The sequence below is a fragment of the Phyllostomus hastatus genome, unplaced genomic scaffold, assembly GCF_019186645.2.
Source record: "Phyllostomus hastatus isolate PE091 unplaced genomic scaffold, TTU_PhHast_1.1 phas_contig_58, whole genome shotgun sequence".
Taxonomy (NCBI): Eukaryota; Metazoa; Chordata; class Mammalia; order Chiroptera; family Phyllostomidae; genus Phyllostomus; species Phyllostomus hastatus.
This window is the reverse complement of record NW_025333916.1, coordinates 2,736,686-2,808,774: the sequence shown is the minus strand read 5'-3', so window position 1 is coordinate 2,808,774 and position 72,089 is coordinate 2,736,686. Positions and strand designations below refer to the sequence as shown.

The following is a 72,089-nucleotide window of genomic DNA, read 5'->3' as shown; positions in this document are numbered from 1 at the left end:
CTTCTCCATTCAGGGACGAAAGTGGGAGAGGCCTTTGCAGCCATCTTCCTGGGGTTGCCAGTGGACAGAGCCCAGGGATCGAAGTCACGGCTGGATCCATGGAAATCCATGGATTCTGAGCTGTACAGCAGCTCTACCCCTGAAGAGAATTAAGGGTCTCTACCCACTTCTACAAACAAGATAAGGAGTACAAATTTATCCTTGTCTCCCATGGTCCAAGTCATGCACTCCAGTCCCTCCCTGAACTATCCATTGCATGCTGAGTTGATGGAGAGATGACATTTCAAACAAGGTTAGGGAGAGTTGGAATGTGAAAATACTTATTTCACAAAATATGTATGCCTCCCCTAAAAGCACTCCAAAAAAAGTCTCAAATAATTAGACTAATTTATGAGACAAAACTTGGAATATTTTTCTAGCCACTGTGGGATTAATTATTCTATTCAGAGACAAAGAAATTTTAGCATGCCATTTAGAGATGCCCTTATGCCTAGAAAATGAATGGTGGACAGATCCTTTTCTTACAAAAAAGGAGAGGTCTCCGCAGGAATCTCACAAAGTTTCCAAAATTGAAAGCGCATGACAGCTTCAGGACGCTGCTGGGGAGTGAGGATGGTTGGCAAGGGACATGGTCAGCTCTTAACCGGTGCCGGTGGCTTAGCGTTGATAGACCCAACCTAAGAAAGCATTCAGGCCTCAGTGGGCAAAGAGTCTGGAAGCTCAAAGTAGAGATGTGTGAACAGCCTCTGGCTTCCTGCTATGGCGGATCCTGGCCAGCAGTATCCATCTCTGCTGTGGATGTTCGTCGAAAACACAAGAAAAACAAACACAAAGACAACCAGGTCCTTCTGGGAAAATAGGGACAGAATGGCCACTCTCTCTAGTGGAGAGCACCTTGTCTCCATTCCCAAGCAGATTTTTATTGAGAATGCAGACTTAGTTTGTGGATTCACAGTCTGGCAGAAAAGATCAAAAGAAGTAGGTGACTTACAAAGGTGCAGACTGAACCCCTGCTGTGATTCTGGGCAGAGCTTGGAATTTTATCATTTGAAAGGTCTAACAGGGCTCAAAGGGCTGTTTTTGGTTTCCTGTCTGTGCCTTCAAATTCTAATCTAATAACATTCTTCAGCAAACAGATCTTACAGGATCTTGCATATTCTATGTCCCAGGCCTGATTACCCTGGGGGTCCACCATTTCTGGTCTGGGCTGCACCGGCCCTGCTATTTGCACAGGCCTGAGTCAACAGAGACAAAGGCAGCTAGGAGACTTGGATTACTCACTTCTAAGAACAAGGACTCAGGCTTTGACAAAGCCAAGGGGGCAGGGGTTGATGTCCATCACCCCTTCATTTGTCCATCACCCCTTCATTTTCCATAGCCCTGAGTCTCTTCCCAGAAGCCTCCATGTGATCATGCCTGTCTTAAGCGATTCCCTCCGTGGGAAATCTTACCCGTCATTGGCTAACTGATCAAGCTTAGGAGGTCAGGCACAGAACAGGCAGTGTTCATGCCAGGGAAATAAGTTTTGTCTCCTTAGTGGCTCCTGGTCCAGAGGTCTCTCACTCAGCCTAAGTCACAGGGGATTACAGCTTCCTGAGACCAAGCAGGGCCGTCCCAAACAGCCTGCCACTTCTGCCAGCTGACACCATGGAGGGGCTCACCAGCAGGCAGGGCTGCTGTGTCTAGTCTGCATCAGGGCAGGCACTTCAAGGGATGGTGCCCAGCACAAACCTCACTGTGCAAAATGAAGAAAACCCCGTGGTTTAATGCTCATCAGACTCCGGCAGGGTCTTGTCCCCAGTCCCACAGCACACTCTTAGTCTTTAGGAGAAAGGAGAAGTCCCCAGTGACTCCACAGAATATCTCCCATGATAAACTAAGGCCTCTGCTGACAGCGCCTACCTTCAGAACAACCTGTGCTCCGAGCAACTTCCCTCATACAGCTGGACTCTGGGGGCATGATGCCTGTCTGTCGAAGGTTTTCCACATTTCTCTGGCCCTCAGTGTCTCTTTATGAGAGAACCATGACATCATCACATGAGGGGGCCCACAAGCTGCACTTGTTCTCTAAGCACTGCCATCAGCACTGCCTGCAGACCCCGAGAGAGACTGGACGTTCTGAAGTTAGAAGCCCCAAACAAGGATGTCCAGTGGCTCCTGGGTTTTTCTTAAGTGAGCACCTTGAGTGACATACCGATTTCCCAGGTCACCCACGAATTCTTTAGAAAGGAAAGGTATTTATTGGATAGATATCCCAAAACAAAGCATTTTAGCAGGTGGTGTCCTGCTTCAGCCCGATTTTAGTTCACTCCGATGCAACCCAGGACATCAAAGATGAAAATCAGTGTCCCGACATCAGAGCAGAGGCCTCCACGCTGGTGGAAGTCCACCCTGGGCCTGCATCTTCAGGAACTTGGTCCCAGCCATAGATGCCTGCCTCATGAGGAAGCAGGGATTCCGACCACTAGAGACATGAGGGCCCTGGCACAGAGTACATAGTCTTATCACTGCAGCATCGACTCCTGGGGCAAAGGCAGACACAGAGTTCCTGCTGGATAAAAGGGAGATTTTTAAAATAATTTTTAACTTTTAAATTACAGTTGACATACAATATTATATTAGTTTCAGATGTACAGTGTAATGATCAGACATTTATATAATTTACAAAGTGATCACCCAATAAATCTAGTAAGATGGAAGTATTTTTTAAGTGCTTCCTCTCAAATTATTTCGGGCTCAGACTGTATAAACCACTTAGCAAAAGCTTAATTTTGCAAGAAGCAAAAAAAAAAAGAAAAAAGAAAAGAGGAGGGAAGATTGCCCTCCATACTCTGTCCTTACAATATAGTACCCACCAAGTACTATGTCTGGCCAAGGACAGACATAAAATCAAAACAGCTAATAAAACTTCTTGCTATCACTGCTCGCTCCCGGGACATTCCCCTAATCATCTCTGGCAGGGATAAGCCCCTCCTCCAGGACTTGCTGTCCTCTGGGTGGTGGTGGACCACTCCGCAATGAAACGCCTTCACCCTGCTCCTTTTCACCAATCTGTTCTAGCCACTACTACCCTGCTCACCAGGGAAGTCTCCTTCCAGGTGCCCTCCAATCACCTGAGCTATGACTCTGGGTTCCAGTAGAGGACCTATTAAAGCATGGTTCAAATTCTTTGGCTTTTATATTCACCTGTCTGCTAATCTTTAGACATATAAGCCTATAGCCAGATGGAGCACATTAACCACAACATACGGCAGAGAGAGTAACCACTCAAATTAACCCCGCAGTCAGAAGAAAATGTAAAATAGGTGGCCAGAAAAGCAACTGTGGGCAGGACTGGCTACATATTTGCAAGGCCCAAGTGCAAACTAAGTCTGTGGGACTGCTGGTGAAAAAAAGTATTCAGAATTTCAAGATGAATACAGCAGAGCATTAAATCAAGCATGGGTCCTTCTAGGCATGGGGTCCTGTGCAGCTGCACAGGTCACACACACATACAGCCAACCCTGATTGCGGGGAATCATTTTCTACTTCCCGAATTACGACTTTTCACCAGGGACTCACCAAACCCGTCAAGGCTTTCTACTCAACAATCCACAAGAAGCCTCAGCCCACTCCAACTGGAGAAGAGAGCTTGTAGGTTATGAGGCTAACACTTGTTATTCCTGTAAGCCTGACCCTGTACTACAGCTACACCTGGGCTATTGCATTCAAAAAGAAAAAATGGATCTTGATCTAGGAAGAAGTTCCAGACACCTCCCAACAATTCCCAGCTTGCTCATGCTTGCTCTAGTCTTTGTAGTTTCTGCCTTCCTGGCTCCACAACTCAGCTTTGATATCTGATTCTGGCATCTGCTCTTAGGTAACCATCCAGATGCCACCTTCTCACTTCTCAGACTCTAGTTTCTGGCACTGGTTTCCGTTCTGCTGGCTTCTCGGGTTTTCATATCCCACAATTTCTGAGAGCAGCATTCTATTGCCTACCTCAGTTCCATGTAATCTCACTGGCCAGACTAGCCCCCTTTTGTCTGCTAATTAGGAAAGACAATGTAATCAGAAGATACCATATGTAGCCACAACCTGGTAGTTAATTTCATTCAAAAGAGCTGATATGAAACCATCACCATATTCTTTCTTCACTTGTCTATATTTTCCTCCTTGAAATTTACTTTTACCTTCTTTGACACTATACTTTCCTTGCTTGCCTCATACTTCACCCTAATGCCTTCTCCTTTTTCTTTTTAGTTAGTCCTCCTTTCCTCCTGTCTTTTCCATCTCTAGCAGCACAAGTACCAACTTCTTACCTTACTTTGTCATAAATGCTGGGATTGCCCATGTTTGTTCCTCTCTTCTTTTTTCTATGATTTTTATTGCATATCTTTTATCAGCTTTTGACCTCCAAACTTTTATCTCCATCCCTGACTTCATCCTAAACTACTTGTATATTTCATTGCCTTCTTCTTTGTGGATCCATATATTTTGCCTATCAAGGAGGCACAGTTATTTTCTCTGACTCTAAAGAATGCTATTTCCTCTGTCTTCCTGATCTCAATAAAAGGCACTATCAGATTTCTCAAGGCAAGGAACAAAGTAGCCATCACTTATTCTATTATCTTTTTCATCTGTTTAATCCAGCCAATCAGTAGGGTCTACTGGCTCTACTTTCAAATGTTATCTTTTGCTGATACACTTCATGCCAAAGACTCTGCCATCTACCTTATCTAACTCCCAGTAATTCCTTTCTTAATTACAGCAATAGCTTTCTAAATACTTCCTTCTTATACTTTTACCTGCTAAAAATCTTCTCTTCAAATAGACTGGAATGATCTCTTTTAAAAATAAACCGGATAAATGTAATTGCTGTATTGAAACTCTCCAATGGCTTCCCATTGCATCTAGAATGAAATCCAAATGCATTACAATTCATACACTTACCTCTCCCACTTTAAGTCTTAACACTCTTTCTTTCTATTGATTTTTTCAATATGACTTTCTTCTCTCAGTCACATCACAGAGACTTTCACCTTGCTTTGTCTCACTGGGGAATATTTCCTCATATCTTCACATAGTTGAAAACTTCTCATTATTACCTCTGCAATGTAGCTGCTGGCCACCCTATCAAATATTGCCTGTCCCACCATTTGATTTCTCTAGGTGATCCCCCACCCCCATCCCACTGATTTCCTTCTTTCGTTTTTCTTTCTCTATCTTTTTTTTCTCCCTCCCTCCCTCCCTCCCTCCTTTCCTTCTTTCTCCCTCTTTCTTTCTTTCTTTCTTTCTCTTTCTTTCTTTCTTTCTTTCTTCTCTCTCTCTCTCTCTCTCTCTCTCTCTCTCTCTCTCTCTCTATCATTTTATTCATTTATTCAGGCAATGGCTTTATTTTGCATTAGGGAGCAATGTGTCCTGAGCAACTTAGAGGAGTTAGCACATAGTATGTACTCAATAAATATTTACTGAACAAACATGTCCACAGGGTTATAAAGGAGACTGTGATGCAACAATATGTGGCTGCCATCTGTTTTGACTGGAAAAATTTTATTGAAACATAACCGTATCCCCTTGTTTACAAATTGTCTATGCTAGCTTTTAAACTGCAACAGCAGAGCTGAGTAGGTGCAACTGAGACCATAAATCTTGCAAAGCTGAAATTATTTACTATTTGGCTCTTTATAATAAAAAGTTGGTGACCCTTGCAATAGTATATGCCAGCTCAAATTGCCATTCAAATGAAAAGGTATAGACATTGTATAGCCCAAATGTTCTGAAGGAAAGCTAAAGCCCTGGGCCCTTCCAGGAGGTGCTGGGGACACTACTTGAGGGAAAACTAAGCTAAGCTAAATGTGATTCGAAATACAGCATTCCAAAGTTGGAGAAGATAGGATGAAAGCTTTTGTTAGTGGTTTGAATCCATTTAAGTATAGAAACTAAGACTTAAAACTATCTAATTTTACTAACAGAACAAAAAATTTAGTAAAACAACAAACCTTGATAATATGACCAGCAATAATCCAGGAGGGATATAGGGTCAGGTCTAAATATACAATTCTCCTCAGTAATAAGCATAGCAAATCGATAAGGGTGCCAAGATGACTCAGTAAAAAAAAAATAGTTCTTTTCAACAAATGGGGCTGGGTTACTGAATATCCAGATGCAAAAAACAACAACAAAAAAGAAGTTAGACCCCCTACCTCACAATATGCACAAAAATTAATTCGGTATGGATCAAAGACTTATTGTAAGAGCTTCAGTTACAGAACTAGCAGAAGAAAACATAGATGTATATCTTTATGACCTTAGATTAAGCATTAATTTCTTAGATAGAATACCTAGAACACAAGTAATCAAGGAAATAAATAAATTGGCCTTGTCTTCCTCTGACTGGCTTATTTTACTTAGCATAATGCTCTCCAAGTTCATCCATGCTGTCTCAAAGGGTAGAATTTTCTTTTTATGGCTGAGTAGTATTCTATTATGTTATATGATTTCATTCATATGTGGAATCTAAATAAGCAAAATAAAGAGACAGACTCACAGACAGAAAGCAGACTGACAGCTGTTGGGGAGTTGGGTTTAGGTGGAGGAATTGAGCAAAAAGAAAAAAACTCATGGGCATGGGCAACAGTGTGGTGATTGTGGTGGGGGTTGGGGTTGGGGGCCATGGGTGAGAGTATAGGGAGGTAAATGGTGATGGACGGAGATCTGACTGAGGATGGTGAACACACCATACAATATGCAGATGATGCATTATAGAATTGTACACCTGAAACATATATAATTTTGTTAATCAATGTCACCTTAATAAATTCAATGAAAAGGAAATGAAAGAAAAAATAAATTGAACTTTATCAATTTTTTAAAAAAGAAACATTTGCATTTCTAGGACATTGGCAAGAAAATGAAAAGACAAGTCACAAAATGGGAGAAAATATTTGTAAATCATATGCCTGATAAGGGTCTGGGGTATAAAATATATAAAGAGCTTTTATAACTTGACAATAAAATGACCATCAAATTTTAAAATGAGCAAAGAATTTAAATAGACACTTTTGAAAGATACACAAATGGCCATTAAAATGTGAAAAAATGCTAAACATTATAGTTATTAAAGAAATACAAATCAAAATCACAATGTCATATCACATTACCCACACCAGGGTGGCTATAATAAAACAGATAATAGCAAGTTTTGGCAAGGATGAGGAGAAATTAAAGCCCTCATACCTTGCTAGTTGGGAATATAAAATGGTTCAGCTACTTTGGAAAACAGTTTGGCATTATTCAAAAGATTAAATATGGAGTTATCATATAACCCAATAATTCCACTCATAAGTATATACTGAGAATTGAAAACATGTGTTCCCAATTAAAATCCATATAACTTTTTATAGCATCATTATCCAAAACAGCTAAAATGTAGGAAAAAAACAAATGTCTATCATCTAAGGGGTGGATAAACAAAAAGAATGGATAAAAAACGTGGTATAGTCACGACAATGGAATACCTTTTGTAATAAAAAGAAATTACTTATATCTTATACAATATGAATGGACCTTGTAAATAGTGTGTTAAGTGAAAGAAGCAACGTCCATATACTGTATGATACCATCTGTATGAAAACTACTTGGTTGAGCTTGTGTTGCCTACAATAAATTTAGTTAAATAATACCATTTAATTTGACTGTCAGGATTATGCAGAAAATGGACCAGTCCTTGAAAAAAATTAAATGGTTATATAACAGAGACCACAATCCTTATAGTCTTTAGGCCTATAATGGAAGCACTAATCCCCACCATTGCCCTTGGTTGAGGCAGGTCAGAACAGTTTCAGGGGTTTCTGCTTAGTGTTGGCCTTCTTCACTATAACTCTTCTTCCACAGATCAAGAATTCAGTGTGAGTGTTATCCCACTGCCAAGAAAATCAATTCCTACTATATCCTCAAAGACTAGGGAAATAATCCACCCGTGGACCTAAGAGTCACTGTAAACCTGACTTTAGTCAGGACTCCAGCTGTTATCACTTGGCCCCTTTTACTTACTCCCTACTTTCACAAGAGAGCCATAATAAGCTTCGAGTCTCCTAGCATGGATATCAACTCAAATTCGGCAGGCAGTAATTCTCAAAATGTTCGGGTATTCCCCTTTCCACAGTTAAAAGGCACTGAAGTTAAGTTATCATGGGCCTTTTGGGGGATGAAGAGGGGAAATCATTATACTATATACTTGCTCTGGGGTTGCAGGTCTCTCCTAGGGATCTTAACACCTTTTCTGTTAATGGATTCTGTATTTGAAAAGCAGCTCAAGTTCAGAAACTGAATGAAAAATTAGGACTGTTTATTGAAGTAACTGCTTTCAGCCTCCTGTTCTTCCATTCTTACCACCTTCTGGTTGTAAATATGAAACAGCACCCTTGTTAGCAGCCCATCTTTTTTGCTCATCTAAACACCATCCTCAATTAACCATCTCTACAAATCTTGACTGCCCCTGCCTCTGATCTTTCCGGTTGTTACAATAATTGTGACCTCCTGATTTCTGGCTGTAAGCATTGCTCCCTGTTGTCTATTACTTCAGTGCCTCACAATCCACCTGGATAGTAAAGAGCCTGGGTCTGGGAGCCCTTCTGCTATGAGGTCTTGCCTACAGGGAAGATCCAGCCTTGAACCTCTCAGTGATGCTTGTTGCCCCTTTCACCAGCACATCCCACATCACCTTGGTGATGGTACTTAATCATCCGGTGGGTCTTCTGGCCTTATACAGTATATCCATTCCCATATGTTCGCCTCCCTAAGGTTCTTTATTTCAATACCAGAGAAATTCATCTATTTCCACTTAAACTTTTAACAGCTTCCCCAACAGTGAGTTTGTCCCATTCCCTGCAGTCCTTGCAAGGTATCATTAAATCACATGTCCTGAAAAAGTACTGCTAGGCAAATGAACTTTTGCTTATCCTGTCTGATATTGAGGGTCATTAATCAAACAACCTTAAAGCCTAATCTCAAAGATTCTTCACAGGTCCTATGGAGCTTTGTGACTTATCAAATATGCAAGCTAATTCTTGCCTCTTTCTTGGCATGTACTCTCTGTCCTCCCTTATAAGGCTCAGAATGACTGACATTTATTCCTTATTATCATACTGGTAGCTAAGAGAGGAGATGGGACAGCTCCTTGAGGAAATATGCATTGCATTGCTGGGGAGAGGTTTTTGCAATATTGTTCTGCAGAGTTCTTCAGAGACAAGGAAGCCACCTCTGGAGTTTAGACAGGTCTGCACACCCCAAATCATCAAGATCATCCATCCATGCAGTTATTTCCAACTTATATTTCAGGTTCCCAAGTGTGACATTGTGATTTTTAATGAGAAATATATAGTCTGTCTTTGTCCCTTGGAATTTCCTAAGTGATGAGAGCAATAAAGGTGCCTTTTGCTATGTTAATGAGGTAACTTTTAGAAAGCACTTAAGGTGGGGGCTGGTTGCTGGGAGGACCAACCATGTGATTGGAGGGTTGGAACTTTCAGTCCAGCCCTCCTGATGTCCTGGAAGGAGCTGATGGAGGTTGAATTCAGTCAACAATGGCCAGTCACTTAGCCAATCATGACTATGTGATGAAGCCTCCATAAAAACCCAAGCAGGGGAGTTTAGAGAGCTTCAGGTTGGTGAACACTTAAGATGGCAAACTTAATCAGTAAATGTGTGTTCTGACTGCTCCACTGACCAGCGATTCTTTCATCTTTTTCCCTCTCCTCAGGCCTCTGTATTCCCTGAGACACAGCAATATTGGAATTAGGCCAGTTAATAACCCTGCATGGCCTCTAAGTGTTCAAGTGAAAGGATAAGGTGCATGTCTCTCATTTTAAATTAAAAGCTAGAAATAATTAAGCTTAGTGAGGAAGGCACAAAATCTACTCCTGGTGAAGATACTGTAAAGATTGTTGAAATGACAACAAAGAATTTAGAATATTACATAAACTTAGTTGGCAAAGCAGCAACAGATCTGAGAGAATTGACACCCATTGTGAAACAAGTTCTGCGATAAAATGCCATCAAACAATATCATATGCCACAGAGAAGTTGTTCACGAAAGGAAGAGTCAATTGGTGCAGCAAGCCTTATTGTTGCATCATATTAAGAAACTGCCACAGCCACGCCAACCTTCAAACACCACCCCATGACCCATCAGCAGCCATCAACATCAAGGCAATACTCTCTCTGAAAGGCTCAAGTGATGGTTAGCATTTTTAAAAAATAAAGGTAAAGTGACTAAGAATAAGGAATCATTTGTTTCCTGTGTTACATCTCCTCTTCACTCGGTCATTCCAGCAGAGAGCAGCTGACGCAAGCACTGTAGAGAAGAACGAACTTGGGGAATCTGAGGAGGAGAGTGAAGGCCAGCATGGCTGGAATGTAGATACAAAGGAAATAGAGTCAGATGAGGTAGAAGACTGCTTTTCATATAGAGTGTGCCTTTTTGGCAGGTTTGGGGCTTTTATATAGAGCTTGAACTTTATTCTAGGTAACCTGAGGAGACTTTGGGGGTTTTAAGCAGAATAGTGGTACAAAATAATACATATTTTCAATTTGAAGGAATATTTTGTGGGGGTTCTTAAACATGGGATATTTTAGGTACTTACTGGCACTACCAAAAACAGTATACTAACAAAATCCTTATAAGATAAGGGAATAACTTTCAACATAAAAACAGTACTTATTTATTCAAAAATATGACTAGAATAATAATAGTCTATAAATTTGGTGACTAGCTAAGCTATCATTAATATATAATTAGCTCCCATATTCCATATAAGAGAATCAGACTATTATGGATACAGGGACTTCCTCAGGACTGAAGCCTAAGTACAGAAAAGTAAAACCTGGGCATTTTTCACCTCTGTTCTCAGTCCTAACCATGACAGTAAACCCCTGTGCTTCATAAGAATAAAAAAATGTCAACTGTTCAAAGAAGGAGGAGGAGGAAGAGAAGAAGAAAAAAACTACTGATTGACCCAAGATGGAAGTTAAAACTACATTAGTCTTTGTAGTTTTCTACACACTTTCCTACCACTTTCAGCCAGTACCAAAGATTTATCTAGCTGTCTTCATTTCTTTATTTTCCATTGCTTATCTTTTTATCTTTTTGTCAAATTTGGTATGAGATAGTTTTTAACAGAAAACAACATATAATATTATAGAGAAAAATAAATAGAGAATAAAAAAGAAGAAAGTGAAAATAAGGTTAGAAATATGAACTAAAGACAGGGAAAGGCATCAAACGATAAAAATTAAGAGCCTGACTTTATCTTACTTGCTGGCTAATTATTTTGAGTGATACATGGACTTACACAAACAAAGCACTTAGAAGTGAATGGAAAATGTTCTTCTAACCATCTTAGACACAGAATCAACAGGTAAATATAATTAACATAGTGTAAAGCATCATGGTACCAATGACATAGCTATATATCAAGTTTAACATGGCAGATCGACTGCAGATATTTATCTCTCCCATAAACAACTTTAAAATGGCAGTAAATAATTTTTAAGTGGGCAAAACAATGAAACACATGTTGGGCAAGAAATTTCAACAAATTTTTAGAAGGCAGAGGGATGTCAAGAAACTTAACAGCAAATTAAGAAAGCTTCAGAAATACTACTGCAAATAAGGTAGTTTAAACCACAGAAGGCTCAGGACCTAGAGATATCAGATATACTGAGGGTGGATAAGGGTCAGGGCTGAAAATAGGCATTTAAAGCCCATACAGAAAACTAGTTGAACTTCTATTTTTTCCTTCACCCTTAGTGGACTACTTATGTTCCCCACCACCATGCCTCTCCCAAAAGCCTAGAGCCCAAGCAGAGGGTGAGAGGGAGAAATGAGATTTTAAAAAGTGAGGGGAGGTGGATGGGGATGATGGCAGAAGGAAGGAAGGAAGGGTTTTCAGGAACAACTCTAAAGGACACATGGACAAAACCAAGGGAGTTTTGGATCAGGGGAGGGAGGTGGGGATAGCTGGGGAAGGAGGGGAGTGGTGGGGGGTAAATGCAGACAACTGTACTTGAACAACAATAAAATTTAAAAGAAAAAGAAAGTAAGGAGTGTGAGTGATTGGGGTATAACTGAGCCATGAGATTCTCACCTTTTTCCTACCCACGCCACTAGAACCAGAACCCTGGCGGTGCACACTCCCCTGATGCAAGACACCAGTAGTGTTACTCACTGGAAACATTCAACAGGTTCAGATTAAAAATAAAAATGGAAACCAGATATACATTTATTTGGAGCTACCTCAGTGAAGAAAGGGTGATTTTTCACTACAGAGACATCCACTTTTGACAAGCATCATCCACATGTGAGCTTTGCTGTTTGTTTCCTGGTACTTAAATATGAACAGGGAGACATGGATTATCAGACATGTGAGCAAAGCCTCATATACAAGACAGAACAAGAAAAGACACAAAATTTAAAAAAGAATCAAGAAGATAACCATGGCAACATAGGAAATGAGAAACAAAAGAGCATTTTAGAACCTTATAATTAATATCCTCAGATAAGATATTATGTCCATTTAGAAATTATTTTTAAAAATCAGAGAACAAGAAAGAGCTTTCAAAATTTTTATAGTGTACCTAAAATTTTATAATTGATATCTAAAATCAAAGATCCTTTAAAAAATATTTTATTTATTTATTTTTATAAAGAGGGGAAGGAAGGGCGAATGGGAGAGAAACATCGATGTAAGAGAGAAACATCGATCAGCTGTCTCTTATACAAGCCCTGACTGGGGACTGAACCCCCAACCCAGGCATGTGCCCTGACTGAGAATTGAACCAGCGACCCTTTGCTTTGTGGGATGACACCCAACCAACTGAGCAACACTGATCAGGCAAAAAAAATACTTTTAAAACAAAACAAGAACTTAAATAGATGGAAATAAGGAAAGATACCATAAGCAAATAAGAGGACCATTTTAAGATGTTCAATATCCAATGAAGAGGAGGTCCTGAAAGAGAAAATGAACAAACAAGGATTTCTATTTTTATCTTATAGAAAAATAAGCATATGAGGAAATTTCCTAAAACATAAAGACTTTAGACTCCAGATTGAGAGGGCTCATTAAGCATTAGCACAATAAATTCAGAAACTCCCAATTAAAATATATCACTGTGAAATCCACGACACAAAAGTAGGGGAAAGAATGTAAACACATGCACACACACACACCGGGCAGTTGCCTACAGAACACTTACGAATCCAAATGGCACTAAACTTAAACTACAAAATGGAAAAGACAATAGATTAATGTATTCAAAATTTGCAGGAAAATTATTTCCAAGTTAGTGTTTTAACCAAAAGATCCATCAAATGAAAATATAGAATGAAGATATTTTCTACATGTAAATACTCAGACTTTTAACAATTGACTCATAGACACAGTGAGTCAACTGGGGGATGTCAGGGGGAGGGGAATTGGGGGACCAGGTGAAAGAGATAAAAACATTCAGAAGTACAAATTGGCAGTTACAAAATAGAGGGGTATAAAGTACAGCATAGGGAATATTGTCAGCAATATTGTAATAACTATGTATGGTGTCAGGTGGCTACTGGCAATATGGGAGGGACCACTATGTAAAGTATATGATAGTCTAACCACTATGCTGTGCACCTGAAACCAATACAAAATAATATTGAAAGTAAACTGTAATTGAAATATAAAAAAATTAAAATAAATAATATAAAATAATTTAAGTAGGAACAATTTTTTTAAAAATAAAATATCCCAATATCTGTAAAAAAAATGTCCTTTCTTAGGAAATTCACTGTAAAAAGGGTATAAAACCAAAATGAAAGAGATGTAATTTCAAAAAAAAGAACATCCAACATGTGACTATGAGGAAAAGTTCTTGGATAATACAGTGAAGCAACAACAGGTTTAAACAGAAGGGAGAGTACTATAGGAGAGGGCTGGAAGGTGGCAATTGCTAACTCTGGAACAAAGGATTTTTTTTTCAAAAAGTGTTATTGTTTCCATTTGGTTCAATGCATGGGAAAGGACTCCAGATTAGTTAAAAGGAAATGTAGTGGTTTCAGGGAGAGACTCAGGCAAAAGCCAGGTACCAGGAGGGTGCGGAGGGGCTATCCAAGGCCCGTGATCATGCTTGAGGGTGGACTTTTCAGAGAGATACTCGCCCAGCCCAGCCTGTGGAGGCTAATCAGGTCATCAGCCATCTTCTTGCTGAGTTTCAACTACTCATCCAGGATGTGGTTCTCCAGGAAGTGACAGAGGTGAGGGTCTGTTCAGGTAGACCCAGGGCCTGCAGATCCAAAAGGGCCTGGTTCAGGTTTTGCTCCAAGGCCATGGTGACTCCCATGGTGTTCTAAGTTTTACCCCACTCAGCTTGGATGGCTTCTATACGTGGTGGAAGAAGGCGTGGCCACTGCACTGGTTCTGCATCTTTAAGAGACACTGGGAACTTCTCAGCCAACATACAGAAGAAGTGACCCACACCCTCAAAAGTCACATCTGCCAGGTCCAGATAGAAGCCCAGAGAGAGAGGTAGGTGTAGGAGGCCCACAGATGCAGGTTTGACCAGGCAGTCTACACAGCCTCCACCTCAGTGAAATAATTCTGATGAATTTGGGAGCTTGAGATTTGTTGGCAATAAGGAGTTAGGGTCAAAAAACAGTGGCTGGTCTTGGAGGCTGAGGGGTGGCTGAGGTGGTTCCAAAGGTGGTAACGGGAAAAGAGGCTGGAGGGTGGTGGGAGGCTGGAAGAAGGGGCGTCCCTGGGTCTGTTCCATCCAAACACTGTTGCAACAACAGACATCTGAGGGACCACCCAGGCCACTGTCAAGAAATTATTGTTCAGGCCCTGGCTGGCATAGATCAGTGGATTGAGCGTGGGCTGCGAACCAAGTGTCACAGGTTCAATTCCCAGTCAGGGTACATGCCTGGGTGGCAGGCCATGACCCCCAGCAACCACACATTGATGTTTCTCTTGCTCTCTCTCTTTCTCCCTCCCTTCCTTCTCTAAAAATAAATAAATAAAATCCTTAAAAAAAAAAGAAATTATTGTTCAGAAGTAAAATGTGAGGGAAAATGTTATAAAGAATAGTATAGGGCTGAAAATTGAAATATGGACTGTATTTACTTTAGAGAAATAAAATTTTCTGTTTGCCCAAAGATCTACATACAAATATTCATAGCTGCTTTATCTGTAATAGTCCCAAAGTGACAGTAACCCAAATGTACTTTAACAGATGAATAGATAAACTCTGGTGCACCATGCTATAGAACACTATCTGACAAAGGAAGAGCAAAGTATTAACAAACACAGCAACTGGCATAGATCTCAAGGGTGTTATGCTGAGTAAAAAAAAAGGAATCACAAAAGACTACATACTGTATGATTCTATCTATATAACTTTCTTGAAATAACAAAACTGTAGAAATAGAGAACGGATTAGAGGATACCAAGGATTAGGACTGGAGATAGAGCATGGTTATAAGGACTAACACAATGTAGGTTTGGGGTTTGGGGTTCTGTATCCCGATTGTGGTGGTGGTTACACAAATCTATAAATGTGATAAAATTTCATAAAATGATACACCAAAATGCGTATAAAAGCTACTGAAATCCAAATTAAGTTCTATAGTTAATAGTATTATACCATTGCCAATTTCCTGGTTTGGATCATTGTATTAGATTTTAGGGTTGAGTAAGATTCTATTCTTGGAACTTGTATATGAGTCTAAAAGTATTTAAAAATAAAAATAAATAAATACTCCTCTCAAGGACTATTTCCAGAGATTCTGATTCATTTGGTCTGAAGCAAGACAAAGGAGTATGTTTTTTAGCAGGCTCTCCAAGTGGTTCTTGTAAGTAGTAACATTTCACATCCTGCTATATAATGCATAATGTCCTCAAGAGATCCTTTGGCAATGAAAACAATGGTACATTCTACACAACAGTTATAAGATGCCTCTTATTGCAAACTGAAGGCATCAAACCAAAGCACAAATAAATCTACAACGGGCCAAAGCAGTGTATATTGCATGCCAGTGGCATGGCTTTCTTCCCAGACAGCATCTAGACTAAAATTAGGCAGCATCAAATCTTCAAGTAGCACTCCATAGCATTATTTCTTACTCTTGAATGTTTTATAGGATGTTTCCCCAATTAAAGGAAAATGGACATGATTTGATATTATACCAACTGAAGAAGAAGGATGATATCCTTTCAAATGTATTACAGAAAATTCCTATTTGAAAAGTAGCCCTCCCACCCTTGAATTGAGGTGGGCTGAAGGACAATCTGTGAAAAGGACCAAGATATTACTAGAAAATCTACAAAGAATTTAGTAATTAATTGAAGCCTGAGGCATTATCTTTTAATTATAAAGAGAGTCTAAAACATGGTTTATATTAATGAATATCAGTTGCATTCAAGGGAGGAAGATCTATAATGTGGAAAAATTCAATACTCTATAATGCTTAATTAACATCAACTTTTACCAGATGAAAATTTTACTATCATGGATAGAATGACAGTCTAAATATTTCTCCCAGTTTTTAATTTAAGTATTAATTTCTTAATATAAACATTAGGTGGTGAATATTATTAACGATCTCTTGGAATTTTAAGTATATACATTGTAAAAAGAAAATTATTTTTAATAGACTTATTTTTAACATCTCTACTATGTGTCAGTTACTAAGTTAGACATTAAGATTCAAACATCACTAATATATTGTTACTTTCTTTAAGCAGCCAGTATCTATTGAAGTAGGAAAAAAAATTAGCAGCCATAGTACATTAATTGATTATAGCATAGGTGGTTCTCGATGTGAGCCTTGAAAACTGACTGGAATTTAGCTAGGTGAAGAGAAGAGGGACATGCATGGACAGGGAGTAGGTTGTGCGCATGTGCGGACAAATCCGATAGACGTTGTGTTTAGATAACAGTGACTACACCTGAGGTAAGTGATGCATTTGGGTGTAGGTTTGCGAGTGGCAAGAACACTGCCTAAAGCCAGGTCATGGTGAAGATCTTTATCATGACAATCTGGTGTACAAAGCCACCCTGAAAGTACTCAAGTACTTTGAAAAGAGCAGTAGTAATGTTGATATGGATTTGAGTATGATTAAACTGAAGACAAAGAAAAAAATTAAATGATTGAATTAAGAAGATGGTTTGGGGTGATTATTTGCATCGTCAGTACAGTGTACTGATTTCACACATTGGAAAGACACATATTTGTTAAAGAAGCTGAAATTAATTCCTCAAAATCCCAAAGGTTGGTCACATTTCACCTATGGTTAAATTATTTGAATACAATAATTTGAAGAAAATAAAAAGAATACATATGTAGCAATGTCTCTGGTTTTAAAAAATGGCCTTTGAATTGGAAATACCATCTGTATCATTTCAAGCTTACCAGCCACCAAACTCAGCACTGCAAAGCACAAAGTCTAAAACATATAAACAAACAAACAAAATCTTAAAAGAGATTTCGAATCTTTCAAAAATTCCCTCCAGTAAGGCAGGTTGGCATTTTCTACACTGCACCTGGATTTTCTTACATTAAAATGTCATGTTACTTCCTAGAAGGGATATCGTGGAGATTAACAAGATCATATTTTAAAGCTCTTTGAGTTCCCCAAAGAGGGAAGCTCTGTAAGTACACAGTGTAACATTTACTCTTCACTGCAACAGCCATTGAATTCCAGTTATGTGTGGTGTCAGAGCGATCAGACCCCACTTCCTTTCAGAGGTCTTACTGCCTACCTGAAGTAGGTAAGTGAAATTCGGTAGGGAATTAGAATTGGTAATGTTTGAATTATTGAGGAAGAAGTGTGCTAAGTACCTGTTCCGTATTACTTCTAGATGTCTTAATGGGCCCTGAAGAGTGTAGAAAAATTTTTACCCAAGTCGAGATAATGGAGGGCTTTGTTCATTGATTATTTAGATTGAGGAAGGGAATGAGTATTACCACAGGTAAAAAGACTGTACATCAAAAAAGTACATCAAAAAGTACTTTTTGAAATATGGACAAGCCCACCCTGGCTGAGGTGGCTCAGTGAGTTGAGCATTGCCTCACAAACCAAAGGGTCACCCTGGGTTGATTCCTGGTCAGGGCACATACAGGACACATCAGGGCACATACAGGCCCCCAATTAGGGGCGTGTGAGAGGCAATCACTCAGTGTTTCTCTCACACATCAATGTTTCTCTCCCTCTCTTTCTTCCTTCCTTCCTTTCTCTCTACAAATAAATAAATAAAATCTTTAAAAATAATAAATTAAATAAGATATGGGCAAATCAAATTTATTTATTTTAATCAATTCAGGCGGTATACAGTATGCATTCAATAATACTTGATATCAGGCATTCTGAGAAATTATAACAAGCCGTGAATTCAACAAAATATTCAGGAGATATTTAAGAGACTTAAATTTTAACCTAGTAGTGAAGATATTATGGAGGCAAATTGGTACATATACAAACAATGGAAATATTACCCAATGTTACTAATAACACTGTCCACAAAGTCTGTGTCAGAGGCTGTTAGAAGTGAAGATCTGCCTTTTCTTCATTTCTATTCATTCATTTAAACATTTATTATTATTACCTGACATAAGTCTTCTTGAAAATAGACTTCTATGGCCTGCATTATAATTCCCTGTTTCATTCAGACACTTTTTTTGATCCAGAGACTAGGGCAAATACAACATAAAATCAGCTGTATTCAATGTCCTCCAGGTTATTTTTCAATAGTGGTAGAGTCAGATATGCAAACATAATAAAATCGTCTTATATATAAGATAGAATAGTAATTAAAATATATAAATCACAAATGAATTCTAAATGTTTCATTTAATCGGGAGTTCTCAAACCTAGGTACATTTTAGAATCACCTAAAGAGTTTTGTAAAAATACAAAGCACCTCCCCCACCTCCCACCAATTCTGATTGAATAGGGCATCTGGGAAACTGGAGTTACTTTTTTTCAAAGCTCCATTGATTCTAATGTGTATCCAGGGTTGAGATGACTCCACCCCCATGCACAATGGTTTGCTTAAAGATTAGGAACAGGCAAGTCAAATATCATGTTGAAATTGAAATTCTATAGAAGACAAGGGAAATGACCTTAGAATAGCTGTTACTAAAATTGAGTGCAACATAGTAAATAAATTCCAACAACTCAGAGGAAGATAGAAGAGCCAGCCACTCATAATATCCACTCCATGCCTGAGCCCAAACCCAGGACTAGGGAAAACTGCAAAGTAGGTGAATGTTTATTCTTGGGCTCTCAATCTCCAAATTCTTCCAATTATCACTCTGATAATTAATCAAAGTCTCTAAGATTCTGCCATATGTTATATCTGGAATGGAATAAGAGTGGTCATATAAAATGTTGCATTAAAAGGTCTGTATTTAAAACTGAATTGTAATTACAGGCATCCGAAAGAACAGCGAAGATTGTCATGGCATAATCAGACCTTCCCAGACACTGAAATACCAGGAGGCAATAGTCCACACTGGCAGCATGTTCTGTCAGGAGCTATAGTTCTGGAATTTGGGGTTCTCAGTTTTCTTTAGTAATAAAAACAAAACGAAAACACAAGGGTGTCTCTATTTAAGAGTGTTTCAAGAAATTCAACTTCCAGATGTTTGTGAGCATTAGATTTACTGTGTCACACAGCTATGATGAGAATACAAGTCAGATAAAAGATGATCTTTTATTGAGCCAAGCACAGGAAGGCTGAACATAAACAAAACCTCAAGACCAAATGTACTATATTGAAATTTTCAATCATGAACCATCCAAAATGGTCTGAAACCAAAGTTTACAGCCTTGTAAAAATATTTTCTCAGTAGCATCACACCTTTGTGTAATATTTTGAAGCATGCCTTGCAGGTTGGATTCAGCACAGAGAAAAAGAATCATATAAATGAATAGGTAAGTTTCTTCATCAGTAGATTTAAAATATATCTCTACATTCACCCCCATTTGCTACTCTTTTTGAGGTTTCTTACCTTGAGTTCAATAATGTGGCTCTGTTTAATCTCTCTAACTGATAAACATAAATACATTCTTATAATATACAAATAAATTATAGACCTAGAATTGTCATCAAATACCCATTATATCATTTTTGTGATTTAAATTGGCTGTGTACCCGTAACTTTTTGACAAGGTATTTTCTTCTTGTTTGGAGTGTGAGAGCATTATATAGGATTGTATAAACATGTACAGATAAAATTTGAGGTACTATTCTTCACAGCTAACATAAATGAGTAGTGAAAAGAAGTCTTTTAACTATAGGCTTTATTCATAGATGAGATAATAAAGACATGTTATTTTTTTTCTTTTTGGTTTTCAAAAAACGGCAAGGTAGATCATTGTATGTTTGCTGTTGGATTGCATTATCATTTATGGTGTTAGCCCCATGAGGTATTTATTTTTTATTCCTAATCTATTGCTATTAACCTCACAATTTTAGGGCCTCACTTATATAAGCCATACTGAAAAGTAGGGCAGAATCAGTACAAAACAAAGTATTGTGAGGTTGATTCCATTGTCCAAGCACTTACTGTCAGAGAAATCTCTGGGTAAATCAAAGTGTCTGTGTGAGGAGTTCCTCTAGGTGAACTGAAACGTAATCAGTCGTGTAGAGCAGAAGTGTCAAATCCTTCAAAATTCTCAGGGAGTAACAGTAATGAGTGAGAGAAAGAGCAACTAGGTATACAGGGGCTCTGTTTCATTAGGCTAAGTGTAAGCTCTAGACAGTATCTGACAGCAACCAAGAAAAGACAATCTGTACTTTCCCTGAAACATGGCAAGGACACTTGGCTCACTTTAGTTTTTCAATTTCACTATTATGCATAGCCAGAGGTTTCCATCCATGGTGGCATCTTCTGAAATAAAGGCCAGAAATCAATATTTCTCTCAGCAGAAGTCGATGTCAACATAATAACCCAACCTCCTTTTTCAAAATGACAGAAGTATTTTCTCAAGCTGCTAGCTGAAATCCATTTTGCCTAATTTTCACAAAGAACACAATGCTTTTGTTCCCCTAGCAACACATTTAAATGTACTAGCCTTCATCTTTGTCCTCTGATCTCTTTCCAAGCAACAATCCAACCCTCAAATTAATCTTTACATCCAAAGGTCAATAACACGGAAGATTTCAGATAGACGTTCCTCTGGTTGTCACTGACATACATTCTATTTAAGATTGCAAAAATGAAAGAAGCTGCATGTCTTAGCTTGTTCCGGCTGCTATAACAAAATACCACAGACTGCGTATCTTATGAACAATAAAACTATTTTTTACAGTTCTGGAGACTAGAAGTCCAAGTTCAGGGTGACAGCATGACTGCATGAGGACCTTCCTCTGGGTCCCAGACTTCTCATTGTATCTTCACAAGGTGGAAGTGGCAGGGATCTCTTCCTGGCTCTATCATAAGGGCATTAATCCTATTCATGAAGTTCTACCCTCATGACCTAATCACCTCCCAAAGGCCCCACCTCCTAATACCATCACCTTTGGGGGGTATAATTTCAACATATGAATACTGAAGTGATACAAACATTCAGACCATAGTGTTATGACTTCCATGGTTTTACTAATAGAAAATGTGTCTAATCCTTTATGAAATAATAGGTACAAGGGATTTTGTAAATGCAGGTGTGTTTTTTAGGTGTTTTGGTTTGTTTTCATTATTGGTAAACAATATTGCCTTGAATAAATATATAGTATATGTAGACAAAAGTATAAGAAATGGACTGGAAATCAAATACATCAACTTCATGACAGAAGTTGTCTTCGGGAAAGAAGAGCAAGTAATGGACTGGCAGGGAGTGGTTGTAAGACAGGCTAAATTTGCCACATCACTAATTATCAGAGAAATGCAAGCTAAAACCACAATGAGATATCACTTCACACCAGTCAGAGTGGCCATCATCAATAAATGAACAAACAACAAGTGCTGGCGAGGATGTGGGGAAAAGGGAAACCCTTTTGCACTGTTGGTGGGAATGCAGATTGGTGTAGCCACTGTGGAAAGCAGTATGGAGATACCTAAAAAATTAAAAATGGATCTGCATTTTGACCCAGCTGTCCCACTTGTGGGAATATACCCAAAGGAACCTAAAACACTAAATCCAAAAGAACATAAGCACCCCTATGTTCATTGCGGTGTTATTTACAATAGCTAAGGTATGGAAGCAGCCCAAGTGATCACCAGTAGATGAGTGGATAAAACAACTATGGGACATTTGCACAACGGAATATGGCTCAGCTATAAAAAAAAAAAGAAGAAAAATTTACCATTTGTCACAGCGTTGATATACCTGGAGAACATTATGCTAAGTGAAGTAAGCCAGTAATAGAAAGACAAATACCATATGATTTCATTCATATGTGGAATCCAATGAACAAACTGAACTAACCATCAAAACAGAGACAGACCTATAGAAAGAGAGCAGGATGACAGCTATGGAGGGGGGACAGTTAGGGGATACAGACATCAAGCAAAAAGGAGAAAAAGACACATGGACATGGAAAACAGTATGGTGATTGTGGGGGGCAGATATAAGAGGAATAAAGAGTAATAGGAAAAATACAATAAAAAATTCCTCTTAAAAAAATAAAAAAGAAACAAAAAGTGATGAGGCAAATATGTTTTTCATATTGTGTGTTATGATGGGTGTTTCTTTATGCTTTTTTTCATCCTGTATTTTAAGATCTCAGAAAAACTAAGAAAATCAGGCTATTAGCTAATCACGTCCATTGTGCTTTCTCTTTTTGAAGGAAATGATTGCAATTAGAACAGCCATCCTTGTTGTCCAATTAGCAGTTTTCATAAAAGAAATTCCCACTGGGCATTAATCAAGTCAAGATCACAATTTTAATGGCACCAGTCACCCTTCTTTTAAATAAATATATTAGTATTCAAATTCTCATGTAAGTGCCCCATGTATCTGATTAACTAGAAGTAAAAAAATGCCATAATATATGCAGAACACTATTCATGTGCTCTAAAAAGCAAATGAAGAAGCTGGCATAAATATATCATGAGTTGTACATGTCTGTCTTTTATGAAAATGAAGAAAAATACCCTCTGGGAGAATCCAGATATTTGGCTGTTTTCATATTAAACATTTTACAAGGTATACAGCAAAGCACTTTACCTGGCAGAGCCTCAATAAGGATAAAAACAAGTATATTCACTTATAATAGTAAGCTGTGAGCGACATTTATATTACATATTTGTATCAGATATAGCAACTACATGTGTATAGGATTTCTCTGAGTACAGAGTTGTGTATAAGAACTTTCAGAAAAAGTCCCAAAATTATTGATGACTGTTTACTTTCAGTCCATGAATCACTTCCTGAACATATTTTACAATTGTGATGCAGCTGGGCTCTTAACATATTTATTTATTTATTATGTTTCCTTTTTAAAAAATCACCATTTCTGTTTTCAGATTATCCACAGGTTTGGCCTATCTCCTGGGGTAATAACAGACACATCTGTTGATTTCTCCCAAAATGACGACAGCAACAATAGTGTGGTTACAAAATAAAAGCTGGAGAGGGAGTCTTTTCAAAACACAATGGGGAAAATAACCTCAAATGAGAGAAATGAGATAACCAGCAGATGCTCCAGACTATGGAAGTCATCTGTAAGCGTTTAGTGGAATGGAGAATGCTGAAACAGTCCTCCATGTGCCAGACGCCTGAAATAGAGACAGATGAGCTATTCCTCTGAACTTCAACAACAGCACCAGCTGAAAAAGCAGAGCCTCTCTGCCAAGGGTCACTTGTTGAAACCGTTGACTGTAAATCAGCGTTCTCCCTTTGGACTAATGGTACCCAGAAAATACACCTAAAATGTTCATATGTGCACCTTATCCTGGGCACAAAGACCATCATCCTTGGTTGCTGAAGGTCTGTGGCGATGGAGACAAATTGTTTACATGTTTTAAACAAAAGGACTTTTTTATGAAATCCACATGTTGTTCACAGTGCTTCTTACCTTTCCTTGATGAGTAAGAAATGTTCCCAAAAGAAATAACCTCCATTTCAACTGCATTGGTAAATAATGGTAAGGATATGTAGGTCTGAAAATAGTCATGAAAAGGCCCTTTGTGAATTTGTTTTCTTCTAAAATAACTGCTGCTGCATTACACTGCATCTTCTAACCTGCTTTAGTAGAAAGGAATGTCTTTGTGTGAAGCCTACTATCTGGAATCCTTTTCCTCATATTGTTTAGATCATGAGCCTGTTTTTTTGCACTTGCTCCCAGGGTGTCTGAAACATTGAACAATAACAGTGGGTAGTCAGAACTGTTCACACTGGCAACGGGTGCCTTACAACTTGCCATCGTATAAATGTCAATTCTGCTTTTTTATGGATCTGAGCAGATAAATCCCAGTAGCGTAGAAAGAGTTCTCTTAGATTTTGTAGTTTCCTCCATTTCTGTGTGTGGCCTGACCCAGTCAACCCAGAGCATCTCTGTTCCTCTCCATCCTGTTTACCCCCATTGCTCTTTCCCTTGAACATTACCAAGCCTGCCAAGATGCTGGGGGGATCTCTAGTGGGTGAGGATATATTCTAGACCATCGGCAATCACTGTCTTGTCACAAGACCAACAACATTGCCAGGGAACTTGTTAAGATACAGATCTTTCTATCTCACCTTCTAAATCAGAAACTCTGAAGTTGAGGTTCAGTAATTTGTATTTTAACACACCCTTCAAGTCATTCTGATGCATGTAATCTTGAGAAACACTAGTCTTCACAATGCCAAAATTTCCCCTGGGAACTCTGCAAACCATCATCTTCTGAACTCTTGACCAAACATCCCCAGGGAATTTGCCTGAACATTTTTAGATGTCGTTTTTACATCTGGACTATGGTGGTCTCAAGGTATAAAAAGAATTCCATCTAAATTAATTCTGGTGTCAGTTTTTAGAGTTGGTAATGATGAATTAATTTGCATTAAGAATTTGTCCTAGATTAGCAAAACATAACCAGCTAACCTGTAGCCCCAATGCCTTGTAAAAATGACAGTCCTTTGATTGTCCTCTCTACTACTGTATACCAAAAGGGAGATTTAAGAGCCTTGCAGAATAACACTGCCAGCTGTGCAGAAGACAGACCCTCCCATTGGCTGATGAATGGATTGTGCCTGCCAATTGAGGTATTCTTATTGGTGGATAAAAACAACTGATTCATTATCTTCCTTAATAGCTTTTGATGTATTACTCAACTGAGTGAGGCTTTGTAGGATTTTTTTTCTTTATGTTACATTTCTAAAGAACGTAGTCAAAATATGCAACTGAGAAACTATAAAGTTAATGTTTTATGACATTTAATCTGAAAACTGATGACATGACAAGCATAAAAAACTATCAAAAGGGATTTTATAAAGTGGTGAAGTTTATAAATCACCTTGAGGCAAATATATGGAGCTCACTTTAATAAACGATTCTGTCTACTTTTTGTTGTGCTTCTCAAAAGTATTGTTAAAATCCATTAAGAATGTTTTCTCAATGTCATTTACACATAATCTTACAAGCCCCTCTCCACATTGTCATGTAGATATTACAGTGTTTTTTCTTTCCTTCTCTACCCAGCCTGCAGCCTAGGAAAATGACCCTCCCACATCCCATTTGAAATCCCTATTAACCCAGGTCAGAGAAAGGTCTCTCCACAGGGGAGAAACTGGAGTGAAGACTGGCCTGAGGAAATGCCTAGAGCTAAAGAAGTACTCCGTTGTCAAAATCAACAAGTAGTCTCTTTGGTTTCACAATGGGAACAATATTTATTGTTTCTTCAAGAAACTTCACCATAAACTATCGTTAGACCTAGATTTAAAAACTAAAATGCTCTTTCATTCTTGTGTTTCTTATTTTTTAAGGATTAAAAACACCAAATTGTTATTTGACACTGCCTGGGATGTCCACTAAGTTCTGAAGTTGGTGATTCAAAGGTAAATTCAGCCCATCTGACAGTATAACTGCAGACTCAAGCTGTTTGTACTAGGACCACAAGTCAGGTCACAGACAAAGAATCTCTGAAGCTTGCTTAGCAAGAGCCAGCCAAGTAGCCAAAAGAATTTCCAGTCTTCCATGATGATTGGAATATATACCCTTTTAACACTAAAATGATGCCCTTAATTATTAAACATGTACTTGAATACCTGCTATGTGCATAGATAATTCAGAATGCTATAGAAAAGTATGAAAGACATAAAAAGTGTGATCTCAGGAATAATTTACAACTCAGCTGGAAAAAACAAACCAGTAGGCATGAAAAGGCATCAGTATGCTACAAATGAGTCCCGTCACTTCAAGCCAGAGTGATAAGATCCGTTGCTTTGCACTCAGCTCCGCTTTTCCACCCCTCAACTCTCTGAAAGTTGAAAAGGGGCAAAATCTTTCCCAGCCAACCATGTTAAGTATATTATCTGTAGGTCTTGGAGACATGATAAAATATGGACAAATGTAACAGGCATTCAAAAAAAAACAGGGCCCTGGCTGGTGTGGCTCAGTGGATTGAGTGCCAGCCAGTGAACCAAAAGCTCACCAGTTGGATCCCTAATCTAGGGCACATTCCTGGGTTGCAGGCCAGGTCCCCAGCGTGGGGCATGGGAGAGGCAACCACACATTGATGTTCTTCTCCCTCTCTTTCTCCCTCCCTTCCCTCTCTCAAACAATAAATAAATAAAATCTTTAAAAAAATAGGGACCACCTGATGTTTCCATTACTTTTGACAAAATAATCCATGCCATATTCTGAGCTCAGAAACGCAGGCCTTGTTGCAAATATAGAGGCATACCATCCAATGACTAATCTGAATAGTCGCAGTAGGAGGAAAAATTTGCAGAGAATAACCCCTACCCTTCTCTTCTAGGGGTAAATCAGGTATCAGAGAAATTTTGCCTCTAAATGAACAGTGAAGGTTTTTAGCATTCTAGGTTTGGTGACTTTTCAAAATGATGCATTTGGGGAAGAAGAAATTATTCTCTACTCTTCTAGGTTCTTTTGGTCTGTCTAATAATTAAATCTATATGAAGCAGATTAACAAGAGAAAATGACCAAATTAAATTACATACATGCTTATGGGAACCCCACTTACATGAGAGTGTCAGAGACCCAGACATACAGGAGAAGTCCCATTGAAATGAGGTATATTTGGACTTCTGAGCTAAGGAATGAGGTAAGATGCCCTGAGGCTTTAAAGGAGAAAAGGGTAATTTTCAGGATGATAAGAAGAGCAGATGTTCAGTAATTAGAAGTTTGCCTTGCCCTATAAATAGGTCATAAAAAGTTATTTCTAGTGATAACTCTTATGGGTAAAGCTACAATTTAATTTTTTTAAGAAATAGATAAAAATTTCTCTTGAGCCCATAGGATCTCAATCACCTCCAGATCAAAATAATCCACATGCCAAAGTAGCACATCTTGGGGAGGCCTGATCTGAACCCCTTCAGATATCTTTTCTCTTCACCTCTATAAATAAATCAAAATTAAGATCATTTACATAAATTACTATATATATGCATAGTATATAGTGGATGCACGCACATGTGTGTGTGTTTCTAGTACATGCACATAGCACTAGATTGCATTTGAGCAACTAAAATACCTTTTGTGAAATGGATGATCCTTGGCATGACATTTCATCCCCTAGCAAATACACCATGATGTTTCCTGAACATAATATCATGTTCTGGACTTAGAGCTTTGTGACCAAATTCACACCTTAAGAAAAACTAGCAAACAGTTTCTGCTCATGAGAACATTCTCCAGAAGTTTCAGTGCAACTCCAGTTCTGGTTTATACTTTCCCACTTGATCTAACTTTGCTTTCTTGCATATGTAACTTCTTGCTAAAGTATATAAATTCTCTTTTATCCCAAGGTTTCTCAAGGGGAAATGTACTGTTGAGAATGTGGCTTTGGGGCATTTCAGAATGCATAGGTAAGAGTTAAGATTAATCAGGTCTTTAAATCAAAGTGCCTAGGGGTCAAACTCATCACAAAGTTGTCCTCATACCACATAAAATGGACACAGTTCATCATCAAGAACCACAGTTGGTGACAAAGTTTTTCTTTTAATTTTTTTAAAAACTGTTTTTATTGTTGTTCAATTATAGTGTTTAGTAATAGATTATCAATATTTTAAAAGGAAAAAAGCTAACAACAAACTTGTCCCTTTTACAACTTCCTTTTCTTTACGTTCCTCTCTCTGCTAGTCCCCCCCGCCTTAAATGCTTAAGTGCTTAAATGATTTTGCTACACAAGTGATTCGTTATGGATTTTCATTTCTAATTTAAGGCATTGAGTTTTATTATTTTAAAATATACTGAAAATTGCAATTTAATCTATTGGCTTTCTGAAAGAAAAAAACAAAACAGCTCATCTGGGCCTCTTGACTTATACCACTATTGACATTATATCCCATTTGTGGGCAATATATGCAACCTACAAAACTTGGCAAAAATCTTACCCAGTAGAATAAAACAGAAGCTTAAAGGGAAATTATGCCTATGAATTGTCTTGCTTTTAATATTATAGAAAGCTCAGCCATAATAGGCCTCTCTGCAGTAAGACCAGCTGTAAGCATAGTATCAAAAAATAATTGTACATCAATCATCTCTCTCCTTGCTTTTCCTAAAATGTCAGAAAATACTAGAATGTAAAGAAGCTAAGAGGGATTTTAAAGATCCTCCAGTTGAATTGCAATATTTAAAGAATTATGGGAATAAGATCTGCATAAATTAACTGAGTTATCCAAGGCTACACAGCTAAGCTAAGAGAAACTGAAATCTCCTGGCCATTCCACTATCTCATCTTAAGAAGCAGTGTAGGACACTTGCCAGCAGAGAGCCAAAGGCACAGTCTAGATGCACTACCTCAATAGGAACGGGACCTTTCAGAAGTTTCCAGTCTCCTTCTCAACTTTGTCACCTCTTCCCCAGCGGTAGAAATAGCAAACCAAGAGGGAACACAAATCTACTTCAATGGTCTAAGTTCTTAACTTCTAATTCAAATAGTAGTTTTTCTCTCTAGCTTAAAAGTCCTATTTTGTTGTTGCTTTAAAAGTAGTAGTGGAAAATATCACTTTGTTTCTTCCAGTACCGAAACTTCTTACACAAGCCTCCAAGCACCAGAGATAAATTACCAGTGGCTAGATATATTAGTGTATAAAGCAAACAGCTCCAGAGCAGTATGTTAGGTAGACAAAACCCAAAGAAGGCAGGCAGATTTCTTCATTCACTGCATACCTTGTATCACTGATGAATATTTTCACCTCAAAGCCCAGAGTAAATAATAATAATAATAATAGCAATAATAGTAATGCTGTGTACTACCATGTGCTTAATTTCTATGTTGGACAGAAGGTGCAAAGATGAGTAAGGAACAGACCTCCCCCTCAGAGAGTTTACTGTTACTCATGTGCGATGTGGCAGCATGCACACAAATTTATACAATTCACAATAGGTCGGTTCTATGAACAAAAAAAATTCTTAAGGGACTTGAAGTATACAGCTTTCTAAGAAATATAAAAAGCAATATGAAATACATGGCATTTGAGATGGGATTGGCAGGAAAGATGTAAATGGTCTAGGGCCAATGTGTCCTCAGAGCCACCTAAGACCTTCTCATATGTTTTTTTCTCCTTTCCCACCTCTGTTCCTTTGTTTATTCTTCAGAGATACATTCCTTCAGTCCTCCACTTTCATGCCTCCTTCATTATTTGTAGAGCAGACAGAGTATCAAGGGCTGAGTAGCTCCAGAAATGCAAGTAACTACGTGCATTTCTGGTTGCACCCCTGTCTTGGACTTCAGTGGACTCCACCAATGAAGCATCACAAAGTGCTGCACACAGAGTGACTGAACAATATTCATTCACTCACCCATTTCACAAATGGTTATTGAGCACCTACTGAGTGTAAGACACTGTTAGGAGATGGAGGATGTAGACAAAATTAATGTGCTCATTTCCATGGAGCTTATAAATATTTAAATAAGCAATTGCAAGAATGCGATGGGTGTTTTGAGAGTGGAAGCACAGGATGCTATGGTGATACAAGGCAAGGACATTTGCCCAAATGAGGAGGGACAAGTTTCCTGAAGAAGGGAGCGGTGGTTCTGAAAGGATTATTAGGTGTTAGCAGGTGCCATTTTGCCATAGAAATGTGAAACTGCCACCAACCTGGGGAACACGTGTCTTTACAGGAAGGCACATTTAAAGGTCGTAACAACTGGGAATGGCAAGCAGAGTGATGCTGCCTAACACTTGCAAGTGAAAAGCTCACAGTTGCACTGGGATCGTGAGTTTATTGACCACAGGTCAAAAGAAGGGGGCATGGAACTGAAGCTTTCCTAGGGTGGGTGAAAGGAAGGCCTGCCACTGAGATTAGAGGCAGGGGATTTATTCAATAAAAGCAAAGAAGCCTGAGATAAAGGATGGGGGTTGCAGGCTTTTGAAGCTCTTCCATCACTAATTATGGCTGGAGGTCAATCCATCAGAAGTCAGAACAGATAAAACTTCAAATGAACAGGACTTGTTTTCATGCAAATGTTTCTTGAAATGCAAACTAAGGGGGAAAAAGTAAGAAAACACAGCATGAAGGGCAGGAGAGTTTCCTATTCAGCAGCACTTTCCTTAAACCAAAAAACAAAACAAAACAAAAAAAAAACCTGCAAAAGGTGTGGTGAAAAAATCTCTGTAGAGCAGGTTACAAAGTAGATGGTACTCACCTTCAACTCTCTAAATTCCATCTTTTGAAACACTATTCTAAATTCTGTCTTTTTAAAACATTATTTTCTCAAATAGAATAGACCTTATGAATGTCTTTATAATACTCTACAATTTCAATAGAACAGGCACCAAACCAAAGGAAATATTCTTTAAACAACAGAATGAGGTCTCCTGCTTAGGAGTTTAAAAAAGAAAATGAATAAATTAGAGATAGTGTACTTGATTCCAAAAATGGTGCTGTGAGACTGAGTATTACTTCACTGTGGGCTGTAGGAAATGTGTGTTGTTCTGTTGAATTCTGAGGTTAAAAGCAGTAGTCAAACCATGACAGTGAGGAGCTTTCTGCTCTGTTATATTACAGCTCACTTATTTCTCTCCAAATATTAAACAATGCCAAAAAGACTTTTAGTTATTTGGGATAAGATCCATTTTCATTTCACTCTTGTCCTTTTTTGGTTGTGAGATGACAGTTCAATATTCCAGGCTCCAAATGAGAGCTTGGCAAGTGGATTTAAAAAAAAAAAGTTAAATGCTGTAGGGAACCAAAAAAAGGTGTGCAATTAAATTTCTACAAGAAACTGTATAACTTAGTGCTAAAGATGACTAGGTTTATCACCTATTTACTTCATACAGTTCTTGGAACTTTCCAGGCCTTCATAGTACAAATGTGATTTTACTAAAGTCAGTTAACCCTCGATTTTATTGTATAAAAATCACATTATATTCCATTTCAGCATCTATTAAAAAGATCATTTAATTATCTGGAATCAAACACAGGAAAATACCATGATTAAAAAGACAGGTTGAAGAATCAGATTCCAGTTTAAATCTCACTCATGTTTCATAAATTGCATTACCTTGGGAACTGTATTTAACCTCTCACCTTTCATTTTCTCATCGCTAAAAGTGATGATGTTTATAATTCCAAATTCATTGTGCTTCTCTGAGAATTTAGTATCATAGACCATATGAAAGAACTGATACACAATAAGCTTTTAGAATATAGGAACTGTTATTTTCATTGTTAAATGAATGTTAGGTTCAAGATTTAGAACTTGGCCAGGGTCACCTTTTCATTCACACACAGTATGTTTCTAGGCATTTCTGCACTTTATGCCTTTGCAAATAAATGTCAATCCAAATATGTGGATAACATTAGAACTATCTCTAAGAATGAAATAAAACATTTTGCCCAAACAATGGCCTTTGACTACATCTAACCTGATTAAGAGCTGGAAATTGGTCCTAAGATGTTACTGAGAAACTCCCCATCACAATCCTTTCACACACCTCAAAAAAACAAAAAAAGAAAAACCTCATTTGCCCAGTTGTCTTGTTAACACCAAACATGGCAAGCAAAGCACTCTGTTAGTGACGAATTGCTTCAAGGCTGTCTTACAAATCCCAGTTTTAAGAAAGATGAGAGAGAGAGAGACAGGGGGTGGGGGGAGGGGGGGAGAAAGGAGGAAAAGAAAGAAAGAAAGAAAGGAAGGAAGAAAGAAAGAAAGAAAGAAAGAAAGAAAGAAAGAAAGAAAGAAAGAGAAAGAAAGAAAAAAAAAGAAAGAAAGAAGGAAGGAAAGAAAGAGGGAGAGAAAGACTATAGCCAAGAGAAATTCCAATTCTGAAAATGCTCTGTGCTGTTGATATATTTGTCTTTTACTTTTTTAATTTTTATTTAATTATATTTTATGGATTATGCTATTATAGTTTTTCCAATTTCTCCCCCTTTATACCCCCTCTGCCCAGCATTCCCCCACATAGTTCAAGTCCATGAGTTGTACATATAAGTTCTTTGAGTCCTCTGTTTCCTATACCATTTTTATCTCTCCCTGTCTATTTTATGGCTACTAAGTATGCTTCTCATTTCCTGTACCTTCCCCCCATTCCTCCCTTCCCCCTCCCCACTAAAAACCATCCATGTGATGTCCATTTCTCTGATTCTGTTCCTGTTCTAGTTGTTTGCTTAGTTTTGTTTTCATTGTTTGTCTTTTCTTTTAGGTTCATTTGTTGATAGTTGTAAGTTTTTGTCATTTTACTGTTCATATTTTTTATCTTTTTCATAGATAAGTCCCTTTAATATTTCATGTAATAATGACTTGGTGATGATAAACTCCTTAACTTGACCTTATGTGGGAAGCACTTTATCTGCCCTTCCATTCTAAATGAAAGCTTTGCTGGATAGAGTAATCTTAGATGTAGGTCCTTGCCTTTCATGACTTCAAATACTTCTTCATAGCCCCTTCTTGCCTGCAGAGTTTCTTTTGAGAAATCAGCTGACAGTCTTATGGGAACTCCTTTATAGGTAACTCTCTCCTTTCTTCTTTCTGCTTTTAAGATTCTCTCTTTATCTTTCATTTTGGGTAGCTTAATGATGATGTGCCTTGGTGTGTTCCTTTTTGGGTCCAACTTCTTTGGGACTCTCTGGTCTTCTTGGACTTCCTGGAAGTCTATTTCCTTTGCCAGATTGGGGAAATTTTCCTTCATTATTTGTTCAAATAAGTTTTCAATTTCTTGCTGTTGTTATTCTCCTTCTGGCACCCCTATAATTCATATATTGGAATGTTTCAGGCTGTCCCAGAGATTCCTCAGCCTCTCTGCATTTTTTTGAATTCTTGTTTCTTCATTCTGTTCCAATTGGATGTTTATTTCTTCCTTTTGTTCCAAATCATTGCTTTGAGTCCTGGTTTCCTTCCTGTCACTCTTGGTTCCCTGAATATTTTAATTTATTTCATGTTGGGTATCTTTCATTTGTTTTGTTTTTTTTCATTTTTCAACCAAGCTCAGTCAGTTCTGTGAGCATTTTGATTACCAGGGCTTTAAATTCTCCATTAGATGGGTTGTCTATCTCCTCATCGCTTAACTCTCTTTCTGAAGTTTTACTCTGTTCTTTCATTTGGGCCATGTTTCTTTGTCTTGGCACAGCTAAGTTGTAAGGGGGCAGGCACCTAGGAATCCACCCAGGCAGGGCACCCCTCCTTGTGGGAGAGCGGCGGGAGAGGGAACAGTGAGGCTCACCTGCTGGTCTCTAGCCCACTTTCCAATGAACTCTTGTGAGAGACTGGGAGTTTCTCCCACCATGGTAACTGTGTAGTCCACAGTCAGTTCTGAGTCTCAGTATCCCCTTCAGCCAACCCCACACTCGCAGTACACCACCTCGCCATGGGTTCTTACTGGTCTGGTTGTTCTGGTTGACTATTTCTTTGATTCCTTGGTTGTTGGAGCTCCATGCAGTTTGATTTTCTGGCACTTCTGGTTATTTACTGATTTTAGATTGGTTGTTGTCCTCCTTTTGGTTATGTGAGGAAGCAAAGGGTTTCTACCTACGCCTCCATCTTGGCCAGAATTCCCATTTGTCTTTTGCTTAAGCAAATATTAAGTAGGTCTCGAAGTACCTTCTGGGTATAATGGTCTTGGACAAAATCCCTAAGGCAACAGTTTCATGATTCCTTTATTCAGCAACAATGTGTGATATCTGTTATATGTGCAAGGTCCTTGGATAGCTCTGGAGCTGCAATATGGATTGAAACATGCTCCTGGCAGAATGCACTGTCAAAGTGAGGGAATAGGAATTAACAGATGTTGCTAATACAGTTATGTGGTAAGGTCTATGATGGAGAAAATATAGGTTACTATAAGAACACATTTGTATTTCATTTCTGACAAAGGCCAGTAGAATGACTGGCCTTTAATTAACCAATCAGTGCACATTATTTGAGAATTAGTATTAGTGGAAGAGGTGTTTTCACAATTAGAAAGTAATACAGAAAGATATCCCACATGATTTCTACTGGGCCTGCTCCCACCACACACAATCTGAACAGAAATAGCAGTCTTTTGAACCTGATGTGGCTACAGGCATACCTCCCTAGCATCTTCACTTTTCTAACAGTTGTCATTTTAAAATCCTTCCCGAGTAGAAATTGAAGACAGCCATAATGTTGAGATGCTATAATGCAAAAAATAATTATTATTATAACCTAGAGCTTCAGTCCACATGGACTTTGGGTTATAAATTTACTTGCAGAGATAAATTCAATCCCAAATATGAAATCCAATTCTCACCTCCAGAGGAAACTGAGAACTCTTGACATGCTGACTATTTACCAACCCTAGCAATAGATTTTTGAGGAAAATGTGTCAAATTACATAAGCATTAACTTAGTGCTAGTTCTTTGAAAGTTGTGACACCATTTGGTTGAGCCAAGTTTGTTTCTTAGCTTCTAGTTATCTATGACTATCTAAGTCCATCCTAATCAGTTAATCGAAAAATGTATTTCTAAGATGGAGGGGGAGAATAGCATATAATCATGCTACTGATCTTTCCCTTGAAGAACTCTACATATATGTCAAGAAGCTATTTACACAGGAGAAAACTAGTGAGAATGATCTCATGATTTTTATCATTAAAAGCAGAAAAAGCAACAAGTGCATCCCCCTTTGGTGGATTCCTGCTCACTTTCTGATCCCAATGGATGGCAAGGGATCTGGTCTCATTGACCAGGGGACTGGTTGCCCCTTATCTGTTATGAAGAGACATCATACACATATGTGCTATCTGGTATTCTGGAAGATACTTTTATCTCAATTTGGGACATTTAGCCAATGACAAGGGTTGAAATTAAGGTGAAATAGATATAAAATCCATGCATATCTACACACATACATATACCCAAAAAACAGTCTTCATAAACAACCTTAAATCTTCCCTGTATTAAAGTAAATTAGAAGTAAAATTTAAATAATCATACACACACACACTTGGTGAAGGGCAAACCTGCACGTGAGAAAAGTAGTAAATGTTAAGAAAGCAGTTAGCTTTTATGAATACCTCAATTAAGAAACCGTCTTAAAGTCCATTTGATGATGGACTGAATATGCAGTTCAATAACTTAAAAATTGACAGAAGCAAGTCTTGAAAATATTAATCAATAAAATAGGGCAGTGGAATATGTGGAAGCCAGAAGAATTTAATTTTATTTTCACAAAGCTCTATTTAAAAGCAAAAGATTACCTTGATGTCAAAATACTTTTCCACTCTTATATAATACTAAGAAGAAAATTAACTATTTTTGTCATAGAGTTATAAAAGTACTTCTTATATACTCTAATAGTTTAAAGACAGTGTTTCTTTTTTATTGTGGTATAATCTAACATAACATTATATTAGTTTCAGGTGTGTTAATATATTATGTTGTACATGTTCTATTATGTATAATATAATGATTCAATATTTGTATATAAGTATATTCCAGTATGATCACCACAATAAGTCTAGTTAACATCTGTCACTATACATAGTTACACATTTTTTCCTTATGATGAAAACTTTAAAAATTTACTCTGTTAGAAACTTTCAAATAACCAATGGAGTATTTTTAGCCGTAGTCACCACGACTTTATTTTGTAACACCCCCACAGTACACCCCCATGACTTTACTTTGTAACTGGATATTTGGACTTTTTAACCCCTTTCATCCATTTCTCCATGCACCAGCCTACCCCACCCCCTGCTTCTAACAAACCACCAGTTCGTACTCTGTATCCATGTACTCAACTTTTTGTTTGCTTGTTATTTGCTTTATTTTGTGTGTTTTTTTTCAGATTCCACATATAAGTGAGAACATAGGGTATTTGTTTTTGGCTGTATGACTTACTTCACTTAACATACTGTCCTTAAGTTTCATTCATTTTGTCACAGATCGCAAATGGCAAGATTTCATTAATATTTTATCAATCAATAATATTTCATTACATATATATTAATATATACATATTTCATCAATGAGCACATAAGTTGTTTCCATGTCTTGTCTATTATAAATAGTGCTGCAATGAGTATAAGGATGCATATCTCTTTTATCTTTTTGAGTTACTTTTTAATTTTTTTCTAAGAAATATCCAGATGTAGAATCACTGTATCATATGGTAGTTCTATTTTTAACTTTTTGAAGAAATTTCATAGTTTTCCACAGTGACAGCATCAATTTGTTTCCACCAACAGTGTACAAGAGTTTTCTTTTCTCCACACCCTTGCCAACACTTATTCTTCTTGTCTTTTTGGTAATAGCCATTATGACAGATATGAGGTAATATCTCATTGTAGTTTGATTTGCAGTTCCCCAATGATTAGTGATGTTGATTATATTTTATGAACCTATTGGCTACCTATGTATCTTCTTTGGGAAATAAAAAGTCTATAAAGACCTTCTGCCCATATTTTAATGAGATTGTTTGGGGATTTTTTTGCTATTGAGTTGTATGAGTTCTTTGCATATTCTGGACAGTAATCCCTTTCAGACACATGATTTCCACATATTTCATGTCATTCAATAGATTGCTTTTTTATTTTGTTGTTGGTTTTCCTTGCTGTGCAGAAGCTCATTTAGTTGAATACAGCCCCACTAGTTGATTTTGGCTGTTTCTTCAGACCAAGGTGGAACAGTAGAGTTTAATTGAGACATTTGATGACATTGGGAGCTCAGTGACCAAAAACTGCTACGTTAGAACAGCACCAGTGAAGCAGCACCCAATGTCAGAGGTACCAGGTGCTTAAGTATCACTTCAGATTTGACACCCTGAGGGTGCAAGATTAATATGCATATGATTAACCCTAAGTGACATTAAAATTGATACAACTCTCCAAAAAGCTCAAGTTTTTATCTAGCAGTAATCTAAACAAATGTCAAATAAGGGTTCAGGATAAAATATTAGTTTCCTGAGTTGAATTGAAAAAAAAATGTTAGTACTTAGAATAAGATTTTTCCATTCAACAAATAATCACTTTTTACTATATTTCAAACAATTTACTTGATGCTAAGGATGCATCTGTGATGAAAAAAAAACTTTTTGCTCTCATGCAACTTAAGGTCTCATTGTCTTTAATAGTACTAGAAATAAATACATATGCATACTCTTTTCTCCACAGGTGTATGTATAGAACCTTAATTAATGGCTATAATATGCAACCATATTTTATTGGTGAGTTAGATGTAAAGAATGGGCAGTTATTGATATTTTTAAATTAGAGATTCAACTACTTTGGAACAACATACTATGTGTATGGCACTGTGCTGAACTGTAAAGGTACACTAACTCAAATCGGTAACTGAAGAAAAATGTTGTTTGGGTGATCACTCATTGATATAATTAGTAACTTCATTTCCTTGCACAAACCATAGCTTTTAAAATATTGGATATTAATATAACACCATGAAGAAGATGTAGCTCTTGATAGAGAGGGCCTCAGAATCCAATGAGCAAGAACAATAACAGAATATAAAAAGAGGAATGAATTTGGTCTGGATGTTTAGAAAGGGCTTCCCAGAGATGCAAAATTTTGGCTGAGATTAGAAAGATGAATTCAAAACCCCATGCATTAAAAAAAAAAAGAAAAAACCTCCACAAACAAAACAATATTCTAGCTAGAACACACAGATCATACATGACAAAGAGATCTAAAAATGTATGTGACATGATTGAGAAGCCACATGCCATTCACCATGATTGCAGATGAGTAAAGGGAGAGATAGAAGTGTTTTAACAATTGTTTTAGGGGCCAATTTAAAATAGCTAACATGTAAAGCTGAAGAATATATGTTATACTCTTTGAAAGGGGAGGAATCACTTAAGGTTTTTGAACATAATTATTCAAATTATGGTGATAGCTGTGTTTCAGGTAGGAAGAATGATAACTTGAAAGAGAATAAAGGGAAAATCAAGTGCAATGATAGTGCAGTTTTCCAGGTTGGGAACAATGAATACCTCACACAGAGTCTGAGACATAGTAAACCCTCAATAAATACTTGTGAATGAATTTAAAAAACAAATATAACTGAGTGGCATGGATATAGATTTAAGAGTCATTACCCCGATAAAATGTATGTGCTTTAGGAAGAATTTTACATAAGAGATGAAGGAGCACTAGGAAAAAACAGTGATCCAAGATTTCAAGATGAACTAAGTGGGTAATTTCATCGTCATTAACTGAGATGTGGAACTAAGACGTAAAGATGGTTATGGGAAGAAGGTAAGAGGGTGAAAAGATTGACAGGATGTAACAGCACATTGAGTTTGAGCTGATACCTTTATAAAGATGACCCATAGTAAGTGTGAAATCAGTGTCTGAAGGTTACTTAGGGCAAGAGAAAGTTTGAAATCATCATCTGATGTAAGTTGAGTGAGTTATAGAGAGCTTGAGATTACATCAGAAGGTAGTATAGCATGAGAAAAAAAAAAGATGACTGCCATAGTATGGTTCCCAAGGAAACAAGCTCTAAGACGGACATTAACAAGCATGATGGTTATTAGAGAGCATGCTTAGAATCACCGGATTGGGAAAAGTGAGATTTCAGGGAAAAGTATCAACCAAAGCTTCATCTAATCCTGCAGGGTGTTCTGAAGATGGTATGAACCTTTAGGGCAGCCCCAAGTTGGAGCAGAGGCTGGGCCCCACACCTCTGTGCCATTCATTCTCTGGAAGTGGCTGCCCTGGAAAGAAGCATGATCTTTGGCCAAATGATTCTTTTCAAATGAGGCACCTCCTTGAGGTGTTGGCAGTTGAAAGCTTTCTCCTGGCAGTACACTCAGCAGCAGGAGTAATAATTACTTTTTACCTGAAAGGCGCTCATGGTGGCACATCACACACCTGTCAGGAAAGGTAGCCACAAAATATTGTAAGAAAGCCTAAAATGAAAGAACTGAATAACGAAGAGTGAAATAGAGCAAGGATTTCTGGAAATATAAGAACACTTTGATACAGGTGCATTTTGGAAGCCAAAATTTAAAAAGGATGAGAAATACAACAGATGTATTATCTGCAGAAAGTTTACATTAAAAAAAAACAATAAAAGAACATCAGATTTGGCATAAAAATAATTAAAATGTTGAATTTTACTATGTACCAGGAGCCAAAATAAAAGGGAATTGAGAACTATGTTTGGCCAAAAGTGATATTGCTGGAAACAGAGAAATGAATGTGGGAAGTCAATATGCTGGGAAAGAAAATAATAGGCTGCAATAGAATGTGTTCTATTTTAAAAATGCGCCTACCTTTACTAATCTCCTACACTGCTCTGATTTCATCCAATGCAAGAAGTAAAAATGCTAAAACCCAGAAAGAGATTAATTAAACTGACTCAGTAATATGTTCATTTCATATGAGAAAACCTAGGTAATGAAACAGGCATTTGTCCTCTTATGAATTTTCTGGTAAGTTCCCTTGAAAGGTTCCAAGTTATGTTTTGTTCAAGATATTCAAGAAATGCTTTTCTAGATATCCACTTAGAGTTCAAAAATTGTCCAAGCAACTTTATGGTAAACTTCAAGTTACAATGTTTATCCAGATTATGCCTTGTATAGAGTCAGTGCCTTTATTTGGTTGGAAGCCCAGATCTATGGTAATGAATAAATATTAATACTCTTATTTAAAATTGTGTATAGGACTTGACAGTGTTCTTGACAGCATATTGCTAAAAACAGCCCAAATATCTTCAAGAATTATTTTAAAAAGCAAGAAAATTTTTTGACCAGTTATGCTGAAGATACTTTTTCTGATGTTTGCTTGCAAATATGCCACTTGACTCCAATTCTATGAGCTATTTCTTGTCTTATAAATAATCTTTCAGTGTTTCAGTTTTCCAAAAAACATGCCTAATGTTACGCAGTCTATAAGGAATAGAACTAGGGTTTAATAAATGACTGAATGACTGCTTGATTCTTCTATGCATTCAACAAATGCTTGCTGTTCAACATCTGCTTTATGCAATATTGGAACTCAAATCTATTTGATTGTAAAGCTCATATTCTAAATTTTTGTTTTCATGTATTTATTTCTGTACATTGTAATGTTTTAAAAACAAATTTACAAAATTTCACATGGCTTTCAAAGATGACAATTTGAGGCACCTGAGTAGGACATCTCAGGTGGTCACCATCACTCCTCAGGACAGGTGTCCAGAGCCCTCACACTGGGAGACACACCCAGAACAGTGTCTGGGACTGGTGAAGACTGAAAAGTAATGCCTTTCAAATGATTTATGTAACATAAAGTAGTCACTCATTATTGAGCAACAGTGAGAGGGTTTTTTCTCCTTTTTTAAAACATTTTTAATTAAAAATTCAAAGTGTAGGTGAATCATAGTGTGTCAGAAAAAGATAAACAACAAAAGAAAAGAGATATTCCTTTCATTTTCCTACTTATTGGTTATAGATCTTCTGTGAACAAGAAAAAAAAGTGTTTTAGTACCAAGTACCTACATTCAAGTCTTATTTAAATTATTAGAGTGTTAATGTGAGATCTGTTAAATTAATTACACAAGGAGTCATCAGGCTGAGGTGGATCTAATACCTTAGCAGCCTATGTAAACAAACCAAACTCTAAGTCTATACCTGCCTGAAGGTTAGGAAATCGAGCCCTAAGGACAACCAAGCACCAACAGCCACCTACGCTTTCCCAAATAATGCGGCCACTTCGGCTATAGACAACCCAATAATTTTCTTGCTTTGCTTCCACCTCTTCTGTATAAAAGTCTTTCCCCTAGCTCCCAGTGAGTACTCCTAACTACTTGGGATTTGGTACTGCCCTATTTTAGTTGATTTTTACTCAACTGAACTCTTAAAATTATGCTACTTTTAATAGTCAATGGTCTCTAACTCAATTCTCTTTTATATGAACCTCCTGATTAAGTGAAGCTTATTCCTATTTAAAGTCTATGTAATTAAACTATATGAGCAGCTATACTATATAACTATGCTTTTTAAAACATCAGTTAGCCCTGGGCAGTGTGGCTTACTTAGTTGGGGTGTTGTCCTATAAACCAAAACTCATGGGTTTGATTCCTAGTCAGGGCACATGTCTAGATTGCAGACTTGGTCCCTAGTTGGGGCACCTATGAAAAGAAATCAATTGATGTTTCTCTCTCTCTCTCCTTCCCTTCACCCCTCTCTAAAATCAATTAGCATGTTCTCGGATGAGGGTTAAAAATATATATCATTTAGAACTAAATATAAAGAATGAATTGCTAAAGAAAAATATGTTATATTTTCAAAGTAGATTTTAGTATCAGTGTTACAGGTGAAAATAAGTTATCAAAGTGTATACTTACTAAGCTTTTAAGCAGAAAATTTTCACCTCATTAAAGTTGTTTGGGTATTTCTATAGTAAAAATGAATTGATAAATTAATAGAATATTTATTTTTGGACAGTATTTGTTGCATTATACACTATTGCTCACCAATGATCTTTTCAGTAGCACTTAAACACACAGGTATTAATTCCAATAATTAAAAATATTCTCATGTAAAGAAAGATAAGTGCATACATCTGTATTACCCATTAACTCTCATACATTTATATGCATATTCACTTTGGATAATATGCAAGAATTTACTAATGTTGATAACAAATTAAAAAGTTAATACTCATGTCAACATTGTAACCTCCTGGTTATCTGTTTTCTTCACAAATGGTTAAAGTAGCTTTTAAAAATATTTTAGTGTTTCGTAAAGATAAAACAGGCATAATTAAGTAAGAAATAGATTAAAGATTAATCCTGTAGGTAAATGGATATATTTATAATCAACATGTACCTCAATATTTTTTCTAAGAAATGAGACACATTTGTAGAAACAGAGGAAAGGGTTTTCTTGCATCTGTCCCATTTGATGCCAAGACAGTCCACCCCCAGTGCTTACCCTAGAGAATAAGCATACCTAACCTGTGAGCTGGTTCTCTTCTTACTTCATTGTTCCATGGGCATGCTGACAAGTAGAGGGGAAACTATATATAGCTAAAAAATTAAATACATGTACTCCTGGTAGGACTGGTGGTAAGGATTCCATATATAATTATTTGTGGAACTAAGTGAAGACTGAAAAGAAAAGATTTTAGTATGTAACACTATATGCTCTTACAATGTGTGCAAAGACAATTATTTTTAAAAACGAGGAGGGGAATGGGGAGAACAGATGGAAAACTAATTGCTTTTGCAAGAATAGTATTAGTGGTTATGGTATTATAATTTTTATCCTGAGAAAATTATACATGTGACATGGAATAAAGGAAATGAGAAATTACGGGATATTTTAATTCTATCATCCACTGTGTCCTTGACAACTAGGGTTCCCAATGTGAAAGGAGATACAGGTAAAATGTAAAACAAACTAAGTAAACAAAATCTGTGCTATGAAATTTGTGTAGGAATCATCAGTATAATCATGCTCATGAGATACTTTAATGTGCATACACGTCAAATGTATTAACTCTGTCAATAAAAAAATTACATTAACTCTGTACACTGAAAAGATCTAAAGCAATGATCTGTCCAGTTGCAATGAGAAAATCAAATATTATATGCCTCTCAATGGGGAAAAAAAACAAAACAGGAAAAACACATGCAGTCTTGCAAAAGGGATCAAGTCTGAGGTACAGTTGGGATCAAGGTCATGAGTTGGGCTTTGACACGTGTGTTGCACAAGTGGAACAGCACAGTAACTATCTGAAAATATGGTACTGAAGGTTTTGTAAAGCTAGAATAAATACTTGGAAGTCATTCTTAAGGTGTGGTTAAAATAATAAAAATTAATGAGTTGTATCTTAACAGAAATAGCAGAGGTCTAAGGTACAAACCATTAGAAATCATCAAGAATCAAAACATGGCTAAATAATAATAAAGAAGATCCACTGCAAATTCCAGATAAAGTGTAAGAGATGTTTAAGAGAAATAATAAGATCTTGGGAGTCATATAAGGAGAAAGTTTAAAGTAGCAAACTTTTTCTGAGGTATCAGTTTTCAGCCCAAAACCTGAAAATACAAGATATAATCATCAGTTCCACAGCCTTATCATGTGAAATGTGAATAATAATTTTACCTTAAAGTTGAAAAAACAAAGAAAAAATATTGGAAACTTCATTTAGACTTCAAATTTAAATAACCACAAAAAACTCTTGCAAATATATATTGTGCAATTATTATCATCTTCATTTTCCAAAGAATAAAATTGTTTCATAGAGATATCAGGTGACTTTGGAAATCCCAGTAATCTGATGGAAATGAGAATGAAGCCAGTTTTTTTTTTAAATTATCATCATCAGGGTCTATTTTTTAAGACTAATCTATCTCTATGTTTTAACATATTGTTAAAATATTGAATAGTTCTCTTATGTGATGTATCAGTTATCAGTGTTCATTTAAGAAGAAACTGCAAATTCACAGGTTGATTCTGTTTTGAGGAAACTTCAGAGCGAGATGGACAATAGAGGGTGCCCTCCACTTTGAGCATAAGATGCACTGACTAATCATTTCCTGAACCATTACTAAATGATGCTTCATAAAATTCTTGGCAACTGAGTCTTTTAAACTGCAACAGATGTGAAATGGTGAGTAATATACCAACTTATTTTTCTCCCTAAAGGCAGTTGTGATTCAGATCATCAAACTCAAATCAAAGGCAAACTGACTATACTTAATTAAATTTTGATGCCAAAGGAAAGCCTTATACAATATCTGGAGATGTTAACAAAGAAACCTTTGCAAAATGAAATTAGCAGGTACTTAGTGTTAACTGATTCTAAGCCAAGAGTGAGGGGCATAAGTAGTGAGAAAAACTTTATGCTGATAGTAACAGCTGACTTCCAGGGACATGTCATTTTTAATAAACAGTGCCTTGGCTAATTGCTTGTTTTAGATTTTTCCACTGAGCAATTATAGATTCCCCATACAATTTATTAGGAAAACATTTATCTAAACCCTCCTAGACTTTTCAGTGAAAGAACAATAAAAGGCATTACCTTCTGGCTCTTAGGATGAACAAAATGCTTTCAGCCAAGTTATACTATATTTACAGTAAACTAATTTCTCACAAAGGATCCAAGTCCTCATGTACGGAAGAAAATAATGGACCATTTTCAATATGGTTTGCAACAGATGTTTTCACAAGCAAAATGAAGCTAGAATCCACAGGTTTTGAATGAAGAACTTATTTGAAAATAATGTGAACAGCTGGCAAACTTCCTATTTCCCCAAGAGATACATGCTGAGAAGGCTATTGTAGCATTGGTATCTCCCTCCTCATCCTCCCACCACTACCACCACCCTCCCAGTGTGCGTGTGCATGTGCATGCACACAGAAACACAGAGAACTGGAATCTTTAAAACTTACTGGACTCTACGTGGTCTGTCCAGAAAAACTCCAGCCATTGGTAGTATAATGAGAATTGTCTGCAGTGACATTGATGTAACCTGGCAGCCAAGGAGAGGGGACAGGCATGAGCATGCATAAACGATGATGATTTCACTGTACTAGTCAGTTGGGGGCAGTAGACACTGTTGAGTGAGCATGTGTACTATGTGGCTGTCGCATTCAAAATCACTGAACAAGTAGAACAATGAATTTGCATCAAATTTTGCATTAAGCTTGAACATTCCTCCTCAGAAACTATTCAGATGACCAGAAGGCTGCAGCTATGGGCAACTGGTGATTGGCAGCTTCATCACAACACAACTGTTCATGCATCATGTCTCAAGAAGAGTTTTTGGTGAGACATCAAGTCACCCAGGTGACTGAGGCCCTGTATAGCTCAGATTCGGGGCCCTGTGATTTCCAGCTTTTCCCAAAACTAAAATCACCTTTGAAATGGAAGAGATTTCAGACCATTGATGAGATTCAGGAAAATCTGACAGGGCAGCTGATTGCAATTGGGAGAACTGTATGATGTCCCATGGTGCCTACTTTGAAGGAAACTGAGGTGTCATTGTCCTATGTACAATGTTTTTTGTATCATGTCTTCTTCAATAAATGTCTCTATTTTTCATATTATGTGGCTGGATAGTTTGTGGACAGACCTCAAACTTGACCAATACTTGATCTTCTGGGAGCTTCCTCAGAACTCCTGATAACAGTTGTCTTGTCTAAGTACATGAATTTTATACTACAGATTATGTCAAAACACGCCTACTTCCACCTTCTGACCCTTTTGCTTTATATTCAATGTTAGTGAATAAATTTATTTTATTAATTTCAGGTTCCTTCAGACATATAACTTTATACACCAGAGATATAAGTTGCACCAGGAACCAAGAGCAGAAGTTCTCAACCTCTGCATAAGTAGGGTTTTGTTTTAGTATCAAAAACTTACAGATTCTGATCATGATAATAGTTGTACTTTCATTGTCAGATGATTAAGGAATTACAGTGATGATGAATAGCTAATAAGGATCCAGTTTTATTTTTTACTGATTAGTATTTTATTCATTAATCAACACCTATGAACACTTGAAATAATAATGTTATAATATTTATTTCATAATGATGAGATTTATACCCATAAAAATTTGCAAATATTATAAATAATTTTCTATCCTTTACTTTTTGCATCCTAATCTCAAGAAGAGCAGCACTAGTCTCCAGAGAGTTATTTTTTGTCTTAAGATCTTTTATGTCTCAGAAGAGAATTCAATGCAGACATAAGCATTATTGTCAGAAGCAAGACTATTTTCTCATTCAAGTTCAGTGGCTCCACCAAGCATCCTACAAACTAGGCTGAAACCAGCCAGGTGATCCTTTATGATTCTTCAAACATACTATTTCTCTTTTCTCACTAATAGCAACTGATTATATGCATCATTAATTTAGTAGCCCAAACTAGACACCTAGACACATCTGAGGTCTTTTGATTCATTCCATCTATCTCCCTGTTGCCTCTATTCCAACTGAGCCCCTATTTTCTCTCTGAGACAATTGCTAGAAACCTTGGTCACATTGCTGCCTGAGTTACCTTCCTAGGCCCAGGCTGCCTGCAGTCACAAAGCCCAACTCATTCTCAACTGAGTCTTTCCACCCTACCTCTCCTTCCTTCTCACTACCTACATCACGTCTTAGCTACCTATGAGCACTGAAGACTAGGAGCAAATGTAACATCTTCTTTGAGGTTACCTAATAGCTCTAAAACTATTTGCTCTTATGAAGTTTACATTTAATGTACCTAAGCAAACCATTTTAAGACAATGTAATATCTCTGATTATAGTTTGTAGCCAACACAGGGCAAGGACTATATCATAATTACTTCAATCTATTCAAAGCATATCTTTTCTTAGTTACCAGCAAACATCTCCTCTATCAAAATCTTTTGATAGTGTTCCCAGGTTATACAAAATCAAGTTCAAGGACCTTACATTTATCAAAACTATAAATAAGTGGCCCCTAACCTATCTTTTCACTCACATCTCTCTATCACTACCTTTCACTTGCCTACTATTTTACCAGTAACTAGCAGATATTTTAGAAACATAGCTTTTTCTGCCTTTCAAACTTAGTTTTCCTTCACAGAATGCTGTCATTATTCAGTTTCTATATTTTGCTATGATATTCTTCTGTCCTGATCCCTCTTCCACTCCCTAATATTTCTGACTGTTGAAATTCTCCTCCTCTTTTATACACAATTAAAACTCTACTGCTTCTGCGGAACCATCTTGGACTTACCCATAAGAATTAGTTGTTTTTTTCTCTAGTGTCTCAGAATAATTCACATACAGTTTGTTTAAAGCAGAAAACACAGGCTAGTCTATGCCTTGAGTGGTAACAAAGGGAGCCTAAAATCCCAGAAGTTATCCCAACATGTTTATCTCTTGCTGACAAAAAACCTAGGCCTGGAACTTCCCAGAATATCTATTCTCCAGGAAATGAGTTCATTTGTCACCAGTTGCTTTCACAGTGTGTCTCTCCCATGGCAACATGAGGCCTTCCCAACAACTGCAAGAGGGGAAGAGACACTGAGGGTCATGCTGGGGCTTTCCATGCTTACTCCATGGACAGAATTAGTCACAGGGCCCAATTTCATGCACATGGGCCTACAAAACAGAGGATGGCTGAATATTAGTAAGCACTCACACTAATTACCAGAGACTTGCTGGCATTATAGATATTTATATACTTACTTGCCTCTTTCATCTGACTATCAGTTCCTTGAGGGGGAAAAACCATTATCTTCTTTATTTCTGAACCCTAGAAAGTCAGCCAGTACCATGTGCTGAGTATGACACCAATGAGTTATTGTTAGACTGAATTAAATCTCAGGGGGTATAAGGCTGTGCTTACCTTTGAGGAGAAGCAACAAATTGTGTCCTCCAACTTCCTTAGTATGTTATATTTACACCGTCATAAAAAGGAAACTGTAGGTTTAAGGGAGTCAGCAAGGACTATGAAGCCAGACTTCCCAGCTGCAAATCCTGGCACTCTTACTTACTTAACTGTATAGCTTTGGGGAAATTATTCAACATACCTGTTCACCAATTTCCTCAAAAGTTTGATATAAGCATTATATAAGTTAATCCCTGTAAAATATTAGAATAATGCCTAACCTGTAAGTACCTAACACCTCACATGTGATTATTCATTTGTTGCATGAATAAGACTCCAATGTTTTCCCATTGTTTTTAGAGAAAAATCCAAAGTTCTTTTCATGTTCTACCAAGATCTATGTGACCTGGCCCTTGACAACCTTGCCAACCTGCCTGTCTACTATTTCTCTCTTTATTAATGCTGTTTCAATAATTTCAACCTTTTTTCTGCTTAACTTTGTTTTTTTGTTTGATCATTCCAAGTTAGCTTCTGCTTTCAGGCTTTTGAACATTCTGTTTTCCAAATTATTGCAATATCCCCAGAAAACCACAGATTGCCCCCTTCGTATCTCTGTTCGAATGTCTTATCATCAGAGACTTTCCCTGATCACTTCATCTAAAGTTGCCAAACTCTTTACTCACCCGTCCTCCAGCACATCTCCTTGTTTTCACCGTCTCTACCACACTTACCAGGACTTGGAACTATTAAGCTATGAGATCAACAACATTTTCTGTCTCCTCAATACTATGAAGCTGCTTAATAAAAATGAGTAGAAATGATTGGGTTATGCATTTATTCACTAGCCATTTATGGTCTTTACCATGTATCCTTCTAGATGTGAAGACTAAGACATGGCTGATTTTTAGAAACTGTGATTGTAGGCTAGATCAGACCTACTGCATGCAAATTGTGGAGGCTGTGGCCTACCAAACCTTCATGCAAAAGATTCTCCCTCTCATAGTTGGAGGGGTTAACAACACTCAATACTTCTGTTCCATCTTGAACATTAAAGAGTGCCAGAAGTTGCCACATGAAATACAACAATGGTTTTGCTACTTTTTAAATATTTAGATTCTGCAGATACTTACAGTACATAGGAGGTTCAAGATATGAATCACGTTGGCCCTGGCTGGCGTAGCTCAGTGGATTGAGCGCGGGCTGGGAACCAAAGTGTCCCAGGTACGAATCCCAGCCAGGGTACATTCCTGGGTTGCAGGCCATAACTCCCAGCAACCGCACATTGATGTTTCTCTCTCTCTCTCTCTCTCTCTCTTCCCCTTTGATGTTTCTCTCTCTCTCTCTCTCTCTCTCTCTCTCCCTTCCCTCCCTAAAAATAAATAAAAAAAAATAAAAAATAAACATTTCCTGTAACAATGCTTTAAAAAAAAAAAAAGATATGAATCACGTAACACCTAAAGACAGAAAGCTTCAGAGAAATCATCCTAAATGTATTACATATTCAACCAAATTCATTCTGTATACTTTATGACATAAAAACTTTTATATAATTCAGTAGCTCCTTATTTTTAAAAATAATAATTATGTAAACATGTCAGTAATAGAATGTGTCCAATGAAGAAGTCCAAATTACTCAAATTAAATACAGAGACATTTATGTTTATTCATTAAATCTATATCTGTATCACATATTAAAATATAAAACTTATGATGATCAAAAAGTGATAAATACTAGTTGAAGAGTGCTGAAAAGATGACCATATAGTGTATAGGAGAAAGTGCCCTGAATTAAAAATTAGGTGACTTGATTGTTTCACCTGAAATTGTCCACCACAGCTTGTTTATAAAATGGCTAGATGGTCTTTAAGGTCACTGCACAACCACAAATCTGTAATAGCAGCGTCTACCATTTACTGAAAACTTATTATACTACTACTAACATTTAATTCTTAATATAGAATTTTTATAGATGCCATTTTCTTTTTTATTTAGTCTTTATTGTAACTTTTCCATTACTCTTTAGTCCCCTCCTTATACCCCCCTCCTGTCACCCTGCAATCGCCACACTGTTGTCCATGAGTCCTTTTCCATTTTCATAGGATTTTTGCGTGTTCCCTTTATTCCTCACATAAGCCCTATGAGGTAGGTGCTATCATTATCATCCCCATTTTACAGAGAGAAAATCAAGGCACAGAGAGTGAAGGCAATTTGTTCAAAGTCATGTGGCTCAAACTCGATTAAGACTCAGTCTGGCTCCAATGCCTATGCTCTCCATCACCATGCTCCACTTCCTTGCTAAGCACTTCATCCATATTATCTTACTCAATATAAAACATTGTGGTGGCTCCAACTGCAAATCCTTGCATAGCCAACTAAAATTGACTGAAACAGTAAGCACATGTATTATATAAAAGAAGTTTGCTGGGCTGGTGATGTCACCAAAGGCTCAGGTTCTCCATCTTTCTGCCCTGCTGTACTCTGTGGGTCAGCAACCCCTCCCTTACAGTCACATGAATGAAGCGATGCAGACTTCACTCTTGGGAGTGACCATACTGAGCAAAGAAGACCAGCACTTTTGTCCATGAATATATTTTGAAGTGCTGGGTGGAAGGGAGAAACTTTTCTCAGAAGATATTCTAGTATTTTTCTCAGTCCAAGTGACCAGGACTGGGATTGTCTGACCCTAATCTGACTAAAGGAGAACAGAGAAAGTGAGGACCTGATCCTGGGAGCCTCTAGGGAGAGAGACCACCTGACAGGAAAGGTGTGTGTGTCAGAGAGAGCAGGAGCATGTGTGGTATGGAGGGAGTCGAGCTGGAGGACAATGGGATGGCCGTGGGTAAGTGATCAGCATCCTTGCCATAAGTAAGGATGACTGTCCTTTCCAGATGAGAAAAAAGACACAGAGAAGTTAGAAATTTGCTCTAAGTTGCTTAATTAGTAAGGGACAATGTTGGATTCAAATCCAGAGTATGGCGTTATAGTGGGAACTCTGACCACCGTGCCTACTGACTCCATAGTAACACGTAATCTTTGCCACATTGTTTGGGCACAATTATTGTCTGTGACTCCTGGGTTGACTTGTAAGTTGGTACCTTCATGTTATATCCAGCTTCCTTTTCTCATAAAAGTTATCTTACCTTTAATGGTTGCAAGATACTTAGGCTACATTTTGTTAATATATTATTCAACGATGGTTCTTGATATTTTTGAATTCTTAAAATCATATTCTATAGAAACTTAGAGAAAAGGTACAAGAAAAGCTCCTTTTTGAAGACTCAGTTGAGCATTGTCTATGTAACAACAACTGACAGACATATCCTTTTAATTCTAAAAGGAAAACTGCATAACATGAAACTGTGTAGAGGTTTAAAATAAAATTTTATATTTGTTTATTCTGAAATGTAATCTTATTAGCCCTGACTGGTGAGGCTCAGTGGGACGGGTGTCTTACTGCAAATCTGAAGGTTTCCCGTTCGATTCCCAGTCAGGCATGTGCCCGGGGTTGCAGGACAGGTGCGGCTTGGGGGCAGGCGAGAGAGAACTGATCCATGTTTCTCCAGTACATTGATGCTTCTTTCCCTCTCTTCCCCTCTTTCTAAAAGTAAATAAAATATTTTTTAAAAATGTAACCATATTAAAAAGCCATTTCATAGCTGTCACCCTAATTTAGAATGTAAATTCATTTCCTTTCAAACCTTTTTTAAAGTGTTACATAATTGAAATTATAACTTACATTAGCATGTAATGTTTATTTTTACTTAACATTGTAATAAAAATAATCTTATGTTGCTATATGTGCTTTGAAATTATCAAAATATGCAATTTTCATCAATTAGATGCATTTTACTTAATCACTCCCTGGGGCTGAACACTCAGTGGTTTTCATTGTTTTGCTATTACAAGAAACAATGTGTGACATGCATCTCTATGAATATTTTGAATTATTTTCTTCTATTAGATTCCCAGAAGTGGGGTGACTAAGTCCAAGAATATGAAGGTTGGGTTTTGGGGTTTTATTTTTTTTTTGGCTCTTCAAGGATTCTGCCAAGGATCTTTCTGAAAAGTTGGGGTCAATTACAGCATGATCAGTGATGTATGGGAGAACTCTTCTGCTCTCACCCTCAGTGGAAAACGAATTACTAAGTTGATGCAATAAAATGAGCTTTCACTTTGTGATGAAAGAGAAAGAGATTGAGAGAGAGAAGTATATATCCCAAGCACTCTGATAGGGGCTTACAGTTTAGAGGATACAAATTAAACACAAATAAGTATTGACAAAATAGTACTGTAGATGGAGAGTTGACAGAGAAACCATGTAGTGAGAGAAATGTGTCCTGACTACTGTGGAATCTTGGGAAAGGCAACAGCACTTGAAATACCTCTTTAAAGAGTGAGGAGGCAAAGAAAGGTAAGAAAGGTAAGAAAGCAAGAGCACAGAGGGTTGAAATGGTGAGGGCACTTGCTGAGATCAGGCAGTTTGAGGTTACAGGAAAATCAAGTGGGAGTCAGGGAATGGTAGAGACAATCCTGTGAAGTACAAGATCTTGGACTGTGGTACATGTGTGACATAATAGGAAGTGTAGGTTTAATCCTGTAGGTTATGGCAGACCACTGTGTGATTTTACAAAAAGGAGGGGCGGTGATACAAATTTCTTTATACTGGTCTTTTTCAATGTGTAGCCCAGAACATTGGCATCAGCATCACCTGAGAACATTAAAATGCAAATTCTCACATTCTACAGGGAACTTACTAGATGAAAATTCCAGGAGTGGGGCCTAGTAATCTTTATTTTATTAATAAGCCCTGCTGGTGAATCTGATGCTCAGTAATGTTTGGGAACCATGGACTCAAACTGACATTCTGGCACCTGGATAGAAGGTGCTTTGGTGGGGTAAGGTTGAGTGCAGGCAGATCAGTCAGGAGGCTGTTGCAAAGGTCAAGTGGAGAAGTGATGTGTCCTGAACTTGAGCAGTGAAATTGAAGCCAATCAAAGATGAGTTTATGTAGAAAAAGTATGCAGTACGTGAACTGACTGAAGACAGAATCTTGGGATATACAAATTCTTAAAAGGCAGGCCGAAGAAGTGCCTTTTAAGAAAGAGAACAATTGAGCACGGGCTGTGAACCAAAGTGTCACAGGTTCGATTCCCAGTCAGGGCACATGCCTGGGTTGCAGGCCACAGCCCCCAGCAACTGCACATTGATGTTTCTCTCTCTCTCTTTCTCCCTCCCTTCCCTCTCTAAAAATAAATAAATAAAATCTTTTAAAAAAAGAAAGAGAACAGATAGAGTCAGGAGGGTGAGTGTTATGAAAGCCAAAGGAGTAGAGAGCTTTAAGAGAGTCAGATGGAGAATTGTAGCCCAAAAATATAGACTAACAAGTATCTGAATTTTCAATGAGGGCACCATTTTTAACCTTAGAGAAAGTAGTGTAGTATAGTACTGAATATGGACCCAGAGTAAAGAAAGATAAAGAAGAAATAAGATTTGAAAAAAAATATAAGAAATTGTGGTATAATACTACTGTGGGGAATGCTGAATATAAAAAAAAAAAAATAGGAGGTAGGACCTGAGGTCTACAAACATTTTCTGCAAAGGCCAAACAGTAGTATTTTAGGCTTGTGGGCTTGTAGTCTCTACGGCAAAGATGAAACTTGCAGGGTAGGGAAAAACACAGCCAGAGGTGATGCATAAATGAATGTGCATGGCTCTTCCCAATAAACTTTTGTAAAAACAAGTGGTTTGCTGGTGAGCCAATAATCCCTGGATTAGACAATTGCTGTTGGAATTAAGGTTTTTTTTTCTTCTTTTATTTGTTTGCCTTTTTTTTTTAAGGAAGGCAAGTAATGCAGATATTTATAGGCTGAAAGGAAATAGTATGTAAAAGATATTAGAAGATACAATTATTCTTTAATTTGACAATATTTATTGAACCCCTACTATGTTCCAAGCATTATTCCTGGCACTGAGAACTTCAGAAATAAACCAGAGAGACAAGGTCATTGCTCTCAAGGAAGTAAAACATGAGTCAGTAGCCCTGGCTTGTGTGGCTCAGTGGATTGAGCACCAGCCTGCAAACCAAAGGGTCGCTAGTTGGATTCCCAGTCAGGGCACAAGTTTCAGTTGTAGGCCAGGTTGGCCCCCAGTTGGGGGCACATGATAGATAACCACACATTGACCTTTCTCTCCCTTTCTTTCTCTTTCCCTTCCCCTCTGTCTAAAAATAAATAAGTAAATAAATAGGTCAATAAATTACATGGAAAGAAGGCACTGTAGAGGATAGTTGCCATGAGGAACAGTGTAACAGGGTGATGTGATGCGAGTGCTGCTGGGTTACTCTATGTTCACAAAAAGGAAAGGCCTTTCTGAGGTGGTTGCGCTTAAGCCTTAACTGGAATGGAATACAGAGAGGTTCTGACTAGCAAGAGAAATCCCTAGCAAGACAGGGGAAGAGAGGTCAATGGGATGAACTGAGTTTAAATGGTGGAGAACTGCTTGCTATATCAGACAGAGAATAGGTAGAAAAGTTGGCATATATTTTCTTTAAGATCCTAGACGCAGGTAGCAAGAGGTTGAAAATTCATCGTGAGACTTCATGATGAGATAAAACACAAGTTTATCAACTGCAGTAGTTAGCATCGAGTCAAACAGAGGCTTTGGGTCAAATAGTGAGTAATTAAGGGGGAAAGGGAAAGGAAATTCGCTGGAGTCAAATAAAGAATTAGAAGGTGGCAGTGAAGGCCCATCCATATTGGAGATATCTGTGAGGAATGTCTGCTGCAGGAACACTGCCAACACGTTCAGGAAGAGATATTAGCAGCGTGTTCTGCAGAGCATATGGTATACCTCAGACACACTTAATCCTGCCTAAAGAATTATACCTAAGTTGTATTTGAAGATTCAATGGTATAGAGCACAGATTTTCCAGAGAGATGAGCTCACTCAAGAGAATATATTTCAGGAGACACATTTAAAGACTAGGTACTGTGGAAGCAATTTGTACAACATCATCCAGTTTGATCAATCATCATTATTAAAAGACAATGGAATGGAGGAGCTATACATTATTTTTGAAATACACAGAAAACTGCTTCAGTGCAGTTTTTTGAAAACTGCAGCCAGTGCTACAGGGCAGAGGGAGTGATAATACCTGTGTGAGAAGGTGAAACCTGGAAAACTCACAAAATCTGAGAAAGGGGGGAACCAGAACAGGTCCAGAGTCTGGCAAACAAGGTAAAGTGGGAAAGGAGGATTAGTCAGCTGGATAGAACACAGGGTTTCTAAACTCAGGGTTATCTGGGTAGGAAAAACAAAACAAAACATAGAAACCCTGGTCCTGGAACCCACCTCCTTATCTAAGTGGACTATAAGAGTTGAGTCTGAGATGGGCTATTACATCCTAGAATTTTTGTTTCAAAAAACTCTAGATAAGGTTTTACTTCCCCAAGTGCTAACTTGCAAGGAACTGAAAAGAAAATTCTAGAGATAAATTCTAAGGAAAAGTTGAAACAAAATGTTAGGCATAACATCAAAATAAGCCAAAATCGGATCAGTTAAAGGAGATTCAAAAACTAAGCCAAAGAGAAATGAGACAAAGAAAAGCATTTTGAGTTGAGGACAGTAAAATATAAAACAGTTACATTCTGTGCCAGTGAGAGTAAAGAAACTGTGGATTTTTCTGGTATGTCTCAGTTCCTGATGTTACCCAGGGGGCAGCCCTGACAGTGTGAAAGTGGGTCCCGGAGGCATCCCGACCTATCTGGCATGGTAGACCAACAGACATGTTGGTTTCACTGTGCAAGGAGTATTTCCTCTCTCAGTCATAGAAAAGCCAGACTTTACTTTTAAACCCAGCTGGTACATTAGACAAGAGCTACCCCCACACTGTTTTCATGGCTGTTCCCTGTTCCTAGGATTAGAGCTGACCATCCTGCCTCAGAAAGTGGGAATGAGCTTAGAACAAGGTAGCACATGACAATCAATCACAATGATCACAATTTAAGACAGAATTACTGATTTGGGTAAGGATTTCTAGTACTCCTAGAATTTTTTTAGTATTCCATGGAGATTTTCTGCCTGTTCTAGAATATATATGATGTATCTAATTTTATTTATGTATCAGAGGCAAAATAAAAAGCCCATATGGTGTTATGGATTTGACACAATGTATCAGTGTATCTCAAAATGTGTTCAATGGAATATTGCTACTGTGAGATATTAATGGGTATAATGAACAAAAAGGATTCTATGATCAAAATTTAGGGTGAGTTAAGGGAAATAAGGAGATTGAATAGAGAAGGAACACACAGATAAATACAACAGTAATAAGTTTTAGTTATTAACTGGGGAATTACTCATGGGTGTTTATTTTACTTTTTACATTTTATAGTACACATAGGTATTATGCTTTTACTCTGTGTATTAAATATTACATATCAAAATTGTAATTTAAAAAATCATTACCTGGCCCAAAATAGTTAAGCCAAGTTGAGTCTCAAAGTAACAAGGTAGCCTATAGTACATTTAGGTGGTTGCTGATGGCCAGTATCCAGAAGGATGTTAAAAGCACAAAAGCTCATGAATAGCCTGAAGGCTTGTAGGACTTAAAAATACCTAAGACTGAATTTTCTGCCATTTTCAGAGATGGAGGAATCAAAGACAGACTTAGGATTATTTCAATGAAATTAAGAAAAATGGTATGTCACAAACCTGGATTCATAAGCCAATATTCATATTTGATACATGTTTTGCTTTTCAAAATAGTCAACTACTATACACCAAATCCAATACCCAGTAATATAAGGTATTGACTTGGACAAAAGGATCCTAAGATATGTGCTCTTTCTGCATATTAACTTCTGTATCACCATGATATATTACAATAATATAAACTACTGTTTTAAATCACTGAACCAATTCTATTTGTAAAATGGAGTTCAGCCACAAAATGCTGAGTTATTCTGAGACACCAGTTATTTATTCAAAAGATGAGAAACCACAACAGAACTAATTCACAAGTATAGTAAGGAAGCCTTTATAGTTATTATAAGCATCAAAACTCCCAAACATGTCTCTTTTATTGAGATATAATTGACATATACTATTACATTGGTTCAAATGTACAACATAATAATTCAATATATGATATATATTGTGAAATAATCGCCACAATTAGTCTGGTTAATTTTCCTTATCACATATATTTACAATTTTTTTCTTTTGCTGAGAATTTTTAAGATCTACTCTCATAGCAACTTCCAACATGGACAGGACCTGAGGGTGTTAAGATAAATAAAATCAGTCAGGCAGAGAAAGACAAGTACCATATCATCTCACATATATGTGGTATCTAAAAAAAAAGTCTTTATCTTTCACTAAGTAGGAACACTCAGTATTCAAGCTCCATGATGCAGTGGTTCTTAAAGTGTGGTTCTCCAGACCAGCAACATCAGCATCACCTAGGAAATTGTCAGAAATGGACATTCTTAGGCTTCACCCAGACCTACTGAATCTGAAAATCTAAAGGTGCGGTCCAGGAATCTGTGTTTTATCAAACCCTCCATGTAATTCAGTCACTCGTAAAGTTTGAGTCCCACTGCCCTAGAATAACTGAGAGATCCACATACAAAGAATAATCATTTTCTGGTTATGTAGCCAAGGCATTTCATAGTTTTTATACATCTTTATGCTTTTAAAGTTTCTTAAGAGTTTGTCCAGATGACACAACCTAACAATGACCCTTCAAGTCTTGCCTATCCCTGTTCCGCTCACCAAACGTAAGACTGTGAGAAGTGAGCCTCTCAGGAACCACTGAGAAGTGTTCTGCAGAGAAGGGTAAATTCTGAAACAAATTTAACAGTAAACCAAGTGCTTGAGTGATTTTCCCAAAGCCTCAGAACTCTTCTGGGTAGAAGGAAAAAGATTTTATTTCTGTGTTTCTACAAGAGGCTCATATGAGTGTGGAATTTTTTAATTGTTAACGTTCGAGGTTGATGACAGTTGAGAGCACTGGGGTCTTTGGGGAACAAAGATGAGACCAGCACAACATGGTAAAACCTCCTCTCAAAAATGTTAAAGATTATCCAAAGCAAATATGGACATTCAGGTTTTTCCATGTGTAAGGAAATCTCTTTCCCTCAGAGGCCCTGGCTTCACAGAATAATTTCTATAGGAAATCAGGGATTCTATGGGAAAAGGATACAGATAGAGAAAATATGGAGGTTTATGGATTAAACCTAAGAATATGGATTAAAAAATTTTGCCAGGAAAATTCAGCTTCAAGGGATCTATAAAAAGGGGACTCTTGGAAAACTTGAAAAAGTATTTTAATTTTTAAGAAGTTTTCAGAAGTTCTAAAGAACTCAGAAGTTTTAAAACAAAGATATGAGAAAGAAGCCTGTGATTTGTAAAGATGAGGTAGCCAGAAAGAAGTGCAGAATAGTAGGCAGAATCTAAATACATGATTTGAAAATTAATTATTTATTACTTAAAATATCTCCATACTTTCAAATTTATCATTCTTGAAAATATCATTGTTGAATGTCAATGTGTGCTTGTGCTTTCCTTTCCTGCCTAATAGACAAAGATAACATAGAAATGGGCTTTATTTTCTATCACAAAACATTCAGAGAAAGGCTGTAGTTAGGTGAATCCTTGCAAACTAAAGTACATTGTCCAAAACTAAAATGCTATAACTGAGCGATAGTCCCTGTATGATCTCAACATCAGATACATCACAGTCTTGTCAATAATAGGCCTTAAGTTCAAAGACACAAATATCACCCTCACTATTATCAGAGCTGCCATCTTCTACAACTTGAGGATGTCATTCTTCTTGCAGTTGTTTGAATAAACTTCCTGGAGCTAAACATCACCATGGCCCTGAATTATTTAGAATGTCATAAAATTATAGGACATTAGACCTAGAAGTTTAAAATTCATCTAATGTAATGCATCCATTTTGTTGATGAAGAAACTGAGACTGCTGAAGTCATAATTACCTGGCAAAGTTGGAATTAAAGAACAGATTTTGTGACTCACGTCCAACAGAGACAAAGCCTGTATCTCTCTCTTTCACCACAGCTTTTACTACTCTTTACCTTGCTCACTATGCTGTAGCACATTATGATGGCTAGATTCCAAGAACAAGGGTCCCTAGAGAACCAGCAGAACCTCTATAACCTTTTATGACCTAGCTTCAGAAGTCATAAAGAACCTCTTCCACCAGGGACAAAAGCTTATTAGGGTTCAAGAGAAGAAAAATAGAACCACAAAACAACATAGCAACAGCAATCCTGAGAAAGAAGAACAAAGTTGGAGGAATCTAACAACTAGTAACACTAGTAGCGCTACCTAATATCAAATTATACTGTAAGTCCATAGTAATCAAAATGGCATGGTACTGGCATAAAAACAGACACATGGATCAATGGAGTAGAATAGGCCCAGAAATAAATCCACACCTGTATAGTCAATTAATATTCAACAGAGGAAGCAAGCATATACAATGAGCTAAAGATGGTTTATTCAATAAATGGTGTTGGGAAAATTGGACAGATACATGAAAAAAATGAAACTAGACCACCTTCCTATGCCACACACAGGAATTCAAAATGGATTAAAAACTTAAATGTTAGACCCTAAACCATAAAAATGGTTTTTATGGTTTATAGAAACGGCTCATAGAAACTTTTATTGGGCATAGCTCTCCAGTCAAGGGAAACAAAAGAAAAAAATAAACAAATGAGGTTTCATCAAACTAAAAAGTTTTTGCACAGCAAAGGGAATCATGAACAAAATAAAAGACAACCTTCAGAATGGGAGAACATATTTGCCAATACATCTGATAAGGAGTTAACTATGTAAAATTTATAAAGAACCTATAAAACTCAATTCCAAAAACAAAAAACAATCCAATAAAAAAGGGGCAAAGGACCTGAATAGGCATCTCTCCAAAGAGGACACAGAGATGGTCAATAGACATATGAAAAGATGCTCAACATCATTAATCATCAGAGAAATGCAAATAAAGCCACAATGAGGTATTATCTCACACTGCTCAGAATGGCTATCATCAACAAATCAACAAATAGCAAGTGCTGCCGAGGACATGGAGAAAGGGAACACTTTTGCACTGTTGGTGGGAATACAGACTGGTGTAACCACTGTGGAAAGCAGTACGGTGATACCTCAAAAAATTAAACATGGATCTGCATTTTGACCCAGCAATCTCACTTCTGGGAATATACCCAAAGGAACCCAAAACTCTAATTCAAAAGAACATACAATCACCTCTATGTTCATTGCAGCATTATTTACAATTGCCAAGATATGGAAGCAGCCCAAGTGCCTATCAGTTGATGAGTGGATAAAACAACAATGGGGCATTTACACAATGGAATACTACACAGCTACAAAAAAGAAGAAAATTTTATCCTTTGCAGCAGTATAGATGGACCTGAAGAACATTATGCTAAGTGAAATAAGCCAGTCAGAAAAATATAAATACAGTATGATCTCAGTTATATATGGAATCTAATAAACAAACTGAATTCACAAGCAAAACAGAGACAGACTCATAGATAGAGAGCAGAATGACAGCTGGTGGGGGGCGGGGTGTGAGTTGTGGGTGGAAGTTTCAAGCCAAAAGGAAAAAGGACTCATGAACATGGACAATAGTGTGGTGATTGTGGGGGGAGGGGGGTAAATAGTAATGGAAAAAATATATAATAATATAAGTAAATAACCTGAGGATAAGGGGAGTGGCTACAAAAAAAGAAGGGAAACATGACCAATCTCTTGATGGAAGGAGTGTCATAGTCACATTGAAAGAAGAGCATAAGGAAAAGGAGATATTGTTGTGATCATCTTAAGAAAATTCAACCAGCCACAGATTGAATACATACATCTAATTTTGTACCCTCCTAAAATTTCACTAAAGCAATAATAAATTGATTTACCACCCAATGCATATACCCACAGACACAGGGAGAATGAAAGATGAAACAATAGCAACAGAATTTTAGAAGCTGGAAAGCAGATGTTCAACTGGCAGAAGACTTAACAGACCCCAGAAAACTGAATTTTAAACTAGCAACAAGGAATGCTAAAAATTCACCAGATTTCTAACACGAAATCCCCAAAGTCTAGGATATGGTAGCATCAGAAACCATTGTAAGTGTGAGTAGAAGGAAAAAGCTAAAATAAGGAGCATTTTAAGTAGCAGTCAAATCTCTAGATCCCTTCCCAGGATTTAGACAGCCAAATGACTGCAGTGCTTGAATGCCTGCCCAGTAATGGGGAGGCAAACTCCTTTAAAGGAAAGAGCACAGGGGGCTTTGAACACCTCACAGGGGGAGGGCAGAGGAAACATGATAGAAAAAGAGGAGAATTAAGTATGAACACTGATGAGTAAGGGCTCCAGCCCTCCTTCCCTGGATGGTTTCCTAATAACTAGTGGCTAGGCACTCGCCCTTTAGGCTGAGGACTTCCTCAGGGAATCTGACCACTTCGAGATAATGTATTCAGAGATCATAAAACTAAAATGCCCAGCTACCCAATCCTACTGTGATGTTCATGGATGACAATCCATTCATGTCTCAGCCCTTCCATCAACGTTTCCAGTCCTCTAGAAATACCAGATATCTTTGGAAAACCTGCAACATGGAAAATAGGAAAAACAGAAAAAGAAACTTGGGGGAAATATACTGTGCAAGCAGGTGAGAGCTTTAATGACATATGTATTATTAATATCCACCAAGGTATAAGAGAGAATATTGCAACTGTGGAGAAAAAGAAAAGGGATGTTCTGAACCAATAGAGCTCTTACATACTAAAAATATGATACAAGATGAGGCTTACCTAAACGCTCTCTAAAAAAAAAGTAGAACAAAGTGCTAAGTAGATGGCAATGACTCTCAGGTCATTTGACTTGAAAGGAAATAATGCATTTGATCTGGTAAACTAAGAAACATAGATTTAATGAAATTATTTCAAATTAAAGCATAACAGAAATTAAAATTTTTCTGAACACCAATTAAAAAGGCAAGAATTCAAAGAAAATGTTTATTTCATATGACATAACAAAAATAAGAACAGTAGCAAGAAATAATTTTAAATTAAAAACAAAAATAACAAGAAAATACTGAAGGTCCAATATTTTAAAAATTATATATTACAGAAGTGGAAAACTAAATAAAGGGAGAAGAAACTGATAAGTAAAATAATTTTTAAAAAATTTCCAAAACTCTAGGAACATAAGTTTTCAAATTGAAAGATCCATTACATGTTCAGTGTAATAGATGCAAACAGACCTGTGTCACAGCACATCATTGTGATACTTCACAGTACTGAGGACAACAAGAAGATTCAGCAACTTTCCAGACAGAGAGAGAGAGAGAAACCCTAAAAAGGAATAGAAATTAAAATGCTTCAGGTTTTTGTCAGCAGCAACACTTAAACTGGGAGCATTGAAAGCCAAAGAGAAGTACTTTCAGATTTCTGATGGAAAATTGGTAGAGAATTGTATGTCAAGACAAACTATCAATAAGATAGAATAAAGGTCAAGACAATTTCACACATGACAAAACCTCAAAAGTTGCACTTTCTTTTTTTTAATAATTTTCTTACTTTTTATTTTTTTATTATTTATTTATTTTTAGAGAGGCAAGGGAGGGAGATAGAGAGAGAGAGAGAAACATCAATGTGCGGTTGCTGGGGGTCATGGCCTGCAACTCAGGCATGTACCCTGGCTGGGAATCGAACCTGCGACACTTTGGTTCGCAGCCCGCGCTCAATCCACTGAGCTACGTCAGCCAGGGCAAAAGTTGTACTTTCCTACATCCTTTTTCAAAGAGCTCCTAGGTAGCTATGCTCCACCAAATTAAAGTTGAAAAGGAAACAAACAAAAAATAAATGCACAGGAAACAAGGAATAAAAAGTCAGGTCCCCAGGATGAAAGTGACTCAAATTCCCTGGCAGCAGATAGCCAGGCATAGAGGGTGACCAGTCCAGACTAGAGCAGGTCAGAGGTTTCAAGGAAATGCTTCTGGAATGCTAAATCGATAGAATGCTTGATGCACAAGAAAGTTTGTGAGTGACAATATTATACATGCATATAAAGCCTAGAAAAACTAGATAATTTTTTGCTTCATAGAAAAATTAAAATGTTCCAGAAGTGAAAAGTAATAAAGTTTATTAAACAGATCAGCTGTAACAAGCATTTACATGGTCATAATAATGTAAACAATGAATATTATCTATTCAAAATTAACACACAACTGTAGTGGGAGACTGGAGAGAGGGGAAGGGTGAGCCTACTTGGTAGAGATGAGGGAAGAGCATTAGTCAGCCAGGAATGATCACACCCCAGCATATTCAGAAACGTGAGCATTAAGGCACATTTCCAAAGTGGCTTTACCATATGACAAGGAACTGAGACCAGAACTTTGCTTCCTGAGTTCTCTATTATCTGAATCTGTGTTATTCCAGTAGGAATCATCTCTTTAAAAACCAAAGACATGAAGTGTTTCCTGCAATTGCACCCGCCAGGCTGTGGGTCCACTGTCACCACCATGTCATAACCTCCAGGGAGTTCAACTAGGGGCACTCCCACCAGCTTTGGAGGAAGTCAAGAAACAGCTTCTGTCCTAATACGACCCTAAGCAGAAGGTGAACTCTGCAGCTGGAGCAAGGGACTCACAGGCCTGTTTGTTGGTTCCGACTCCTAGAAGAGTGTGAAAGATGGAATTATTCTGTGCACATTCACGAATAAGCTGCAGTTGGGCTCAGTCCCCGAGAGAGACTGCTCTATGTAAAACTGGCACCAGTGAGAAAAACTCTCCAACTTCATCAAGGCCATGGACAGCTATGGCATGTACTCCATGGACCTGTTCGAAGCCAATGACTTGTTTCTGAATGGAAACTTGACACAGGTGCAGGTGTCTGTTCTGGTTCTAGCAGGGAGGGCCAAGACAAAGGCACTGCTTGGTGGCGTGGTTGTCAGCATCAAATACTTGGAGAAGCAGGAGTGGAATGTCGATGATGCCACCATGAACAGGGACCAGTGTGTCACTGGGCTCCAGATGGGTACCAACAAGTGCATCAGCCAGTCAGGCATGATGGCATGTGGCATGAGAAGGCACCTGTACCACCCCAAGGACCATATCCTGTCACCCATGGGCCACTCAACCATCAACCTGCAAATGGGCACCAATAAGTGTGCCAGCCAGATGGGCATAACAGCTCCCTGGGCCCAACAACACATCTATGACATGAAGCGGGGAACTGACAAATGTGACAACTCTCTGCAGATGGGCTGCATGCAGGACACCAACCAGAGCAGCCAGGTTTTGGCCTGGGCTGGCAGATATATGACCCCAAGTACTGCCCACAAGACCCAGTGGCCTACAGGGTTGCAGGATCAGTTGGTAACTGCCCAAGCCCAGGGAAAGTCCTGGAAGACCCTCCTACTTCCACCGAAAGGAGGCAGGCTACTATGGCCCTGCTTGCAACGTGTCTTCCCACATCATCACTCCATCTGGGATCTCAGGTTTTTCTGTGTTTTCATCTTGTTTTCCTACGTGTTCAAGTGCTTCCAGCTGAGGGTCTGTGAAGGCCAGATCCAGATGCACGTAGGGTGGGGGTCCCTGTCAGGGCCCATCCAGCTAGCAACTCTCCCAACAGACTTTCAGCCATGCTATGGAGGGGAGAAGAAACCTGTGCAGGGCAAGGTAACTACCCCAGTTGCTTCTGTTCTTCTTCCTTTTCCCCTGCTGATCAGTTTCTGCTTTCTGTACCCACAAAAGTTTCAGGCAATTTTAGCAAAACAAAAGTAATTTTTTTCCCCAGGGGAATGAGGTGGGGATGGTGGAGGGGGCAGTTCTTGGAAGTCCCCTGGGAGAGGGCCAGGCCACAGTCCCCAGATACTTCAGGCACCTGAAAGACAAGATTTCCTCAGGACCCTCCCAGGATCCTGTGGAGGAAACTGAGGCCCAGATGGGATAATGGAGTTCTGAGTGGTTGAGGCAAAGCCAGACACCCCCATCCCAACTTCCATACGTTCCCCTCTCCTCGCCAAGTACTGCACAGGGACCACCACCAGGAGGCACTCCCTGGGACCAGGAGCCCAGGGACCGAGAGATATTGTGAAACACCCACTGTGGACCAATGGCAGTAAGAATGTCTTTTTAGGGGGAAAAAATCAAGACACCATTTCAATTTGCAACTTGGTTCCATCATTGTATCTTATTCTTTCTCTAATTATTTCAAATAAACATTGATTGACAAGAGGCATCCAAAGCAGCCGCGAGATTAACAGCACCCATGTACGACCGGTTATGCCAGCATATATGTCTTACAATAAGATGGATTTTCATCAAATTATATAGTTATTTATAAGTTCTGAATTATTCTATACTCTTGAAAATAACACTTCTTGACCATTGCTTTGAGGTATTACATGGTTCCTTAATTTTTCCACTTTAATTGCAAATGCCCCTTTCCGCAAAGCTATAAAAATTCTGCTTTAGCATACTTGATGCTATCTAGTTTTTGAACGTGTTAAGATAAGCATGATATTCAATGACCAACAAATTTTATAAATAGGTATTTTCAATAACAATTAGCTAAATGTTGAATTACATGTGAACATAAAGGGCTTTGACTTGAATTTCCCTATTTTGATCAATAATTAAAAGCTTAAAACCAAATATTCTTGATATTCAGATCCTGGTGGTTCTATTAGGAAATTCCCCTAGAATATTACCTTTAAATTTTTCTTAATTTTTGCAATTTTATTGCAATTTCTCTGATTTGCCTTACCAGAGGACACCAATGAAGTATCTCTTCATTATAAAATGAAGTATTTAAATATCAATGAAAATTAACTATGTTTTCTTCAGATCAAATGCTATTAAAATAAATTCCCTTATAATGAAAATCTATTTTAAAAATAAGGATATTTTTAAGTTTCTAGTTGATATTTATCTTCATTAATAGCTGACATAATAGAATTAGAATCCAACTAAAAGAATTTGGTCAAATGGAATCCTCTTACACAGAAGATTCTGCCATTTGCAACAACATGCATGAACCTGAAAGGCATTATCATAAACAAAACAAGCTAGACACAGATCAACAAATACTGCATGGTCTCACTTAAATGTGGACTCTGAAGAAGTCAAATACAGAGCGGCAGAGAGCTGAACAGCGGTCACCCGGCAGGGAGAGACAGGGGAACGGGAAGGTGTTGCTCCAAGGGAGGAAAGTTGCAGTCATGTAGGATGAGTAAATCTGAACACCTACTGTCCAGAATGATGACAACATAAAACTGTAGTTAACAGTAGAAATTTGCTAAGAGAGTAGATTTCAGGGGCTTTCATCACACAAAACAATTGGTAACTATGTGAGGATATAATATGTTGAAGAGCTTGATTCTAGTAATCATTTCACTATGTGTATATATATATTAAATTATCACATTCAATTTGTATTAAAAGTTTTTTTAATTTGGTCAGACTCCTACAGTTCATGATAATTCAATTTGGCCATAGAAGTAGATAATCAGAATTTGCTTACATTTCCATTTAAATTAATAATGGACACCAAACACACATGCACTCAATATACCCTGAGTAAAGAATAGCTAAACGGGAAAAAAAGTAGGATAATATCACTTGTCATTCATCACAGCTTCAAAGAAAACAAAAACATTTTTTGTTGAATTATAAAATTTGCATTGCGTTTCACCCAGAATGAAATCCCTCTTACTAAACCATCTGGATGCCGTTTCCATATTAGCATTCTGGTCGGGTTAAGCTCAGTGTAATCCATTTCTCTTGAACCCCCTGTGAGTAACTGTGTATTTCATGCCATGAGCAGAAGCTTCTCAGTGCCTGCATCCTGGTTGGTCTGTTTATTTAGGCATCTTATCAAAAGTGCAGAAATGATAATAACTGTGACCCACATGAAGAAATGTTTCTTCCCCAATCTGATTTCCCTGCAGAGATGAAGCAACCTCTGTGTCAAATGAATGCCATCCTCAGTTTCCAAAAGCAATTTTAATATGTTTACCATCATGGATTATGCATTTCTAAACAACAGGAAATGTGGAAATCCACTTTAGGTTGAAATATCATAAAGATGGGCATCAACTCATTTTCTCCTAAATTTCATCAGCCTATTATTGCTAAAATTCTCAACTTCTTTTTGCTTTTTTGCATCTGTATGACAGATTTATGTGAAAGATAATGCAAGACCATATAAAATATTTCACCACATTAAACTTAACTCCCTCAGCATACCAGGAACTCTTGCATTTCCTAGAACTAAAAGTCATTACCTTACACTTCTTGTGATTTATCTTGAGATTATATTTTGCACACTCCTCAAAGCATTCAGCTCCTTCTAAAGGCCAATGGGGGTTGAGAGATTAATGAATACTGTATCTTCAGCCTTAAAAAAAGGATACTCACACAGATGTTAAAAACATTTTGGGTGTGAAAACTATGCCAAAAGTCTCAGTGATATCATATAAGCAGATGCTAAATAGTTAAAGGCTGTTGACTCAGCATCCTCTCTTCTGAAGGATTTGATTATAATCCAGCATGTATCTTTCAACCTGTAAATTATTAACTATAGCTAAAAAGAGGTTTAAAAGATTTCATAGTGACTCATAGTCACTCCTGATATTTGATATTTGCTTAAATAAACTCTTGGAGATTTAATGTCATCTTGTCTTTATGAAACAAGAGATCGAATTTTGATCTGAATCATCCTATTCCAAGATGTCAAGCAAAGACTGTATTGGGCCAAAACCTGGTAAATTTGAGGGAAGTGAAGGAAAAGCCTGAGTAAACATACACCAATGAGACTTCAGCCAATTAGATCTGATTATGGGGGAAAAAATAGGAACAGGAAATGAGAGCAAAATTGAAAGAACATTGCAAGTTATGGTACAACAGAGATGGCCTAGACATGCTCACTGCCTATCTCTATCTCTTTCCAGTGACATGTCTCTGTTTAAAGAGAGCTTATATACTGGCTCTAGTACACAGACTACACACTAAGTAAAAAAAAAAAATGCTTGGGAAACAATATCCTTGTTAATAGACCATGTAAATTGATAGTGTGTGTGTGTATATATGTGTGTTTGAGTGGTGTGAGTGGTACACATGTGATTGTGTGTACCTGTACACATGCATATATTTACATACACATGTATACAGATCCACCATCCACAGCAAAATACACACTGGCTTCTGTCCTAGGACACTCACAAGCCCCAAATATCTCACTGGCCTCACAGTGAGATTCTTTGCGATGAGCAGATCATAAGGAGAAGTTACCATGCCCTGATTAGATCACCTACTCATGTACTCACAAGCTGCCTATCTTAAGTTCACAAGCCAAAAGAAAAACAATCTTTAGAAGTAGTTTACCCATTTGAATTACAGGTATCCAGCTTCATACTATAGGTTTGCAGAAGAAATTAAACACTATATTTTCTTTTCTTTTTTATTTCCTTCCTCGTGATCTTATGAAGCAGTTTTCAATTTCTAGCATGATCTAGTTTAGGTTTATTCTCATATGAAAGATCTAGAAGTAATTAAAATGTAAATATTTTTACTTTATATTGAAGCCTAATAGTTTGATAAATATTTAATTCCTTGTTTTATTATCAGGAATCAGTCCTAGTCATATTCCAGAACAAAACGTACATTTGAAAGGTCCATAATTCTCATATGTCTGAAACTTCCCCCAGGTTGAATTTTGTAAAAAATAAATAAATAAAACAAAAAAAAAACCCAGACTTTTCCTTCGCACTGATTTTATTCAATTTTTAAAATCATAGATAACCTTAACTTTATAATTTTGTAAATATTTTTGAAATTGTTAAGAAGTTTTTGTCAAAATTTAGAGATAATAGAGTGTTACACTTGAAAACATAGAGGTTGGTATCATATATGTGCACACATACAAGGGTCCAATATTTGAGTTTGTTCATCAGAGAGTTTGTTTCTTTGTCTCCAAAGTTTAACCCTTTAAATAAAGTAGCTTTCAATTTACTAGAAAACTTTATTATCCAGAACATTCTATTCCCTACCCATGCAGTCCGTCACTCATTTAAATAATAACAATAATATTAGCAAACATTACCTACCTGTGGGTAATATTAGCAAATATTAGTCTATCTGTGGTAGAGCTGTAATTCCTGTAACCTTTGCAACCTCCTGTTATGCCTGTGAAAATGTTACATTTCATGGCAAAAGAGACTTTGCAGATATAATTAAAGTTACTAATCATCTGATCTTAAAATAGGGAGATTATCCTGGATTACCTGGGTAGGCCCAAAGTAATCATGTGAGCCCTTAAAAGCAGAAGACAAAGGCAAATAGTCAAAGATATGTGGCAAAAGAAGTCAGAAAGAGTCAAAGCTAGGGACAGATTTAAAATGCCATTGTTGGCTTAAAAATGAAGGGGCCCAAATGTGAAGGAACAGAGACCTCAGTCCTACAACCATAAGGAACTAATGTTGCCACTCACCAGAATAAAGCTGGAAGCAGATTCTCCTTCAGAGCCTCAAATTAGAGACTAGACTGGCCAACACCTTTATTTCAACCTTGTCATACCCTCAGCGGAGAACCCAGTGGAGCTAATCCAGACTCCAATCTACAGAACTAATAAATGGGTGTTGGTTTAAGTCACTGAAACGTGTGCTAATTTGTTACAGCCACAATAGGGAACTAATACTCGACCATAGAGCACTTACCAGGAACCAGGCACTAAGTACTTTGTGCATATAAATTCATTAAACCTTCACAGAAAAAAAACCCTTGTAAGGGTTTTTAGTGCCATTGTAATGGCATTATACCCTCATAATGCATTTTTTAAGCAAGGAGATTAAGACACGGAGATTATCAGTAAACTGGGACACAGTGGGAAGGAGCAGGCCAGGTGTGAACCCAGTCTGAGTCCAAACACTGTAATATTAAAACCACCTCTGAGCTACATGGAAGTGAGGTTAGGCTTAAACTAATATATGAGTTCAGCTTAAAAATGGAGAGGGAGAGAATGTGAGAGAGATAGAGGATTATATGGGGAAAAGAATGAAGGAGAAGACTAGTAAAAGCAAAACAGGTGGCTGTCAGAAAATTGGAGAAAAAAATCAGAATTCCAACTGCTTTTATCTATCATCCAGTCACCAAAACAAAATATTTCAGAATGACTCATTTGTGAAATTGTGGTTAACATCCCATGAATTTGTTTTTTTTTTAATTTTTGTTGTATTGTTTCCATTACCATTTAACCCTCTTTTATCCCCCTTTCCCTCTGCAATCACCACACTATTGTCCACGTCCATGAGTCCTTTTTCCTTTTTGCTCAACTATTTTTAATATGGTTTTGGGATCTACAGATGCACTTCCCTGCAATAAGTGCACAGAGCACTTGCTTCCATGGTACTGTCATATCTGTCCACTTGCTGGATCCTTCAGTGGATTCAAAGCTTCTTAATGAAAGAGGCTGACTTCCACATTCCTATCATTAACACCTTCCCATACCCCCAAATGGATGCTGTGTTTAAAGGGTAAATAGAAAAAGAATGGAATTAATGTTTCCATAACTGCTAAGCATTATGTTTTTAAAAAGTAAGCTTTATTATACTATTTCTCAAATGACATTTTTCCAAATTACTTTAATTCATAGAGCTGGGAAGCCAGTTACCAAGCACATTTCCTCCAAAGACTTCTGACACACATGACCCATCCTAGTAGGAAGGACTCTCAACGCTTCTCAATGATGCCTGTACTTTCCTATGGCTCATGCTAATTTAGTCCTGAGTTCCATACCCACAAAAGTTCAGTCCAGAAATAGCTCAGCTTCATCAAGGCAAGGGTAGACTGCACTGAATCACTCCACAAGTTTTCCCAGGTTGCTCTTCACATTTGGATGAGACCTGAATGTGCCTCATGCCTTTCCCTACAACAAGCAGCTACAAAGGTTTTTTAAACATTTTATTTAAGAGTCACGAGACTTGCGTTTAAATACCATTATTGCTGCTGTTGGCAGGAAGCCCTTTGGTGTAGACAATTGCTCATATCTTCTCAGAATCAATCCTTCGTCTTTATCTATTTTATGATTGATTTGGCCAAAAAGCCCATTTAGTTTTTTCTGTACAATGGCTCTAGTAGTGTTTAGTTGTCTTTAACTTCATTCAAAACAATGTTGGTAGATTGTATTGTGACAGCTGTCATATTTGCATGCATTAAAAAATGATCAAAATTGGTGAATTTTTGTGCAGCCATTTTAATATTGAAGATGGAAGAAAACAAATAACAGTTTCAGCATATTATGCTTTACTATTTCAAAAAAGGTAAAAACTCAACTGAAATGCAAAAGAAAGATTTGTGCAGTGTGTGGAGAAGGTGCTAGGACTAATGGAACATGTCAAAAGTGGTTTGCGATGTTTCTTGGTCCTATTGACATTTTGGCCAAATTATTCTTTGCTGTGGGGGCTGTCTTACACATTGGAAGATGCTTAGCAGTACCCCTGGCCTCTGTGTACTAGAAGCCAATAGCAGGAGATAAGGATATATTCAAAACATCCAAATCAATAAAGTTATTGGTGAAAATGAAAAATGTATCTTTCTATTTTATGGAAAAAACTAAATGAATTTTTTGGCCCACCCAATACATATTCAGCATTTCTAATTGTCAGGGACATTGTAAGGAATACCTGAGATAATGTATGTAAAAATATTTTATAAAATTTAAAGTGCTGAAATAAAAGTATTATTTCTCTCTCCGAGGGGTTTCTGGATTTTTACTTTTAGCTAGATTCCACTGATATATAGAAAATAGAAATGGACCTATCTGTGGCATTTACTTTCTGTATTTAAAATACTGATTTACTGGTTTATGATTGTAATTTCTTAATGGTTTACCCACTGCCCCCTTCTGGATTTGGTTCAGCTAAATCATGAACTCTTAAACAGCCCTTTTTGACATAATTTCTTCATCTGATCTAAAATCCTTTTCTCATCTTCAGGTTGGTAAAACATTTCACTAGTCTTTGTTTTGTTAAATGAAGTCTCTGGATTTACAACTGGACCTAATTTTGCAGTTTACCCAAATCCTTTTGTCTTTCTTTTTTGAACTTCATTCACACTATTTTGATTTGGTGGTCTGTAATATATTCTTATTGGTTCTCATTATAAAAAGTGATATTTATATCCAAA

At 37.4% G+C, this 72,089-nt stretch overlaps 1 pseudogene; it reads left to right on the top strand.

Moving 5' to 3' along the window:
• Nucleotides 1-38,785: 38,785 nt before the first annotated feature.
• On the top strand, nt 38,786-64,455 carry LOC123824917 (annotated as a pseudogene).
• The last annotated feature ends 7,634 nt before the right edge of the window (nt 64,456-72,089 follow it).